This window comes from Rhinolophus sinicus, chromosome 8 (genome assembly GCF_057876585.1).
Source record: "Rhinolophus sinicus isolate RSI-liver-muscle chromosome 8, RSI-T2T, whole genome shotgun sequence".
In the NCBI taxonomy this organism is placed as follows: Eukaryota; Metazoa; Chordata; class Mammalia; order Chiroptera; family Rhinolophidae; genus Rhinolophus; species Rhinolophus sinicus.
Genome location: NC_142508.1, coordinates 30,075,938 through 30,148,026, shown reverse-complemented (window position 1 = coordinate 30,148,026; position 72,089 = coordinate 30,075,938). Strand labels below are relative to the sequence as shown.

General features: G+C 36.8%; 1 protein-coding gene across 2 annotated transcripts; it reads right to left on the bottom strand.

The window, feature by feature from the left end:
* Positions 1-21,169: 21,169 nt before the first annotated feature.
* TMEM168 (transmembrane protein 168) lies at positions 21,170-71,704 on the bottom strand. Of its 2 annotated transcripts, XM_019714239.3 has the most exons (5): positions 71,454-71,704; positions 62,827-64,087; positions 31,558-31,700; positions 29,264-29,538; positions 21,170-24,638 (listed from the first exon to the last, which is right to left on the bottom strand). In XM_019714239.3, exons 2-5 carry the CDS (start codon positions 63,952-63,954, stop codon positions 24,091-24,093), a joined length of 2,094 nt encoding a protein of 697 aa, XP_019569798.3. In that variant the 5' UTR covers positions 63,955-64,087; positions 71,454-71,704; the 3' UTR covers positions 21,170-24,090. The 2 variants fall into 2 exon arrangements, with proteins under 2 accessions (XP_019569798.3, XP_019569799.3); XM_019714240.3 differs by lacking the exon at positions 62,827-64,087 and having other exon boundaries at positions 71,454-71,683.
* Positions 71,705-72,089: the final 385 nt, after the last annotated feature.

Below are 72,089 nucleotides of genomic sequence, written 5' to 3'. Positions count from 1 at the left end.
GCTGTATCCTCAGTTGCAATAGTTTTTGAGTGAATTTTTAAAAATATGTATATTTTTTCTTTTTGCTGTTTTGATTGGGTGTTTTCTGCTACCTTGTCTTCCAAATTGCTTATTTGATCCTCTGCTTCATCCTATTAGCTTGTGATTCCTTCTAGTGCATTCTTCATTTCAGTTATTGTATTCTTTATTTTTGACTGGTTCTTTTTTATGGTTTCTTTGTCCTTTCATATGCTTACACTCTCTTTGCTGAAGTTCCCACTGAGTTCATCTATTTTTCTTCTAAGTTCATTGAGCATCCTTATAACCATTGCTTTGAACTCTCCATCTGGTAGGATGATTGCCTCCATTTTGTTTAGCTCTTTTTCTGGCATTTTCTCTTGTTCTTTCATTTGGTACGTATTTCTTTGTTTCCTCACTTGGGCTGCCTCTTTGTGTTTGTTTCTTTCTTTTAGGTAAATCTGCTACATCTCCCATTCTTGGCCAGGTGGTCTTGCATAGTAGGTGCCCTATTGGACACAGTGGCAGAATGTCCCTGGTTGCCTGCACTGGGTGCTCCAAATGTCACTTGCATGGGTTATGTGTGCTGTCCTATTATAGTTGAGCCTTGATTGATATTGGCATGTCAGGGGATGGGATTGGCTCTCAGGCTGACTGGCTGTAGGGTTTGGCCATGTCCACAGCTTACAGGCTTCTGTTGGGGGTGGGGACTTATCCCATGGAATGAAATTCACCCCAGTGGGCTCTGGTGCCTGTTCAGACAGCTCTTTGGGATACCAATTCTGGGGCTGTGCTGTGGTTTGAAGCTGACCTCCAGGTATGTTGTTTCTGGGGCCTTTGGGGATGAGCTCTGGTACAGGCCCAGGTCAGCCATTGCCTGTGATTTGCCAGGAACTACCTATAGGGGCTACAAAGCAATCCGCAGTTGATTGCTGCTAGTGTTAGACCAGGAGGTGCATGGGAGAGGCCATGCTCTGAATTGAGGATGGTTGCCACCCAGTACTGGGCCTGGGTTAGCTCCACAGAAAGCCCAGGATACCCCAAGGCCTGCTGCTGCCTGCCAGCCCACATAAATCTCAGCCACTGATAAAGCCTCATGGGGTATGCAGATTGGGTTAGGTGGGTCACAGGGAGTCACCAGGGTGGGACAAGTTGTGACAATAGGTTAGATTCTGGTTTGGTGCTAATACTAATCATGGAACTACTCAGCAAAAATCTCAGAGCACACTGAGGCCAGCCACTGCCCATCTGGGACCCACTGACAACTGAGAGTTGTCCAAGAAAGAGTGCAATGCAGGCAGGGCTGGCTGCTTGCTGAGAATTTGTCTCTGACATTACTGGAGTTGTGTGGGGCAGGGTCCTAGGGAGTCACCAGGGTGGAATGAGTAGAGCTCACCAGGCTAATTTAGATTCATATTTAGCCATGTGGGGGAGGGCTCAACACAGGAAAGGTGGCACCAGCCCTCTGGCTATACAGGAGGAGAAAGTCTACACAGGGAAAATGGGGACTATCCTTCCAGTCCTTGCCTTGAAGCCACACAACTCAGCCTCTCCCTGTATTTCTCTGATGCTCCCCAAGTCACTGTCCCTCTGCCAAAGCACAGGATGAATGCCTGTCAGCAAGTCTGTGCACGGGCCCTTTAAGACAACATGTGGTTTTCCCACAGCCTTCTATCTCACCAGTATGGTCAGAATCCCCAGACTTTTTTTTTCAGAGCCAGATGTTGTGGGAGCTCCTCTTCCCAGCACCAGTACTCCAGTGGGGATCCTGGTGTGAGGCTATGTTCCCTTACTCCAATGGGTGGAGTAAGAATCAGGATAGTCCTCTTGATTCTCAACTGCCACATGGATGGTTGGGGACAGCTCGTTCTGCATCTCTGCCCCTCCTACCAGTCTCAACATGGCTTCTTGTTTATATCCTTAGTTATAAAATTTCTGTCCTGCTAGACTTCAAATGGTTCTCCAGGTTGATTGTGTAACTATAATGTGGTCACTGGAGAAGGCAAGCACAGAGTTTATTTACTTCACCATCTTGGATCTTCCCCCCAGAACTACTTTTTAAAAGGTAATTTCCAGTTACTCTGGAAAACAGTTTGGCAATTTCTTTAAAAACTAAACATACAACTATTATATGGCCCAGCAATTGCACTCTTGGTCATTTATCCCTGAGAAATGAAAACTTATCCGCATATAAAAAGTTGTAAATGAATGTCTATAATAGCCCCAAACTGGAAAATACCCCAATGTTTTTCAATAGGTGAATGGTTAGACAAACTGTAGTACATCCATACCATGGAATACATAAAAAGAAATGGTTTATTAATACATGCAACAAGTTGGATGAATCTCTAGGGAATTTTGCTGAGTGAAAAAAGCCAGTCCCAAAGGATTACATACTATCTATATGATTCCATTGTATAACATTTCTGAAATCACAAAATTATGAAAATGGAGAATACTTTAGTGGTGATTCAGGGGCTGATGGGGGTGGGGCTGGGGTGGTAGGAACAATGGGAAAATAATTGAATGTAGTTATAATAGGGCAACACAGCGATCCTTGTCATGATGAAAATATTCCATATATTTTTTATCCATTCACTAGCAGATGAATATTTGGATTGTTTCCAGTCTTTGGCTACTGTGAATAATGCTGGACATATGTTTTCATTTTCTTAGGTAGATATTGGTAGATATCTAGGGGTAAAATTGCTAGATAATGGTAAATTTACTATGATATTGTGTTTAACTTTTGAAGTAATTGCCAAAATGTTTTCTAAAGTGGTTCTACTATTTTGCATTCCCACCAGCAATGTATGAGGAGTCCAGATTTTTCTCATACTTTCCACCACTTGTTCTTTTGCATTATAGCCATTCTGATGAGTGTGTAGTGGTATTTCACTGTGGTTTTAATTTGTATTTCTCTGGTGACTAATGATGTTGAGTATCATTTCATGAGCTTGTTAGCCATTCATATATTTTCTTAGATAAATAGACATTCAAACCTTTTGCCCATTTTTTAAATTGGGTTACTTGTATTATGATTGAATTTTAAGAGACCTTTATAAATTGGATATAAACACTTTACAGGTTTTGCACTTCAAATTCATCCTTTTGCAAATCAAAATCACCCTTTGCAATCAAATTCATTTTTTTGCAAGTCAAATTCATCCTTTTGCAGATCAATTTTTTCCCACAAAACTGTTTTCTTAATCTTTGTAATAAAAATAAATCCAATGTTGTTATTGTTAAAATTAAACATTTTATTGCATGTATTTAATAATAAACATAAAATACTTGTACTTAACATCAGAAATACTTATTTACTTATAGCTGCATTTATGTATGATTCTTCTGCTGCTGCTCGTGGTAATTTCATATACCGATACATTAAATAATTATGACAATCTGTAAGAGTAATAGTTGCAAGGGAATGATTAATATCATCTACTAAATGTTCATGGTTTAATGGATCAGTCAAAATATTTCTTGCACAGAACTTAATTTCTGAAAAACAAAGGCGTGATCAAAAGTTAATATACCAGCTCGTGTGACTGTGCCAACATTTAGATGAAATGTTTCTCTAATTGCAGCAATAAACATTCAGGGAATGGTGTGGCACGAATTGCACATTCTATGGTTACTTCAAATATTTTTTGCAAATTTCTTCAGAGATTATTGCAGAAATTGGATGAAGATAATCTGGAGGAAGTGTGGTTTGTTTTGGACATTGTAAGTCTCCACCAAACCCAGGAAGAATGTGATCTTGTTGGTCAGAAAAGACACACTTTATTATTTCTACCACCATACTCGCCAATGATGAACCCCACTGAAGAAGTTTTTTCAAAAATTAAGCACAAGAAATATTTTGGCTGATCTATCAAACCATGAACATTTAGTAGATGTCTCCTACAGATTGTCATAATTATTTTATAAATATGTATATGAAATTACCACAAGCAGCAGCCGGAGAACTATTATACATAAATGAAGCTATAAGTAAATAAATATTTCTGATGTTAGATAGGAGGATTTTATGTTTATTATTAAATACATGCAATAAAATGTTTAATTCTAACAATAACTTAACATTGGATTTATTTTTATTACAAACATTAAGAAAACATTTTTTTGTGGAAAAAATTGATCTGCAAAAGGATGAATTTGATTTGCAAAAATGTGAATTTGATTTGCAAAAGGGTGAATTTGATTTGCAAAAGGGTGAATTTGATTTGCAAAAGGGTGAATTTGGAGTTCAAAACCTGTATCAAATATGTGATTTGCAAATGTTTCCTACTTATCTGTGGCTTATCTCATTATCAATGATGTTTTGGAAGAGCAAATGTTTGCAATTTTACAAAGTACAATTTATCAACTTTTTCTTTCATGGATCATGCTTTTGGAGTTATGTCTAAGAAATCTTTTGAAATCAATGTCACAAAAATTTTCTCCTATGTTTTCCTCAAAAGTTTTATATTTTTAGTTCATATATTTAGGTCTATGATTCATTTTGAATTTATCTTTTTGCATGGTGTGAAGTAAAGGTCTAAGTTAATTTTTTTGCATATATATAGCCAATTGTTTTAGCACCATTTGCTGAAAAGACTTTCCTTTCTGTATTTAATTGACTTGGCACTTTGTCAAAAATTAGTTTGCTCATTAATGTAAATGTTTATTCCTAGACTTTCTTTTCTGTTACATTGATCTATATATCAATCCTCATGTCAATATTACACTATTTTGATTACCTTTATATTACGTTTTGAAATAAAGTGTAAGGCCTCTCCAACTTTTGTTTTTCAAAATTATTTTGGCTATTCTAGGTTCTTTGCATTTCCATATAAGTTTAGCACTGACACGTCCATTTCTAAAAAACAACAACAAAAAACTTGCTGAGGTTTTGATAAGGTTGGCATTGAATTTGGGGGAAATTGTTGTCTCAACAATATCCAATTTTTCAATCTATAAACATGTTATGTCTCTATTTATTTAGGTCTTCTTTCTTTTCTTTTAGCAAAGTTCATAGGTACAGGTATATGCTTCTGTTGCTAAATTTGTTCCTAAGTATATTATTATTTTTTCCCCCCTTCTTTTGCCTCCCCACCCCACTCCGGTTCAAGCCATTGTTTCTTAGTCTAGTTGTGTAGGACACAGCTCCCTGGCCCATGCTGGTATTATGAGCCTTGTGTTCCCCTCAGCTGAGGCAGTTGGTTGCCAGTCATCGGCCGGCTGCTCACAGCAGCTAAAGGCATCTCTCTGTGGCTGCCAGCCACACACAGTGACTGCTGGCCACTCACGCTGGCCACCGGCTGCTCATGGTGGCACACAGCAGCCCACAGCAGCACAGCAGCTCACGCTGGCTACAGGCCACTCACGTCAACTGCCGGCCACTCATGCCAACCTCCGGCTGCTCACTGCAGCCCAGCTCCAGGGAGAGCTGTTGTTCACAATGTTAGCGGTAGAGGGCACAGCTCACTGGCCCATGTGGGATTCAAAACGGTGACCTCAGCGTTAGGAGCACAGCGCTCCAACCACCTGAACCACCTGGCTGGACCTTCTTTTTTATTCTATTGTGAATAAAATTTGTTTTTAGATTGTTAACTGTTAGTATATGAAAAAGTAATTGATTTTGTGTATTACTTTTATATCCTGAAACTTTGCTAAACTGGTTTATTAGTTTTAGCTTTTTATAGATTTCTTAGGGTTTTCTACATATAACACCATGTCATCTGAAACTAAAAATAGTTTTATGTCTTCCTAATTTGTATGATTTTAATTTCTCTTTTTGCATTATAATGACTAAACCTCTGGTACAATGTTGAATAGAAGTGATGAGAGTGGATATCCTTTCCTTTTTTGTGATCTCAGGAAGAAAGCATTTATTCTTTCACCAGGAAGTATTATGTTAGTTGTTATGTTTTGTGTTTTTGTGTGTGTGATGTAAAGCCTAAAATTGGTCTCAGCATCATGTGCTGCCTGCTCATCTGGTAAAACTGAGGTCCAGATGGTCTAACCATGTTACCTTCCCCATTCTGTTCCCATGGACAAGGTCCCATAGCTTGACCATCAAACAGACCAGGTGCAGTTGCTGCTTCTCTCTCAACAGCAGGTTTCAGTTTCCTGCCAGCCCATGGAATTACTCAAACAAGCAAATCCCATCCTCTTGCATGAAGATGCACCTCACGCTCTTGATACTACAAAACCCCCACAGTCCCTGCTTGTTCACTCGGTTCTCCATTATAACCACTGTGTGGCCCTTCACGGCATGTAGTGTTCTCCTTCCTTGGGCAATGAGTATGTATATATGACTAATAATCTGCTGTTGATCTCATCTGTCAAGGATCAGGTGTTGTATGTTCATTCACCGCCAGAACCCTAGGGTAAGAATTCCTCCTTCACCAATGTGATGACTAGAAGACAATTAATACATTTTTGTAGACTCTGTTTATCAGGCTGAGGAAGAAATCCTCTATTCCTAGTTTAAGAATATGTTCATAAATTGGTATTGGATTTTGTTGAATGATTTTTCTGAGTCTGTTGAGACAATCATGTGTTTTTTGCATTTATTATATTAATATGCTGTATTACATTAGTTGATTTTCATTTGTTAACCAAGTTTGCATTGGTGGGATAAATACCACTTGACCATGGTATATAATCCTTTTTATATGTTACTGAATTCAATATTGAATATAGGAGTTTTGTTGTCTATGTTTATGCTGGTCTGTTTTTATCCTTTCTTATGAAATCTTTGGTTTTGGTCTCAAGGTACAACCAGCCTCTTCAAATGAGTTGGGAAAATTTCTTACTCATTATTTATTTTTCTTCTGTTTGTTTTGGATTTAATTTGCTCTTTGTCTAATATAATAATAATATAAACTTAAGTTAGAAGTTTAGATTATTGATTTGACACTTCCTTTTCAAATACTGGTATTCAGAGCTATACAAGGTCGGACCATTAAGTTCGTGAACTCACATTAGAAGAAGTGATGCATACCACATTGCTGAATATCACTATGGTCACCTTCAAAGTACTACCCTTGGGAAGCTATCCACCGATGTCAGCACCTAGTCCACCTTTTAAAGCAATTTTGGAACTCATTCTGGAATGGCCATCAGAGCTGTCGTCGTCGTATTACTCTTGATGTCCTGAATGTCATCAAAATGTCTTCCTTTCAACATTTCCTTTATCTTTGGGTAAAGAAAGAAGTCAATTGGGGTCAGATCAGGGGAGTAGGGAAGGTATTCCAATACAGTTATTTATTTACTGGCTAAAAACTCCCTCACAGGCAGTGCTCTGTGAGCTGGTTCATTGTCGTGATGCAAGAGCCATGAATTGTTGGCAAAAAGTTCAGGTTGTTTTCGTCTTTTTCACGCAAACTTCTCAGCACTTCCAAATAGTAAACTTGGTTATTTGTCCAGTTTGTACAAAGTCATAATGAGTAATCCCTTTAATATCAAAAAAAGGTTAGCAACATTGTTGCAACAAATTTGCAAACTTGTCAGACCTTCACATACATGTATTTTTGTTGTTATTAGTAGTGCTTTAGCTGCATCCTATACATTTTGAAATGTGCTTTTCTCACTTAGGTCTAAATGTTTTCTAATTTGTCTTGTGATTGCTTCTTAGTTTCATGGATTATTCATAAGCATGTTATTTAATTTCCAAATATTTGGGGATTTCTCAAATCACTTTTGCTATTGATTTGTAACTTAATTGTAGTTAGAGAACATACTGACTACGTAATTGAATGATTGCTTTATGGCTTACCACATAGTCTGTCCTGAAGAATGTTCCAATTGTACTTGAAATGACCATGTATTTCTTGATGGGTAGAATGTGGGTGGCTATATATATCTTAATTTACCACAGTCTACACCAGTTAGGTTAAATGGAGTAGTAGTGTTAATTCTTCTACATCCATTTTGATTTTGTCTATTTTTTCTATTCAATATTGAAAATGGGACATTGAAATCCCTAATTATAGTTATTTATTAATATCTACTTCACCTTTGAATTTTGTCAGTTTTTATTTCTTGTGATTTGAGGCTCTTTTTTATAATAGTGTAAATTAAAAACTGGTTTATTTTCATATGTTGACACTTGTCATTATGAAACACCCCTTTGTCTCTAGAAATATTTATCTTAAAGTCCATTTTGTCTTAATGTGGCCACTCCAACTATATTAATATCGCTTTATTTTCAACAGTTGTGTCTTGGAAACTATATTGTATCTCTTACATATGGCATATAGTTAGATATTGCTTTTTAAATCCAGTCTGACAATTTCTGCCTTTCATTTAGTGTATAATCACATTAATGTAATTATTGATTTCTTTGGAAAAATGTTTTCATTTTGCAGTCTTCAGAATGCTCATGCATTTCTTGTTTATCTGTACCTCCTCAACAGCTTTCTTGTGTGTCAGATATTTTTAGTGTATCATTTTAATTCCTCTGTCAAAATTTTAAGTATACTTTTTTGAGTTATTTTCTTAGTGGTTGTGTTAGAGATAACTGTATCATAATTTATCACAATGTAACATAATTTATCACAATGTACATCAGGTTAATGCAGACATAATTCTGGTAAAATCAGCATCTTTGCTTCTATATAGTTGATTTTCCTTCTTCTTTATGTTATTAGTGTCATATATACTACATCAATGTACATTATAAACTCAACAATACAGTGTTATAATTACAGCTTTATACGATCTAATGTCTCTTTAAGTAATGAAAATAAGACAAGAAAGAGAATTATACTTTTTACACACTTACATAATTACCATTTCTGGTGTTCTCTTCATTTCTTCCTGTGGATTCAAGTTACCAGCCCAAGTCATTTCTTATCAGTCTGAAGAACTTTCTTTAGCATTTCTTGTTAGGCATAGCTAAGTTCTCTCAAACTGTGCTGGGTATAGAATTCTTTGTTGGTAGTTTTTCCTTCCAGTACTTTGATTGTGTTATCCACGGTCTTCTGCCCTTCACTGTTAAGGTAATCCTAAGCAAATTTGGTTCGTATCTTCTTTTTGAACTCAAAATCCAGGTCCTTCCTGCCTCATAATCTTGGCCCTCATATTGTCCTATTTGGGGCTCTCTTGGCCCTATAATTCCTATAAGTTCTGAAAAACCCTCATGATTGTGCCTTCCCACTATTAATGGACTAATCTCTAGAAAAAAAGATGAACTTTATTTTACTTGGTCATAAAAGTAATAATATTACCTTGGCTTGCCAAAAATGCTGCAAGTTAAATTTCATGCAAAAATATAATCAATATAATCTCTTTCTCTAAAGAACTAGTAATTATTCTGTCATCTTTTAATTTTTTTTTGTTTGTTTTTAACTATTCTGATAGCAAGTAATAAAAAAATCCAGACTTCTGTTGGGTTTACTTTTTAAGTTTCTAAAATCACCATCTTCATTTTATTTACCAAGTTATCAAATAGAATAATTAGCCCTGGGATCTGGGATTTTTGTAACCCATATGTAATTCATGCAGGCATGATTCATTTACACATTCAAAGGAAGCAAATTACAATTTTACAATAAGCATTTTACAAAAAAGGGGGGGCATAAAACATAGTTTACATTACGTCCTTGTTAAATGAAGCATTGTATTTAACAAAGATTGACTATCATGGGAAGACCTTTGCATTAGTAGCTCAGGAAGAGTGTGTGCCGGGCTTAGGAAGCACACTGTTTCATGTAAGGAAACATATTAAGAGACATGGCCTGTAGCCATGGTAGTCATTAAGATCTAATAAGCAGACAGTAGTTATACTAGTTATTTAATAAAAAAAATATAAGGAATTTTTAAATTAGGTATAATGCTGTTCATTAGGTTATTGAAAAATCAAAAAAGGAACATGAGGAAACAACTATAGGAAGCAGCTCCCCATCCCTATGGCTGAAGAAACAAAGGGAAGAGGTTAGATGTAGTAAAATTTGGGAGCTTGGTGAATAAGCCCCCATGGAGCTGAAATTCAGATCTCTGATGAGAGGAACCTTCAGGTAGTTGGTTCTGTTTTCTCTGAAGAAGGGCAAAATGCAAGGTTTTGCAAATGTTTTTATGAGAAGGAATTGCTGTCTCCGGGAAGGAATTGGTGAAGAAGTGTTGCTTGCTTGACACAGGAAGCAAACAAGAAGGAACATATTTCCTTCCTCTTTCCATCTTACACTCTTCCTCTAACACCTCCCCCCGCACACACCACCACACATACACACACCACCACACATACACACACCACCACACATACACACACCACCACACATACACCACCACATATACACACACCTCCCCACACACACACACCACCACAATTGACAAAGATTAATAGGGACCAGCTGGTAAAGCAGAAATGTGGTTTGCAAAGTCCCAGCTCCAGTATCATGTTAACACAGTAGAAAGGGTAGGTTTGGTGCTGAGAGACAAAAACGTAGTAACTGGCACATTCATTTAGTTCTAAATAATAACTAACCCCCTAAAACAGTTTCTTTGTTTTCTATGTGCCTGGGAATGTCAGAATATTCTTATATGAAATAACCAAATATTATGGTGACTTATGGTTTCCTATAATTTTAACAAAGGCTGAATAAGTTTCAATTATTGGTGGGGAGTAATAGGAAAAAGGGAAAGGGTTACTTTCAACTTTCACAATGGACATAGTTTTATTGTTGACTACCTCAAATACGTTGGTGGTACGTGGAGTATAAATTGTAAATAAATAGAACTCAGCTGTGCCAACTGATAGAGATTTCCAACAATTTCCCAACTGTCTAACCTGGGTAAGGGGTGGTGCATTCTTAGTGGTGGATATTTTAAGCTAGATGTCCTGCAGGGAGGCCTGCGGGGTCTCTGCTCCCACTCCCCACATAAGAACGCAGGATATGGTGAGGCCAAAAAGGAACACCCACGGAGCCATAGATGGGGGAGTCATACCACTATATTCTTTCTGGCGGCACTCTACTCTCACTGGAGGCTGGATCCACACTGTCTGCAAACCGCCATCCACGCTTGCCAGCGCAGCCGCTATCTTCTTGCTAGCCCCCATTCTTCTCCTCTTTCTGCTAGCGTAGCCACAGCAGTTATACTAGTGGCCAATGGCTCACTGGTTACAGCTGACGGCCAACTAGCCACAGCTGATGGCCATCCCATCACAGTTGATGGCCATTTACTACCTGAGCCAGCACCTGTCTATGTGAGGCCGAGAGCCTGGGAACTTCTTTCTGGGGCTCTGTCAGGAGCTAATGGAAGAAAGAGGAGATATTTTGAGCAGACAGCATTTCTTCAGTCTCAACTGTATTTCTTGTCCACCTAAGGGCCACCAACCTGAAAGTAGTGCCTTCCAATTTCTGGTTGGAAAAGCCACTTGGGAGATGAATGATGAAGGACATACATATTTAAAGTAAAAGCACTAAGATTTCCTTAAATTGAAAGCAAGATGGAAATAATTCTACTCTGAAAAACCTTCAGGAAATATTGTTGAACAATCTATGGTGCATTAATGGGAGTCTTTAAAAATTTTAAAGACTAACGGCATCTTTTCAATTTAAGTATGAAAAAAACTTTAAAATTGCTACAAAAATACATACTGGTACATCGTCTTATTTGATGGTGCTTAAGATAAACAAGATGTTTTTACTTAAGCCAAGGAAATCTTGTTACGTAAATGCATTTAAACATAGAGTCCTCCTCCCTGCCATCAAAAAAAATCCAAAAACCAAAAAAACTTCTATAAATTCCTAAGGTTCTTGAGATTCTTGTTTCAGTTTAAGAATTTTGAGGAAGACGGGAAATGTAGGTTATACTCCTTCCCCCTGCTTCCGAACGGTGGTTTTCAACTAACAGTGATGCATAGGATAGAAGAGTATGAGTTAATTAAAATGTTTCCTATGTGACTTTGATATCCACCCCTGCTCACAAATCAGGTTTAGAATCAATGGAAAAAGGAAATATTGAGGCAAAGGACTGCAATATCAGAAAAGATGTTACCCTTTAAAAAAAGATTTTTATCTGATTATGTTTATGATTATTTTATTATTTTGCATTATAAGCTATCTTACATAAGGATAACCAGAGCACTTACAACCACCACCAAAAATAACAATCATTGATAACCAGGATTAAATGGCCCATCATGGCAGGCAGCTCTGTAGGTGGAATATGCCACAGAGAATATTAGACTGCACCAAACAGTAGAATAGTAATGCAGACAAAATGTAACTAGACAAGGGCTCGTCAAGCTGAGACAAGGCCAAGGAACTGGAGATCAGAGCTGGGGGGGCTCCTCTCACTGGGGGCAGGAGGCTGTGGGCCTGCCAGGAGCTGAAAGTGCCCCAGGCACAGGTGCTTTTTTTGGGACAGAGCCCTGGGTACAGGCTCTTATTTCTCATTTTTTTAAAAAAACAGCCAAAAAGGCTCAGGCTGCTAGGTCACCACGAAGTCACTTTTTCTTTTCTTTCTGAGGTTTGTAATACTACTTCCGCATTTTGGATCCCTTTAACTTATAAAAGTCTCTGAACCAATTAATTTCCACATTATCTGAATGTCATTACCCCATACATCACCTATATTAACTTACCTCTGTTAGAAAAACTAGAAAAACTTTGTTACAGAAAAGAGTGTCAAAATAACTTTACGATGATATCTGCAATCTCGAGTTTTTAACATAAAAATTTCCTGAGTAAATCTGTTAGAGATGTAGAAACATATTAAACTGTTGGCATTTTCAGAATACTTGTGTCCTCTGCCCTCATTTTCACAGAAGTCAGTCATGTGTTGATTTAAGAAAATCCTCTGTAACATATAGTGTTGTGAGGATTGAATGATATACAGTAGTACCTCTGTGTTGGAACATCTCTGTTGATTAACATTTCAGTTTACGAAGAACGCCATAAACCCGGAAGTAAATGCTTCAGTTTTTGAACACACCTTGGAAATCGAACATATCACAGGCTTCCGCTGATTGCAAGATCCTGAGGCCTAGCTGTCGGCTGTTTTTGAACATTTCAGAACTCGAATGGTCTTCCGGAATGGATTACGTTAAAAAACCGAGGTACCACTCTAATGGAAAGCACTAAGCAAAAATGTAAATGTCAGCGGCTGAAAGTCTGCAGGTGAAAGTCTGTAGGGTGAAACCCAATGAAAGTCAACTAATTCAATTGATCATTGGCTCCATTTTGAAGATTTGTCAGGGCTTCCCGCATATCCTAGAATTCCTCCAAATATTCTTCTATGCCTTTAATGAAAGAAAGCATTTTACACTCAATTTGAACACTTCAACTGAAGAAACAACTTAGCACAGTGGTTAGAATCAGGCTTCAGAGTCGAATCAGGCTTCAGTAAGGTTGGATCCCTTCCTTTCCTACTGAGTGATCTCAGGTAAGTAGTGTCACCTCTCTGCCTCATTTTCTCATCCCTAAAATAACGATAATAGTACCTCCTTCATAGGATTGTTAAAAGGATGAAATGAGTTAACATATGTAAATGCTTACAGCAGAGGTTAGCTATGTTGGCAAATGCAAGCTATCCTCCGGTGATAAATTCAAAACTATCTTGCAAGTAAACCCAGCTTCTAGAATTTTATTTTTAACTTAATTCCAGTAACAGCAGACCTAGACTTAACAGGTTTTTTTCGGCCATCACTAATTATAAGCACATTTATAAAACCTTGTAAAACCTTATTTTCTGCATACTTTTTAAAAAACAGACTTATTAAAAAAAATTATTCCAAGCAACTCTACAAAGCTCAGTGCAGTGTTTGCTGCATCTATGGAATTGGCACTTCTAGAATCCACTTTGAAAACTAGTGTATTTGGCTCATTTACATTTGCTTTGCTTCGATGTGCAACAATTTCCAAACTGCTATTTTTCTATCAATGACAAATACAGTGTGATACAGATGGCTTCCACTGCAGTATTGTCAGAAATCACAGTTGAAAGACGCCATGGAAATACAATAAAAGAAAGCAATGTTATCTTGATTTTCCAAAAGTATCTTCATATGTTGGCAGTTTTTAAGGTCATTTAAAATGAAGTGGCAATTATAGCTTCCACATTTGACATTAATAGTAATTTGCATCACAACAGTGGCTCATCAAAGTTTGTGTTTGTGAATTTTTCTTTATATAGGTGATGCAGTAAGCATCATGATTAACTAAGTCATCTTATAAAGCTTAATTTAAAATGTATGTAAAGAATAGTAGGAGCTCTTAAATGTTGAACATAGGCATTAAAAATCAGTCGCTGATAGAACTTGGGCATAAAGTTAATGAGGCAGTTTATGTTTTCTGGTCGTATTGCATGGGATTTTCCATTAGAAACAGACTTCAAGGGCTAGTATGTCATGCATTTATCTATTCTAGTAATGATTTTTCTTTCTCCAAATTGATCTCTTGTAATGTTCTTGGGACAAGCTATAGTCACTTCAGCATCATATTGTATATCAAAATAAGTTAACAGATCAGTGTAGAAGACAGTAAGAATCAAGCAGTAAAAAAAGTGAAGGAAACAATAGTGAATGTACCTGGAAATAAATGACCCAAAGGAAAACAATCCAAGTCTTCCTTTTTGTTTGGTCCACAGAGTTCTTCTTTTGTGGCAAACATATAATACAATCCCCATTCCTGAAAGAGCATAAAAAATAGATTGAATACTTTTTAAAAGCAATATGGTTGGAAGGTAACTGTGCTGTGTAAAGAATCATAGCTAACACCTCTTTCTTCCTGGAAGTCATTAAAAGAGAATTGATTAGCAGGTATTCTTTGGCATAAAGTAGATTTTGCACAAATCTTGACTGGAAATGAATTTGCAAATTAAAATGTCTTCTAATGTGATTACATTGTCTCATAGTATAAATCATTTCAGAAGTGAAAACTCTACTTTTAATAAGAAATGAATACATTTTCTTAGCAGAATTAAGTCGTGACCCAAGTAGAAACTGAAATTCATGTGCAGTACGGGCCACAAAATAGAAAAATATAGGATGCATAGCATCTGCTTAAATGTTTGCTTTATTATGAGTAGTTGTGCACAGGGCTGTAGGCTAAATTGGGTACATTTGTTTTAAAGATCTATTTATTTATAATTTGATAAATCTCATAAATTTTACATTTTTAAAGAACGGGTTTGTTGCAAAACGTTGGTACACCTTCTTCTTATCCTTAAGATCTCATAAACATGAATAAACTGTGTTTACTAAATGGTGGGAATTGTGTCATAGTGGGTTGTGTGCTCGGGTTGGGATAAGTTTGAGCGGGTTTGAATCCTGTTTTTGTCACTTACTCTCTGAGTAACTTTAGGCAAATCTCTAAACTGGGGACACAAAACCTACCTTGCAAGTTCATTGTGAGGATGAAAAGGCACAATGAATTCAGGGTGCCTTGCTGGTGGTGCTCTGGTATCTAAATTATCCAAGAAGTAGCAAATTTTAAACTTACATTTATGGGATCTTATTCAATAGGACAAGACAAACTGATGGACTAAATTAGATACTCTCTTTTCTGTCATACTCCCATGTACTATCCTCAAAAGTCTTAAAACACGGGTTTAAATGTACTGCGTTTCCCTGAAAATAAGACCTAGCCAGACAGTCAACTCTAACGCATCTTTCGGAGCAAAAATTAATATAAGACCCGGTATTTTATTAATTATATTATTATATTTATATTAAGACCGGGTCTTATAGTAAGATTAATATAAGACCCGGTATTATATTAATTATATTATTATATTTATATTAAGACCGGGTCTTATAGTAAGATAAGACCAGGTCTTATATTAACTTTTGCTCCAACAGACACATTAGAGCTGATTGTCTGGCTAGGTCTTATTGTCGGGGAAACACGGTACCTTCTTACTGTGCATTCTTTTTATCCTGCCTATTCTGTGTTCTGTTTTTTCACTTTCTTGTTTTCTTGTGATTTTTAATTTTTTTTTTACCTAAGTCTGAAAGTTATGCAATGTTTTACCTTAGAAATTACAAGTTAATTGGTACTTTAACCCTCCAACAGGAAAATATAACCGATATGCTCTTATTTACATGTTAATTATCTATATATTTTAAATCTCACAAGACTTTATTATTCTACTTACATAGTCAATTCTCATTTAGATTTACCCACTTAATTACGGCTTTTTTTTGGTATTCTTTCCTTTCTACAGTAGATAACCTTCTAATTGGTATCATTTTCCTTCTGCCAAACGAACAAAATTATTTTCTTCCTAAAAGTCTGCTGGTAGCAAATTCTGTTTTGTCTGACAATGTCTTTATTTCATCTTCATTCCTGAAGAGTATTTTTGCTGGATATAGAATTCTATGTTGGTCATTATTTTCTTTTAGCATATTGATTGTATACTTCTATTGTCTTTTGTTTTGTCTTGTTGCTAAGTCAGAGCTGCCAGTATATGTTCGCCTCTTTGGAGATATCCTGTCCTTTTTATTTAAATCTAGCTGCTTTGTATTTTTCTCTTTTCTTATTCTGCAATTTCAGTATATGTCTAGATGTAGATTTTTAAAATATTTATCTTGATCAGGACCCATCATTAAAATGATTCTTTCCACATCATAGCTAATGTTATAAGACATTTCTTGTTGGAAACACCTAATTTGAAAAAAGCTAGTTATAACCATAATTTTCTACAATCCTAACACCCTCTACACTCAAAGAAAAAAACTTTGGACTTATAAAATCAGGGAACATTGAAATCCTTTTTATTTTCCTCCTCTCTTCTGAATAACAAAATGTAAATATAACACTTACACTTATTACCTTCTTAAGCATTTCATTCCTAGCGGTGTGGTTAACAATGAAGGGTAGGAAAAATAAGGAGCATGGTGGTGTAAGAGGACCTCTAGTTCTCTCCCCTTGAAGTTACAAGTTGGCCAACTGTAAGTCAACAAAGGATTCCCTGCTCAACACATAAACATGTCTGAGAGATCTGGGCATTGAGACATCTGAAGATGAGATATGGAGGCGAACAGTGGAGACGGAATGAGGTGAAGGACAGACAGAGGCTACTCACAGCCGGTGCTTCATAGCCCCAGCAGTGGCCACAGCAGTGAAGGGTCGGGGTGCAAATCCACTGGGCAATCAGAGGGGCAGAGGGAACAATCCGCCTGAGTGGCCAGCACACATTGAGGCTGGGCCCAGGGTCAGGGTGAGAGACGCGTTGCAAAGAGTGACAGTGGTCCACAGCCCACCACCCTCTGGACAAAGTATTCTGCAGATGCGGGAACCCACCCACCACATCCCTCTGGGGCCAGCTAAGGCAGCAAAATTGTGAAAAGACTGGAAAAAAAACCTTCCCAGCCTAAGTGGTCTGTACTAATTGCAGCTGAACCCACTGGATAGAAGAACAGAGCCACAGATACACGAACCTGCTTCCCTTGGCCCAATCCTTCCCCACCCATCGCAGCCCAGCCTGTTAGATAGCCAGCTTGATTTAGAGCAGCTCCCCTACAGCTTCTGAGATTAGGAAGGCAGCATGGGGAACACACAGGCCAGAAGACCCATAGCCGGCCACTTCCAATCCATGGGGGTCGTCCCCTGAGACTGGGGTAACAGGGTCATAAAGGGGACACCCACCCCCTCGGGGAATATGTGATGCTTTCAATGGCCAAGGTGACACCAACCCCATAGAGATCCAGGAAGCCCCAGTAGAGCAGGTAAGAGAAAATAAGAACTTCTGCTTCAGCACCACCTACTTGAAAAAAAAGAAAGACCTCTTTACATCAACCTGCTAAACAGTGAGTTGTCAAATACTTAAAAAGAATTCTTCCCATAAATACCCAGGGAGAAAAATAATTCATCAAGTAAAATCAATAACCAAGGTAACTGGGAATTCAGAAACAAAATGAAAAACTCCAGAAAATAAACTTAGACATGGAAGACTGTGATTTAAATGACAGAGAATTCAAGATTGCAGTTCTGAAAACACTCAGTGAGATACAAGAAAACTTAGAAAAGAAATTCAACGAGCTCAGAAATAAAATTAGTGAACAAAAGGAGTACTTTACCAGAGATTTTTTTTTTTAATAGTTTCAAACAAATTCTGGAGCTTAAGAACTCAGTAAATGAGATGAAGACAGAACTAGTGAGCTCAGGAAATAGAGGAGACTAGATGAAGGAAGAATTGGTGATATTGAAGATAAGAATCTAGAAATGACTCAGGTGGAAGAAGAGAGACAATTGAGAGAAAAAAAAAAAAGAGAAAAAAGAAAGAACTCTCCATCAACTGACTTCATAAGAAAGAGCAATATAGGACTAATGGGTATGCCAGAAGAAGACAAGAAGGAACAGAGAGGTTATTCAAACAAATAATTGATGAGAAATTCCCAAACCTATGGAAAGATTATTGAATCCAAGAAACAAACGAAACACCAATCTAAAAAAAGCCCTTTCTATAAGGCACATTATATTAAAACTGTCAAAAATTAAAAACAAAGAAATCTCAAAACAGGCAGGGAAAAGAACATGGTTACCTATAAAGGAAACTCTAGTAGATTACCATCAGATTTTTCAGCAGAAACCCTACAAGCCAGGAGAGCAGAATCAAACGCTCAAATTATTGAGAGAGAAATCATCAGCCAAAAATAATATACCCAGCAGATATCCTTTAGATATAAAGAATAAATAAATGCTTTTCCAGACATATCCCAGTTGAGGGAATTTACCACAAGACCTGCATTACAGGAAATGCTTTAAGGTGCTCTTCCTCCTGAAACAAAGACAAAAGGATACAAAGCTGTAAGATGACTAACAGACAAAAGCAGGAAATTGAAACCCTTGTTCAGAATAGGGTATCGAACACATATATATAACATATAGGTTAAAGGTAAAAGCATTAAAAAAAAACAAAAACCTCTATAATTTGGAAATGAATGCACAGCACAAAAAGGGATAATTTTATGACAACAAAAAACATAAAAGGGGAGGGGAAAGGACTGAATTTGCACAGGTGAATGGAGATAAGATGCAACCAGAAGAAAAACAACTATTGTACATATGAAACTTTCTTTTGCAAAATCTAATGGTAAGGGCCGGCCCGGTGGCTCAGGTGGTTAGAGCTCCATGCTCCTAACTCTGAAGGCTGCAGTTCGATTACCACATGGGCCAGTGGGCTCTCAACCACAAGGTTGCTGGTTCAACTCCTCGAGTCCCGCAAGGGATGGTGGGCTCCACACCCTGCAACTAAGATTGAACAGGGCACCTTGAGCCGAGCTGCTGCTGAACTCCCAGATGGCTCAGTTGGTTGGAGCGCATCCTCTCAACCACAAGGTTGCCGGTTCGACTCCCGCAAAGGATGGTGGGCTGTGCCCCCTGCAACCAGAAAACGGCAACTGGACCTGGAGCTGAGCTGTGCCCTCCACAACTAAGACTGAAAGGACAACAACTTGACTTGGAAAAACGGCCTGGAAGTACACACTGTTCCCCAATAAAGTCCTGTTCCCCTTCCCCAATAAAATCTTTAAAAAAAAAAAAAAAAGCCAACCTAATGGTAACTACACAAAAAGATCTAAAACATAGCAAATATTCAATAGATGATAGCCACTGTCATTTTTATTGTTATTGATGAAATAGTGGTTTTATATGGAAAGGAAGAAAGGAATTGAAAGTTAGGTGGTGGAGAAAGAGAAACATCTCTTCTAATTCAGTAGCAATTAGGTGAGTGGGTATCAGTGCACATGTGTGCATTACAAATTAAAATCCCCCTCCCATTTTCCTTACTATCCACCTAGTTGTGTAGAACAAGAAATCAACATGTATAAGGACTCCAAAGAACCCAGAAATATCTATCATCAAGTCGCATTAAATGGCATCCATATGAAATTCCATACATATACAAACTAAATTATTTGGAGAAAATTCATTGTGCTATTTGCATCTCCAAGCCATAAAAGCGGGCTTTTTTTTCTTTATTAAAAAATATTCTGTGCATTGTATCATTAACATCTAATACTGTGTCCAAAAAAATCTTTGGTGTACTGGGGTGAGGAGGATAGAACAAATGATTCAATGCAAGATTAAAACTGCTTTAAAGTCTTGTGATTTATACTAAAAATTTATGAAAATATTGCTCAAAATACTGGTATATTTTAATATAAAACATTTTTACTTCATATGGAATAAATATTGCTGGTCTAAGAAGATATGTCACGTTCCTCACTTATCCCTGGCACCCTGCTAAATATCTTTGATTTCGGACAGATCAGTATTTTTAGGTCTAGACCAAATAGCAACAACAAAAGTTTACAAAAATTGTCACTGATCCTAATTAAGTTCATACTTATAAAATATTATGAAGTCATCACACAAGATGACTGGTCAAGTCGACTTTTTTAATTAAAATGGTCTTTATCATACCATTAAAAAAACCTAGTGCTTACACTAGTTTTCAATTTCAAATCCGTTTTAATCTAATAACAATATTTCCTAATAACATAAATGTGAGTTACTTTATCAACAAAGCAGCTGCTCCAAAACAATTACTACTTAAATTTAATTGTTTCATACTTTATGTATTGCAACTAGTGAATAGAGAAGATACTAAAAAGAATGAGGTATTTGTACTTTCCCTTGCTTGTCCTGAACCTGCTTGTTTATAGGCCAATTTTTCTGACTTTACACTTTAGTTGTCACTGACATGCATAGCCAAATTCCTTCTTTGTTCATCAATTTTCTTATCATTTCAATTTGCGATAAATGTTCAATCTGTCTATATATTGCTAATGAAAAAAATCAATGAAAGATTCAATATATCAGTCATTATGAAAATGACTCAATCCACAAAAAGCCGTTATTTTGTGATACCAGCTGTTTTCCTTCAAACCTGACTGAGTTTTTTTCTCCTTCATCTTGACATTACTCTTTAACTACAAATGTGAGACTTTTTTACTTTTACTGACTCCGTAAGTCTTTAGTAATTATTAACTTAATGTGGATCTTAAAATTGTAAAAAAAACATGTAGTAATTTACAATCAAGTTACTCCAATTTTTCCATAGGATTCTAAATTCATTCACTCAATCAAAAATATTTTAAAAATACCTAATATGGGCAAGGTCCTCTTGTGGGTAACTGTGTACCAGAAATACCAAGATGTCTATAAGCCTCTACCTGAAAAAGAGATGCCAGTCTAGTAGTCTCCAATAGAAAAGATGTTCACAGACGTAACTCCTTTGAACATTTACTCTCAAATACACCTCATCATATTATTCCTAAAATTAAGCCATTTTCTTCTGACATAAATAATATTCACTATCACATCACCTGTGGAAAGGTAATGTAGAACATTACTTTGAAAGAGACTAAGCTCAAATGTGAAAGAATACATATAAAAAGGCAATACCCAGAACAGCAAATGTATTTAAGCCAAAATTTACAAAATTTACAAACAAAATACAGTCACAAATAGATGCCAATGAAAATTTTACTTAAAAAAAAAAAAAAAATTCTACCCATGAATGCACTAAATATAAATTCATTTTAATTAACAATGTAATTTTTTTAAAGCATAGAACTTACGAAAACAGTGGTCATAAAAATGGTCTTCTGAAAAGTCTTTTCTGTAGACTTCTGTATTTATTAAGAGCAAGACAAACTATGCAGAGACCAAGAATTCCAGGGAAAAAGAGTTGAGCCAGAGCAAACAAAACCAAAATTTTGAATAAAAGAATAGTGTAACTGAAAAGTTATGGGAAGAGAAAGAACTTGGCTCCTTAATTTATCACGTAACAGTGTACATTTTTAAAAAAGATGTTTTTAAGGAGTAGTGCTTTTATGGCTTTAGCAAGGTATCACATAAGGAAACAAGTCAACAGTATGTTGAAAAATATCTCCATGTTATCTATTTCATTTTAGTGGAATGGTAGGGTTTTGCCCTAAAATAACTGCTATCACTCCAAGTAACTCCTTCCTAAACATATACATACTCATATATAAATTGAAAGCCATGATAAATTTAGCCTCATTAACTGTCAGATCTATTTTTTAATCTTTAGGTAAAAGTAACCAATTTATCCTTCCCATAATATTCCCTTTCTACACTATCAGTGACGTTACTGTTTTAAAATTGGCAGTTTTAACTTAGGATGCCATCTCCTATGAGTCATTTACCGTTTTTTATTTGTTTGGGTAGGAGAATTCATCAAAGTGGACATTCTGTAACTCTTTGGTTAATAAATTGGCTCAAGTCACATTTTTAGCCCAGACAGTTTTTGGTTGTACTTTCATATAAAATATGTGTCGAAATATTATCTTTGTGGCTGCAAAATTGTCTGCTACTTTGCTACTTTTTGAATATGATTTTTATCACCATCTTAATACTTTATAAAGAATGCAGAATGTTTGGCTTCCTCAGAGTACAGAGATATGCTTTAGTTAAAGCTAATTGGCTCAGAAATTTAAAAGATTTTATTTAATATAACTGTGTTTTGTAGCTATAAGCTCATAATTTTAACATTTAGTTTTTCTGTTATACTATTTCTGAATAGTAATGAAACATTATATTCCATTTGGATGATGTTGATATTCAACATGTAACCAAATACTGGAACTTTTCAAATCAACCTGCTACCAACATGAACTCGAATGCATGGGCATTTTTTATGACTATTTTTAATGTACTAAAATATTCAATAACTGTTACTTGCACATTACATGAAAAATTAATTCTTAACAAACTTTTATTCAAAGCATTAGGAAAATCATATTCAAAACACAGAAATAATCAGACTATAACAATGCTGCATAGATAGTGGTATACAAGTTCCCTGACGCTTAGTGATTTCCTCCTATCTAAAACTTTAATTTTCAAGTCATCAGTAGAAAATGGTAGAGACAGTATTTTGTCTCTTTGAGGCTGAAACAATGGCTTTGATGGTGAGAAGTGACACCATTTTAACAACAAAGACTAGATTATCCCCAATTCAATTATATTCCTTTTTTGTTATTTCCCAGAGATGAAAATTTAGAATGTAAGGATTACTAGATGGAAATAGGAGGTAAATTACCTATTAGGAGATATCCTGGTCAGTGCCTGCTTTAATCAGACAAAACACTCAATTAAGTTTTAAAAATTACAGCCATACCATTATGCTTAACTAAAATTGTCAACATGAATACTGTTTTACATAATACATTACATGTATACAAGAAAAAAATGACCTGTTTCCAATCCTTTGTCTTTCAGTTTAAAAAAATGTTATCACTAACGGGGATTTGAAAAATAATTTTCATGTTAGAACATTAACTTTATAGAGATCAAAATCATTTTGGACAAAATAGCCTAAATCAACGAGAAATTACTAACTTTCAAGGTTACTTTTCAAAAGGGAAGACAATTTATTTGGAAGGAATGTGTAGCTGAAAACACTATTCATTAAGAAAGTATGGTTATCCTGAGAAAGAATTAAAATTGCCAGAACTTTCAGAAGGCTTTAACAATGCATGAAGGAGCAACTTGTAAGCTCTAGCTTCTTAAGTTACTACCTACATAAAAAATGTTTTGATCTAAAGAATGCTTTGGGCTTCTCTACTATACTGGTATGTAACAGGTCACAACCAAGACATCTGAAAGTGATGGACTATGAGCAAATTTTGTATTCATTTCAGGCAGACTTCTTCCTTTTTCCGTTCCTAAGAAAGAGTTTTCCAATGGTCTTGGACTCAAACTTACTGTTCACAAAAATATTCTTCTGTAAGCAAATTCATAGTTTTCTTATAACAGTAAACAAATTGTCTGGTCTACATCCTTTAATCTATGCCTAGAAAATAAGGCATTGGTAATGTTTCATTGGCCACTGCAGAGCAGACAAGTGTTTCCTTTCTGATCAGAGATATATGCAAACATTCCTCAAAGTGCATTGTTCTTTTTACAGTCTGCTATGCATTTACAGAGTCAGAATTTATAACTATCTTCATTCTTTTAGTATAAAATAATACTTATTCCCAACACCTTACATATACCATAACACTTGAGAAAAGACAAAGTGAGAGCAGCTACAGAAGTAGCAAGATATTTTTCACAACTAAAAAAATACAAAAAAGGGCAAGTTAGTATGAACTCTCAATAATATTCCACTTTGGGTTCCAAATTAAGATTTGACAAGTTTGAAGCCTTGTCCTGTGTCCAGCACAGTTGGTAGAAACCAACTCATTTTTAACCTTTTCAAGCACCTAAAACAACTTTTGCAGATCCAAAAAAGGTTCAGACCACACAACCAATTTGCCAAATGCACTAGTGGGCATGTAATACGAGGAAAGTGCAACATCCAGTGCTTGGCCACGTCACTTCCCGTGGGCAAGTGCAGCGTGTAGTCGCTCCACTGCTTTGACACACCATACACTGCTTTCACCGTGCGTCCCTTCTCAGTCCAGCAGACGTTACTACTGGAGTTGCAGTTATACTCTACCCAGTCTTTTGTAAAGTCACCCAGCTGTGGGGGGTCAGCTTCTTCGATATCTGTTGACTTTGTCATCTCTGCTCCTTGCACTGCAATGTACTGGTCATTGATTTTTCTAACTTCTTTCACCCAAGGGGTTGAATTCTCACTATCTAATACAATAATAAGTCGGGAACAGAAGGACCCATTTTTTTCTCTCCACCATTCCAAAAGTGTGTCAAAGCGTAGTATGTCTCCACCTGTGAACAAAAGAAAAGTGAATAGAGTAATAATTTCTGAAGCCTCTCATTAAGAATACTCTTTTGTTGTAAGTGTATTTTCTTTAAATTCTTGGAATTAAGTATGTGACCAAAAACAAAACTATCTATTCAGAAAAATTTTTAAAAACAAACTTCAACTTCAGATAAAAAAACCCACAAAACCAATCATCGTTGTTTCTCACATAAAAAACAAGATATGCTAAAATAAATCAAGAAAATTGTTTCATAAAGTTAAACTTGGTGAAAAAATAAAATTATAAAGAAAAGTTAACATTCTACATCAAAAGCAGCAAATAGGGCTTGTGGGCCAAATCTAGCCTGCTACCTATTTTGGTACAGACTGAGAGCTAAGAATTGACTTTCCATTTTTACATGGTTGAAAAAAAAAATCAAAAGAGCAATATTTTGTGACATGGGAAATTACTGGAAATTTAAATTTCATAATTGTTTCCACAAATAACATTAATTTATGTTCTGTCTGTGGTTGCTTTTCAACTACAGCAGCAAAGCTGAGTAGTTGCAACAGGGATCTTATGACATTCAAAAGCCAAAAATAGCTGGGTCTTTACAGAAAAAGTTTGCCAACCCTATTCTACACCACTGATAAAATAATGTTACCTTGTTCTCATATGTAGGTAGCTACTAAATGACAAAGAAACTTCCACCCTGTACCAAGAATGAGTTTAGAATGAGTTTAACTTATTTTTAAATCAGTTTTATAACTGAACAACAACAAAGGATTAAAAATAGTTTACACAGAAAGGTCTAAAGTAAATAAATTTGACCTAGAAACCTGTCTTGTAGCTAATAGGCTAGTTTTGCATTAAGTTTGAGTTTGAAATATGTTACATTAAAATAGCTTGACTATTTAATTTTTGGTACCCTCTTAAATTTCGTGCCTGAGGCAATTGCCATCCTCACCTCACCCTAGTCCTGGCTGTCTCAATGGTACACTGATACTGTCATTCCAATTCTAGATATTTGTCCTAAGGAAAGAGCAGAAATGAGGGCAAAAAATTACATATAAAGACCTTCTTCCCTCTGTTATCTAAGCCAGTATAAATCTGAAACAACTAGGGGCAGTGGAGATAAGTTATGGTAAAAATCTTAGGAGAGAACTTTATAATAAAATGATATTTATGTTTTCCAAAATTTTTACATTGAGCATATGTTACTCTTATAATTACAAAAAATTTTTAACATGCTACAATTTACTGGCGCAGTATCTAAAACCTAACTTCAGAATATACATTTCTACCAAGAGCATCAACTATCCTCTTTGCTAAACTATCAAAATGACCATACCAGAGTCAGAAAGAATCCTTTAGAATCTGGACTCTTAGTCGTATGACATCTGAAGTCAGGGTGTATCACATTCTTTATAATTTTCTTTTATTCATCAGCCTGCTACATTTTAGATGCTGACAATAAAAAACTTGTTTCATGAATTGGTCTTATACAGGCATATCATCTCAAAGGCACTATTTTAATACATGGTCTCCATATATAATACTACTAATGTGTTCCTTCAAATATACTTCCTGAAGATGCCTTTTCAAAAACGGTCAAATGTTAACTTTTTTATTATTGCCAGTTCTATTATATTTCTCTAAAGATCAGAGGATGACATAAATTACAAGAGCTATTTTACAAATTCCATCTACCAGAAAACATCACTATCTGACTTACTTTATATAACTATTTCAGGAAATATTCTTCAGCATGTTCTATACTAATTCTCTTATACATATGCTCTTTAGATATCAACAAGAGACTTAAACCCTTTTAAACCGACTATGTCTTTCCTCTTGTTTTGTTTTGCATTGTTCTATGAATTGGTTCTTGGCTTTTGGCCCAGATACAAAGTACTTACATTTATCTCAAATAACAGTCACCTGATGCAGTCCAAGTACTTGAGATTGCTTTTGAAAGACTTGGTATGTGATAAAGGGCTTTATAGATTATCTACATTTTTTTAATTTGTTCTCTCTTGTCATTACCATCATTTTCACCCTCAAGAAAAAGGCATAAATATCAGGTTCCGTATTATGGGATAAAGGGCAAATATAGATTCTCTTTTTCACAGTGATATTTAGTTCTGAACCTACTCTTAACTTGCTAATTCAAGTAAAAACCAACTCAAGTCATGATGTTTCCTGTTTTAGAGGTTTTTGGAAAGATAACTATTAAAAAATTCTCAAAGCTTAGAGTTCTTTGAGACTTGCTTTGGAATGAATTAAAGCATTTTCTTCAGAGCAAGGGTGTTCAATACTATTTCTGAGGTAGAATTAGCCTTTAAGGTCGGTATCTGGGTCAGGCTAGGGCAGAAACGGACTGAAAAGAAGCTCAGCCTCTGGGTCTGGTTCAACCTGATTACCAACAAGTGTTACAGGCTGTGAGAGTATGAATATAACTGCTGAATTATGGGAGAGCTGTGTCAAGCTATGCTCTCTTCATTGTTTTTTTCTAATTTTAACAATAAAGTCTCTGACAAAAAGAGTTACACATACAGGAACAAATCTTGTTGGCTGATAGAGAATTCCATAATGGTCGATTTACTGGTGACATGAAAAAAAACGTAAAGATACCGTTCTAGAATGTAACTGCTAAACATTTACCTAAAATATAACCCTATTTTAAAGTTTTTAAGTCTTCACAAATTATGCATTTATCATGGTGACTACTTTTCCTAGGACAAGACAACGCTAATATAAATATTAGTAAACAGAACATCTAGAATTTATTTCCAAAGCCATATTTTAAAAAATACTTGAAATAAATTTTAAGATTTAAGATAAATGCAAACTTTTTCAAAAATGTGTATATTAATAAATCCCTCATGTAAACAACACAACAAGCTTACTTTTAAAATTACTTTCCTGTAATACCTAAAAATAACTAAAGATTTATGCATGACAACGAAAATTATGCCTTCCCCCCATTTCATCTGGGGAGAGTTTATTATTATAAGCATTTCAGTAAATTTTCAATAATGAATCTCTGCTTTTAGGTATGAAAGTCTATGTCTGTAAAGATTTTTTGACTAAAAGTTTTTCTCTTTTTGTGGTCTGAAGTACACAAAATGCTACATTTACCTGGAATTGAAGTAGCCATAAAAGTTAAAAAGTTGTTTTCTATATTGAGTTATTAAAAAGTTAGGTCAAGTAATTTTATAAATTATATTCAAGTAGTTTAATATTGACAAGTTTCTTCTATATTCTAGTATTTTGAAAATGGGTGCACCATGCTAACAAAAATATGTACTTCACCAGAATATGCCATTTCTCCACCTTCATGTTTTTTGCCTTTGGTGGCAACATGGTACATAAAGAAAAACACACTTTAGCAGTCAGGCAGATCTGAGCTTCCATCATGGCTTCCTTACTTCTTGGTAGTATGACCAATAGATAAGTTACGTAACCACTTTCAGCTTTCATTTCATCCTTTGAAAAATGCAGACGATAGAGGTGATAGTATTTACCTCAAAGGATTTCAAGTGAATATTGAATTTAGTGTGTAGAAAGTACCAAGCACAGTAGCTGTGCTTCAAATGTGCCCAATGTTAGTTTGCCATTACTACCAGATAGCCGCTGATTATTCAGTATTTATTTCCAAAAGCAAAAAATAACAAGAACATTTTTCTTTCTGATAAAACCTGGTTATAAATTTGGCATGAAATTACTGAGACCATGGTGGTTTAAAATAATTTCTACTTTAACTTCGTGTTTGTTGTCTTCCTTCTGGAGTTCTGTATTGGCAGTTCCGCCTCTGTCCTTCTGTAATCCTTTTATTTATAACCTAAATGAATTATTTCTAATCTAAAACAAGAAAATTATCTTTTGAATCATGATTCATTCAATGATTTCATCCATCTATCAGTTATTTAAGGATCCCCTACGAAGTGCCAGGCTGTGTTTTAGATGATAAGCAAATAAATCATAAAACAAAGCCCTTGACTTTACAGGGTGCCTATTGTAGTTGGCAAGACCAACAAACAAATTTACATATACAGTACTATAGAGATCTCATTTCTCTCTGGGCAGGAAGATTTAATGCAACCCCCTCACTTTATAGATGAGAGAACCAAAGCCAGAGGTTAAATAACTTGCCTAAAATAACACTATTGGGGCAAATGAGGCCCAAAGCCAAAGTCTCCTGACCCCGGTGCTTCTCCCATCATATCACACTGCCTGCTGTTTAAAATTTTGGTGAGCTTTCTAACATAAATAAAACTGTACATGTGAAGGACTACTAAAGTTAGCATCCATAATATTTAAAGACTTAAAAGTACTAGTCAAGTAAGTTCATTAGCTTTTGAAAAATGTTACTATATTTAATAATTCTGAAAATACTTTAAAGGAAACTGATTATAAGTCTCAGATCAAATAGATTTTTTCCTTCCAATAAATATATGACATAATTCTCAAAACCTTTGGAGATTACTAAACAGGTATGCTAGAGAAAATAAAAAGAGTCATACATATACTTGGTAAACTGTATAGTGCAAAATTGAGAATTCTGGAAATTTAACATTTCGGTGTGAAGGACAGATTGCCATACTAGGTGTATTTTCACCATTGTGAAATTGCCAGAGGTGACTTTACCTGCAAGAGCCCACTCTCCTGTACCATGGGTGTGCCCACTGTAATATAAAACATATGTATCGTGTCTGGGTCCATCCATAGTCCGAAGTTCAAGGAAAGCTTTCAGTTTGGAATGGAGAGTATCAAAAGATAGTCCACTTGTGGAGTAGTCACAGCCATAGGGCTCAATCATATGATACGCAAAAAATCTTTGAATAGCATTGAGCATGCCAGTAGACCTCAAATTTAACTCCTGTACATGTTCTGGTGGAAGAAGTGTTGGCTGACCATCAGGACTGAAGGAGAAAAAAAGATGATTTTGGTTTTCAAGACGTATTCATGCTATGTCACATTTTAATCCTTTATTTATAATTAATTATCTAAGAATCATAATAGTTGCTAAATGGCAGGATTTTAAAAAAATAATCTTTTCTAAAATTCCTTTAGTGCTAAGAACTAAACTTTCAAAACTCAAAGCCTAGTTTCTAGAAATTATATTTCTTGTAAATAAATCAATCACCAAACTGAGAGCTGGGAGAATAGTACCTCCAAATGTACACTACACTCTTCATTCTTTATTCATCTTTTCACCAAATAATATGTACTGACCAAGACATTTTAAAAGCAAAATTATACTAACTTTACCCCAAAAGTGTATTATAAAAAATTTAGTAAAATATGGAAGCAATATTTTAAATTATACACTTAATTTTATATTGGAAGAACTACCTTTATAAAGTTATGTTCCAGTTTTACTAAGCTAAAGTACATAAATTATAAAAGAAATTACCTGAGTAAATGGCACTTAAAAACAATTATTAAAATCTAGATCCATTCCATATACTACTGAATACTAATTGAAGACTTAGATCTGATCCTGGAAGAAATGTAAAATGGTACTCTAGTAAAGATGACAAATCACGTCCTACAACTAGCAGAATCAAAATACTATCGATATTGAAAGGGGAAAAAAAAATCATCACTCCTATCCAGGAAAGGAATTTTGAAAACTTTACATTTTGCTTCATGTGTTATCTATCAATAGTATTCCAATAACACTTTGTTTTCATTAAAAGAATAAAAATTTTGTTCCATATTTGTAACATTTAATAATCACAAAAAAGTAAAATAAGAAATGTATAAATAAAAATCATAATGGAATAACAATCTAACTGCAGATTACTTTTTCCACATATCTTTCTGTAGAGTTGTCACATCTTACTTTATGGGACCCTTCTAAATCTATTTATCTTACTTCTAATGAGAATCTTCAGCTTTTTATTAAGACTTTAACATGGAGGAAAATATTTAATACAAATAGTCTATTTGGGGGTTTTATGTCAAATATTTGAAATCAGATAAAAACTTTTTCATTTCAAGTCCCCCCCACCCGAAGGAAAGTATGCTGAATACTTGGTCATCAGAATTCATTAACGGCAAATAACTCATTTTTTTCTATTTCAAAGGTACTTAACTATATAAAAGAAAAATTTAAATGTGGCAATATTTACAGATTGAGACAGATCTGCCACATACTGGGAGTCAAGAATTATCTTGGAATAAAACTGCAATCAAATATATATTTGCATTGCCAATCTTCTGAATTCCTGATATTTGTATAACATTTTCCAGTGGGTAGTATTTTTATATTCATATTCTCATTAGCTCTTTCTAACACTTCTCTGAGATGGCAGACTAGGTATTGTCATTTGCATTTTATTTTACTTATTTCTATTTTTCTTAAGGAGGGCGCAGCTCACAGTGGCGCATGCAGGGATCGAACCGGCAACCTTAGTGTTATTAGCACCATGCCCTAACCAACTGAGCTAACTGGCCATGCATGTCATTTGCATTTTAGATAAAGATACTGAGGTTCAGAGAGGCTATGAGTTGCCTAAGGTAACACAGAAGTAGAATGTAGGACTCTCAGGTCCAGTGTACATTCTATTATATACGCGTATCACCACAGTATTTCATGGGATGTTTTCTTAAATAAGATACCCCTTTCTAAAGAAAGGGTAGGCTGTTTCCTTAGAAAATTCATTATTTCCTGATTTCTAGCTAAAATACAAACTAATCACATTTATCAAAAAAATATATATATATATATATTTAAATTGAACCCTGAAGATTATATTATTATTCAGAGTGAAGGGCTTTTAAACATTTGGATTAATAATAAAAAAAAAGCAACAGTATTATTTCAAAAATATAGTTTTGAAAAACTGAGCTATCACATTTTATAATCATACAAATATTAAGAAAATGTTGAATCAAGAAGATATTACTAATTACTATATACTAGATTACTGTACCTGCAGAAGTTGGTGGGAATCACAATAGCATATCCAACAGATGTTCCTCCTAAACAGTTACCCAATTCATGGAAGAGCCCATGAGCCATGGATTCCAATGGCAAAACAATCAGAAACATGCTCAAGAAGATTCCATTTGTTGGCTGAAAGAAATTTAAAGCATCCTGTTTACACAGTGTGTGTCACTGCATTTAAGTGTGTACATCAGTGTATATATTTACATACATGCATATTTACTTACATTTTTGGCCCTAATTCCAAAAACAATAAAAACGACAATTAATGACCTAAAAGCAATTATAAGTTGAAGCAAACAAGAATATATGGATGAACAATGATCTCTAAGTTTCTTGGAAGTTGTCGTAAAACAAATACAGTGCATATTTTTAAAATTTTTCAGATAACACCCCACTCAAACTAAAAAACAAAACAAAAACATAACCACTCTTGATATGGCTGAGAAAAAGCCAGAAAAGAAATCCTTTCCTGTTAAAACTCATTCCCTAAATCATTTTTCAAATAACACACTCATTTACTTTATCAGAAAAGATATTTTAAAAAGCGTTTTCCCTTTGAAAAGTCCAGAAATAAAGAGAATAAAATCTTAGAGAAAATTTAAGATTCTAAAGCGATCAAAATGAATTCCATCAAAATGAATTCTATTTATTTAAAGCTTAGAATACAGTTTTCCTTTGACAAGGTTTAGACTCTCCACAGACAAAATTAAAAAAAAAAAGTAAAAGGCATTTAAGTATCATAAAAGCAGAATGGAAAATGGGAGGCATAGGAAATATTAAAAGGAGACAAGATTAGGTAGTAATTGCAATAAAGGAACAGAAAAAATTAAAGGACCCTTGGGGGCTGGCCTGGTGGCTCAGGCAATTGGAGCTCCGTGCTCCTAACTACGAAGGCTGCCGGTTCGAATTCCACATGGGCCAGTGGGCTCTCAACCACAAGGTTGCCAGTTCAATTCCTCGAGTCCCACAAGGGATTGTGGGCTGCGCCCCCTGCAACTAACAAAGGCAACTGGACCTGGAGCTGAGCTGCGCCCTCCACAACTAAGATTGAAAGGACAACAATTTGACTTGGAAAAAAGGCCTGGAAGTACACACTGTTCCCCAATAAAGTCCTGTTCCCCTTCCCCAATTAAAAAAAAAAAATCTTAAAAAAAATATTAAAGGATCCATTTAAATGAAAAGAAAATGGAAGGATGATAGTTACTCAGTCCTGATCTATGTCTTTACCACACTGATACTATTGTACATTCAGTGTTGCTGCTGCACAATCTGCACAGTCATGGGCCTAAGTGCATGAATACACATTTTTCTAATACTACAAAGTAGTTAATTTGATCAGGTTTTAATAAAAAACAGAAAGTTGACCCCATAACAGAAAAATGGATATAATGCCCTATTTTTGATACATTCTATTATCAATTACATAAATAATACAATACATACCCAATTTAGAAACATCAGAAAATACAAATAAGTGAAAAAGATATGTGAATAAAATCATTCCAAGTACCATCATCCATGCACAGGTATTAACTTTGTAAAATGTTTCCAGAGTTCATGCACTATATGTTCACAAATATATATTTATATATTTTTTACCAAAGTGGGATGATATATATGTTCTGTAAACTTTTTAATATATTGTAAACCTATCAACATAGCTCTAAAAATCATTTGTGAACACCAAATAGCGTTCCTATCCTGCATATAAAATCTTAATTAGCTGATTACCTATTATTGCTCTTTAGAGTCCTCTTAATTTTCCATTATGATAAAACCAGAACAAGTATTTAATTTTTTGATTAATTAGGTTACATACCCTTGATCATTTGGGTTTAATCTTTGGTGGTGTTAAATATTTTGCCCAATTTTCCATGGGCTACCTTTTTATTATTGATTTACAGCTCTGTTTGCTCTCAACATATTTTAGATAGAATCTTTTGTTGGTTACAGATTGAAGGTTTGTTACAACTTCCGTTTCAGCTAGTCTGTTGGCACCATTTTTCTAACAGCATCTGCTCACTTCATATGTCTGTGTCACAATTAGGTAATTCTCGCAATATTTCAAGCTGTTTCATTATTATTATGTTTGTTATGGTGATCTGTGATCAGTTGTCTTTGAGGTTACTATTGTAATTGTTTTGGGGTACCACCAAACCATGCCCATATAAGTCGGTGAACCTAATCGATATGTTTTGTGTGTTCTGACTTGCCCTCTCTTCCTCTTCTAGGGCCTCCTATTCTCTGAGACACAATACTGAAATTAGGCCAGTTAATAACTCTACAATGGCCTCCAGGTATTCAAGTAAAAGGAAGAGTTGTATGTCTGTCTCATTTTAAATCAAAAGCTAGAAATCACTAAGCTTAGTGAGGAAGGTTATGTTGAAAGCTGAGAGAGGCCAAAGCTGGACCTCTTGTTCCAAACAGCCAAGATGTGGATGCAAAAAAGTTCTTAAAAGAAAAAAAAATTTTTTTTAAATTAAAGTTTATTGGCATGGCAATTGTAAGTAAAGTTATGTAGATTTCAGGTGTACAATTCTGTAATCCATCATCTATATCACATTGTGTGTTCACCACCCAGAGTCAGTTCTCTTTCCATCACCATATATTTAATCCCCTTTAACCTCATCTACCAACCCCCTCCTCCCTTACCCTCTGGTAACCCCTAAACTACTATCTATGTCTATGAGTTTTTGTTTCTTCATTTGTTTGTCTTGTTCTTTTGTTGTTTTCTGTTTTAGATACCACATCAGAGAAATCATATGGTTCTTGACTTTTTCTGTCTGACTTATTTCGCTAAGCATTATAATCTCAAGATCCATCCATGTTGTTGCAAATGATACTATTTCATCTTTTCTTATGGCAGAATAGTATTCCATTGCGTATATATACCACATCTTCTTTATCTATTCATCTATTGAAGGACACTGGTTGTTTCCATGTCTTGGCCACCATAAATAAAGCTGCAATGAACACTGAACCACATATGCCTTTATGGATGTTTTCCGATTTTTTGGGTAGATACCCAGGAGAGGGATTGCTGGGTCACATGGTTATTCTTAATTTTTTTGAGGAACCTCCACACTGCCTTCCATAGCGGCTGTGCCAATCTGCATTCCCACCAACATTGTATGAGGATTTCTTTTTCTCCACAGACTCTTCCAACACTTGTTACTATTTGTCTTGTTGACAATAGCCATTCTGACTGGGGTGAGGTGGTATCTCATTATGGTTTTTGTTTGCATTTCACTGATGATTAGTGATGTTGAGCATTTTTTCATATGTCTATTGGCCATTTGTATGTCCTCTGGAGAAATGTCTCTGCAGGTCCTCTGCCCATTTTTCAATTGGGTTGTTTTTTTGTTGTTGAGTTGCATGAGTTCCTTATATATTTCGGATATTAGCCTTTTATCGGAGGCACTGTTTGCAAAAATCTTTTCCCATTCAGTTGGTTGCCTCTTTATTTTGTTGATGGTTTCTTTTGCTGTGCAGAAGCTTTTAAGTTTGATATAACCCCATTCATTTATTTTAGCTTTTACTTACCTTGGAGTCAAATTCATGAAATGCTCTTTGAACCCAAGGTCCATAAGTTTAGGACCTATGTTTTCTTCTATGCAATTTATTGTTTCAGGTCTTATGCTTCAGTCTTTGATCCATTTTGAATTAATTTTTGTACATGGTGACAGATAGCAGTCCAATTTCATTCTTTTGCACGTGGCTTTCCAATTCTACCAGCACAGAAATACCTTTTCTAAGGCTGTAACTGCTATAGACAGTGATTCCCCTGAAGGATCTGGGCAAAGTCAATTGAAAACCTTCTGGAAAGGATTCACCATTCTAGATGCCACCATGAACAATTGTGATTCACGGGAAGAGGTGAAAATAGCAACATTAACAGGAGTTTAGAAGAAGCTGATTCCAACCCTCCTAGGGCAAGTTGAAGGGTTCATGACTTCAGTAGAGGAAGTCACTGAAGTTGTGGAGATAGAGAGCTAGAATAAAAGTGGAGCCTGTAGATGTGACTCAAATTGCTGCAATCTCATGACAAAACTTGAATGAATGAGAAACTGCTTCTTACAGATGAGCAAAGAAAGTGGTTTTTGAGATGGAATCTACTCCTGGTGAAGATGCCGTGAAGATTGTTGAGACGACAACAGAGTTTAGAATATTATACAAACTTAGATGGGTTTGAGAGGATTGACTCCGATTTTGACAGGAGTTGTACTGGGGCAGGCCCGGTGGCTCAGGTGGTTGGAGCACCGTGCTCCTAATGCCGAGGTCGCTGGTTCGATTCCCACATGGGCCAGTGAGCTCCACCCTTTACAGCTAAGATTGTGAACAACAGCTCTCCCTGGAGCTGGGCTGCCGTGATAAGCCAGAGGTCAGCGTGGGCTGCTGTATGCTGCCACAGGCTACCGTGGGCTGCCATGAGTGGCTGGCAGCCGGTCGTGAGCGACCTCAGCTAGGGGGAGCGCAAGGTTCATAATACCACCAGCATAGGCCAGGGAGCTGTGTCCTACACAACTAGACTGAGAAACAACAGCTTGAACTGGAGTGGAGGGGGGGAGGTGGAAGAAGAGGGAAAAAAAAAAAGAAAGAAGTACTATGAGTAAAATGCTTTCAAACAGCATCGCATGCTACAGAGAAATCATTTGTGAAAGGAAGTCAATCAGTGCGGCAAACTTCAGTGTCTTATTTTAAGAAATTGCCACAGCCACCCAACCTTCAGCAACTACCACCCTGATCAGTCAGCAGCCATCAATGTTGAGGCCTACCCTCCACCAGCAAGATATGAAGGCTCAGAGGATGGTTAGCCTTTTTTTTTTTTTTTTTTAAGCAATAAATTACTTTTAAATTAAGGTACATACATTACTTTATGAGACATAATGCTATCATATACTCAATAGACTACACTATAGTATAAACATAACTTTCATATGCACTAGGAAAACAAAAATTCATGTGACCCACTTTATTGTGGTATTCACTTTATCGCAATCGTCTGGAACCAAACCCGCAATTACCTCTGAGGTATGCATGTACCTTTCCCCCCTGTGACTCCATTAATGCTGTTTTTTGCTTAATGTACGTTCTTAAATGTAATGTAGTCATTTATGTCTTATTAAATAAATCTTCCTCCACCCAAAGGTTAATAAGATGTTTAACATTATCCTCTAAAGGACTTATTGTTTTTGCCCTTCACATTTAGGTAAAAAATGTCATTGGCCTTTATGATAATGGTCCAATTTCATTTTTTCTATATGAACACCCAATTTTCCGTTATTAAAAATATCAACCATTCCACATTACTTTGTCGTGAATCAATTATTCAGGGATCTCTTTTGTACTCTCTTCTGTTCCACTGGTCTATTGGTGTATCCTTTCAAATATTTCCTTTGGCCTGTATTTCCTTCTTTCTGGGACTCCAATAAAACACAGATGAAATCTTTTTAGTGTATCCTCTGAGTTTTACCCTTTTCTTCTGTATAGTATTTTCCCTATTTCTTTCCTCTTTTGTGCTTCTTCTTGTGAACTATACCTTCCAGTACACTAATGCTCACTTCAGCTTTACCTAATCTGTTAAGACTATACACTGAATTTATTTCAGACACTTTATTTTCTGATTCTAAAACTTGTTTAGTTCTTTCTCAAGTCTGCCTTGTCACTTTTGTATAGTTTCTAACTTCCTACCATCATGTAATATTTTGCTTTTATTATCAACTTAGTAAGTATGATAGTATTCTCTGTTTGATAATTACAGTATCTCAACACATTTTGGTTCCTCTCTTTTCTGTTGATTCTGATTCTCTTGAGGCCATGTGTGTATATACCTGATTATATTTATGAACTGATCACTGTATGTTAAAAAAAATTATCATATAGATAATTTCAGGCCTAGGATAATAATACCTTCTCCAAGAGAACTTTTGTTTGTTCCAGGGAACTAGTGGCATTATCACTCTATATATCTTAATCGAGGTTTGACCAGTTAATCCAGGTTGGAGCATAACAGGACACAAGATCAGGATGCAAGTTTTCTCCTTCAGTGTGTCATCTTAAAATGAGAGGCAATTTACCAGCGATCCCACCTCTGAAGGTTCTGAGCTTTCATTTTGGCTGCTCTTGACAGCACCAGAAGTGCAGCTCAGCTCTGAAAACTGTCTCCTCTATACTAACAAATGTCTGCGAGGCACAGTCTTAACTCTTTTTCTCCCAGAAAGTATGGTATATTTTTCCATTACTTCGGGTCTTCTTTTATCACCATCAGTGGAGTTTTATAGTATTTCTTGACAAAAATTTCATAAGTTTCTTTAAACCTCATTTCTAAGCATTTCATGTTTCTTCTATGAATGGAATCATTTCTATAAATGAAATCATTTCCATTATTTTTTATTATTATTGATTTCCATAATGTTGATTTTTGTATATTTACATATCATTTTCCACCAAAATGGTATTAAAAATACATTTTCAGAATGATGTCAGCAACATGTCTTAAATTTACAAGTCAGAGGTCTATAATACAACAAAGGTTCCCCTGTCCAACATACAAACATGCCTAAGTGATCCATAAATTGGCACATCTAAAGGTGCATACTGTAACACATCAGGGAGGCAGGACAAGGGAAGGATAGGGAGAGAGCACACAGACACAGTTCAGTGCCCGCCAAGCCCTAGCTCAGGTGGGAGTGATGGAGGAGGTGTGGTGTGGCCCTGCACTGTGCCCAGTGGAGGGGAGGGGAGCCTGAAGCAGCATCGCTGCTATAGAATCTGGCGTCCTCCTCCATCACTGCCGTGAAGACTGACAGGAGCAGCAGAGAAGTGTCTATGTTCCCCAGGCTACAGCAGCCATAAGGAACAAAGGAGCCATGCTGAGGGCTCATGAACCCAGTTCCCCACTACCTGCTTCATCCCTCTATAGTGGTGGTAGTGCCATGAGACCTAGGGGATCATGACACAGCAGCAACACCCACAAACCTGGTCACCCAGGTGTCAATTTCCATAACCACAGCTACCCCCACTATCACAACACCAGAGGCACAATTAGTGCAGATAAAATACAAACTTGCACTATAGCACCATATTCTGGGAGACAAAAGAAAGACCTCCAATAATAAACCTGTTGATTTGTTAATATCAAAATGGTACCTATATATATGATGTCAGAGAAGTAGTAGATTGAGGGAGGGGGGTTATTATTACTTTGTGAGAGGTGTAAATGTCTATTACATTGTTTTGTACACCTGAAACTCATAAAAAAATAATAATAAAGTTATCACAGTATTAAGAAAACAAGGTAAAAAAGAGGTATCTATGCAAGAAAAAAGTTCACTACCTGAAATACACAGTCAGAGGAATAATCCATCAAGTCCCATGAACAAACCAAGGTAACATGGTAACGCAAGGAAAAAAAATGACAAGTTTCCAGAAATCAAACTCAACATCTTGGATGACTGATTTAAATGACAGAGAATTCAAGGCTGCAGTTATGAAGAAACTCAATGAGATACAAGAAAACTTAGAAAGCCAGTCCAATGGGCTCAGGAATAAAATAAATGAACAAAAGGAGTACTTTACCAAAGCCACTGAAACTATAAAAAAGATTCAAACAAACCTGGATTGAAGAACTCAATAATTGAGATGAACAATGTATTAGGAAGCACTGGAAATAGAGCAGACCAGATGGGACGGAATTAGCAAGCTGGAAGATAGAAATCCACAAATGATTCAGGTGAAAGAAGAGAGAAGAGTTAAAAAAATACAACTAAAAGAACGCTATGAAAATTTTGTGACTCCATTAGAAAGAGCAACATTAAGAATAATGGGATAAGGGTATCCCAGAAGGAGAAGAGAGAGAGAGAAGGGAATGGAGAGCCTATTCAAAGCAATAATTGATGAGAACTTCCCAATATTAGGGAAAGAGCTGGATATTTGAATACAAGAAGCTAACAGAACACCGAATTATCTCAACGCAAAAAGACCTTCTCTAAGACACCTTATATTAAAGCTTTCAAAAGTTAATGATAAAGAAAGAGTCTCAAGGCAGCCAGGGAAAAGAAGACTGTAATCTACAAAGGAAACCCAGTTAAATTTATCATTAAATTTTTCTATTTCTCAGTAGAAACCATACAGGCCAGGAGAGAGTGGAATGATATATTCAAAGAGCAAAAGCAGCAGCCAAGAATAACATATCCAGCAAAGTTATCCTTTAGAAATGAAAGAGAAATAAAAGCTTTCTAAGACAAATAAAAGCTGAGAGAATTTACCAACATAAGACCTGCATTACAAGAGATGTTTAAATTAGTTCTTCTACCTGAAACAAAAAGATAAAAGTATACAACTTTGAGTAAAGTGACAGACAGAAGCAGGAAATTGCAACTCTATTTCAGAATAGGGTAATAAACTATTATAATGCAAAGGTTACAAGGAAAAAAGCATTAAAAATAGCTATAACTATTGCAATCTGGTAACAAACACCCAACATAAAAAGGGACAATTTGTGACAACAAAAAAAAAAAGAGGAAAAGGAAAAAAACTGAACTTATATAGCCAAATGAAGATAAGATGCTATCACAAGAAAAAGGACTTTTATCTGAGACATTTTATATAAACCTCAAGATAAACACAAAACAAAAATCTAGAGCTGAGACACGAAACATAAAAAAAGAGGAAACAGAAAAACAACATAGAAAACCATCAATCTAAAATAGCAGACAAAAACACAAGGGAAAAGAAACAATGGAGATATACACAGCAACCAGAAAACAAAAGATAAAATTGCTGTAATAAATTCTCATATTTCAAAGTCACTCTAAAGGTAAATGGACTAAACTCACCAATCAAAAGGCACAGGATAACTGGATGGATTAAAAAACAAGACCTACATATACTATGCCTTCAGGAGACCCATCTCAGCTCCAAAGACAAACACTGCATCAAAGTGAAGGGATGGAAGATGATACCACAAGCAAATGGTATCCACAGAAAAGCAGCTATAGCCATACTTATGAAAAACATATTTCAAGACAAAAAAGGTAAGCGACAAAGATGGACATTTTATAATGATAAAGGGTACAATCCATCAAGAAGATATAACATTTATTAATATATATGCACTTAGCCTAGAAGCACTAAAACACACAAAGAAATTATTAACATATCTAAAGGGAGAAACACTTTTACAATAGTAGGGGACTTTAATAGCCCACTTACATCAATGGAAAGATCATCCTGACACAAAGTCAACTAGGAAACATTGGCCTTCAATGACACATTAGACCAGATAACCTTAATATTTATAGAACTTTCCGTCCCTAAAGACAGAATACACACTCTTCTCAAGTGCACATGGAACACTGTCAAGGGCTGACCATATGTTGGGATACAAAACAAGTCTCAATACATTTAAGAAGAATAAAGTCTATCAAACATCTATTCAAAACACAACAGTATGAAACTAGAAATCAACTACAAGAGAGCTGGAAAAATCACAAATATGTGGAGATTAAACAAGCTACTGAACAACTACTGGGTCAAAGAAGAAGTAAAAAAAGAAGTCAAAAGATGCATAAAGACAAATGAAAATACAATCCATCAAAATTTGGGGGATGCAGCAAAAGCAGTACTAAGAGAGACATTTATAGAAATACAAGCCTATTTTGCATAAATGATCTAACATTACACTTTAAAGAACTAGAAAAACAAATGAGACCAAAGTCAGTAAAAAGAAGGAAATTATAATAATCAGAGAGAAAATAAATAGAAAATAAAAAGAAAATAGAAAAAAATGACTGAAGGGATTGTTCTTTGAAAAGATAAAAAAAAAAATTGACATACCTCCAGCTAGACTCACTAAGGCTAGCAGAGAGAAGACTCAAATAAATAAAATCAGTAATGAAAGAGAAGTTACAAGGGATACCACAGAATACAAAGAAGTATTTGAGAATATTATGAAATGCCACCAAATTGGACAACCTCAAAGAAATAGACAAATTCTCAGAACCTTTCTAAATTTGAATCATGGAGAACTGGAGAACCTAAATAGACAGATTACTATTAGTATGGCTATTGAAACAGTAACCAAAAACCTCCCAAAAAACAAAAGTCCAGGACCAGATGGCTTCACTGGTGAATGCTACCAAACATTCAAAGAAGATTTAACAACTATCCTTCTCAAATTATTTCAAAAAATTGAAAAGGAATGAATACTTCCTAATTCATTTTACTAGGCCAACATTATCTTGATACCAAAACCAGTCAAGGACATCACAACAAAATTACAGGCCAATAACTATGAGGAAAATAGATGCAAAAATCTTAAACAAAATATTAACAAATTGAACACAACACTACATTAAAAGAATCATACACCAAATCAAGTGGAATTCATTCCAGGGATGCAAGTATGGTTCAATCAATGTGACATACCGCGTTAACAAAACAAAAGATAAAAAAATCATACAGTCATCTCAAAAGATGCAGAAAAAGCACTTGACAAGACACATCATCCATTTATAATTACTCTAAATAAAATGGGTATAGGAGGAAAGTACCTTAAAATAATAAAGGCCATATACGACAAACCCTTAGCTAACATCATACTCAATGGTGAAAAACTGAAAGCTTTTCTTCTAAGATCAGAAACAAGAGGAAGACATGACACCCACTGTTGGCACTGTTATTCAACATAGTACTGGAAATCGTAGCCAGAGCAATTAGGCAAGAAAAAGAAATAAAAATATCCAAATTGGAAAGGGAGAAATAAATTTGTCACTATTTGCAAATTACATGACTTTATATGAGAAAACACTAAAGACTCCACCAAAAATCTGTTACAAATAATAAATACAGTAATGTTGCAGGATACAAAATCAATATAAAAAAAATCTGTTATGTTTCTATATATGAATACCAAAATATCAGAAAAAGAAATTAAGAAAATAACTCCATTTACAATTGCAACAAAATGAACACCTAGGAATAAACTTAACAAAGGAAGTAAAGGATCTGTACACTGAAAACTACCAGACACTAATGAAAAAAACTGAAGACACAAAGACACGGAAAAATAGTCTATGATCCTCAATTGGAAGAATTAACTTTGTTAAAATGTCCATATTACCTAAAGCAATCTAGATTCAGTGGAATCCATATCAAAATCCCAATGACATTTTTCACACAAATAGAAGAAGAAAAATCCTCAAATTTGTATGGAAACACAAAATGTCCTGAAATGCCAAAGTATTACAGAAACAAAAGAAGAAAGCCAGTGATATCACATTCCTTGATTTCAAACTATACTACAAAGCTACAGTAATCAAAACAGAAAAAGATACATTGGCAGAAAAAGAGACATGTAGATCAATGGAACAGAATTGGGGGCGCCACAAACACCCCACACATATACAGACAACTAATTTACAACAATGGGTCCAAGAATATTCAACGGAGAAAGGGAAGTCCCTACACTAAATGGTGTTGAAAAAACTGGACAGCCATACGCAAAAGAATGAAACTAGACTGCTATCTTACACCATATACAAATATTAATGAAAGATGGATTAAAGACTTGAATGTAAGGCCTGAAACAATAAAATACATAAAAGAAAATGTAGGGACTAAGCTTTTGGACATTGGTCTCAGAGGTGTTTTTGTTAATTTGACTCCAAAGGCAAGAGAAACAAAAGCAAAAATAAACAGATGGGACTACAAAATAAAAAGCTTCTATACAGCAAAAACCACCACCAACAAAACAAAAAGGAAACTAACCAAATAGGAGAAGATATTTGTAAACAACACCTCCAATAAGGGGTTAATATCCAAAATATATAAAGAATTCATACAACTCAATAGCAGCAACAACAATAAAATAATCTGATTAAAAAGTGGGCAGAGTATCTAACAGTTTTCCAAGGAAGACATACAGATGGCCAAGAGGCATATGAAAAGATGTTCAACTTCACTAGCTACTAGCGAAATGCAAATCGAAAGCACAATGAGATATCACCTCACACCTGTCAGAATGGCTATTATCAAAATGACAAGACATAAGTGTTGGCAAAGATGTGGAGAAAAGGAAACCCCCTACATTGCTGGTGGGATTGTAAATTGGTACAGCAACTATGGAAAACAGTGTAAAGGTTCCTTACGAATAGAGCTACCATATAATTCAGGAATTCCTTTTCTGGGTATTTATCCAAATATGAAAACACTAATTCAAAAAGACATATGCACCACTATGTTCACTGCAGCATTATTTATAATAGCCAACATATGGAAGGAAACTTCCTAAGTGTCCACTGATGGATGGATGGATGGATAAAGAAGATGAGGTGTACATATAATGGAATATTACCCAGCCATAAAAAAGGATGAAATATTGCCATTTGGGACACATGGATGGATCTTGAGGGTATCACAGTAAGTGAAATAAGTCAGCTGCGAAAGGACAAAAACCGTATGATTTCATTTATGTGAAATAAAACAAAAAAGAAACAAACTAGCAAAACAAACAAAATCAAACTCATAGAGACAAGAGAATGGTGGTTACCAGAGGGCAAGGGGGTAGAGAGAGGGCGAATTTGGTAAATAAAAATATAAAAATATGAAACAAAAAATAAATATATGCATTTTTACTACAATCACCTTTTATACCTTCTTATTACAAATTATGTAAGTCCATACAAATTTACACAGTTTTCAATTTGGTGGGTTAATAACTGTTATCAGTAAACAAAAACAATCTTTTACAACTTCAAAAAAGCAAAGTAATTTTCACAACAGCATTTTGAATTGGTTTTTCACTTAACTATTAGGTTTTCCAGGTACAGTGGTACCTCGGTTTTCGAATGTCTCCACTGACGAACATTTCGGTTTACGAACGCCGTAAATTTTATGGATCTATGGTATTATTAGATAGAAAAATTCATGCTAAATTTGCAATTTTAGGGGTTGATTTTAAAGGTCTGGAACGGATTAATCCATTTTGCATTACTTTCTGTGGGAAACCGTGCCTCGGTTTTCAAACGTTTCAGAACTAGGTCTTCCGGAACAGATTATGTTCGAAAACCAAGGTACCACTGTAATCATTTTATCTACAAGTATTGATATTTCATTACTTTCTTTTCAATTTCTATACCTTCTATTTCAGATGTTGCTCTATCATAATAAAAACACTTCGATCATCCTATTCACATAAAAGGATTATTTTCAAATTATGTCAGCCATTCATACAACAAAATTACTAAAAAAAAAAAAAAATTACTAAATAGCATGACCAATACATGACTTTATTATTTCTACCTTTAACTGTATAAAACTAAGGACATTTCTGATCAACACAGCATATAAGAAACTAAATAATTCACCATGTTGTAATTTAAAGTGAGGATCACAAATTCAAATGCCTTTGGAGGCCAGAAAAGCAGATACATGAAGCAGCTGTGGAAGTAAAAATAGTGATGAGGATTCTAAAGGAAGGTGCATTGCTACCTAAAAGCATATATTTAAAAAAATGTCTGGCCAAATAGAATTGGTCTGCTCAATAATGTTATAAGCATGTCTATTTATTTTGCTACACAGAGATAATTATAGGATTTTTTAAAAATAAAATTACAAGGAGCCACTATCCTCTTTAAAAAAAAACAACCCACACATTAATCCTAAAATCAGGATAATTTTTAGAAGCAAGGATGAGAAGTTCAGGTACATAAATAGCCTTTCTACATCAAGAGGTACTAGAAAACTTCACGACATAGAGAAAAAAATATACACATTGAAGAAAAAGCATATGTAAAGATTATGGAATCTGACATTCTACTTTGAATGGGTAAATAATTTTGACATGTAAATGGCAAAAGATTAGAATGTTGTACCATCAAAAAACATTTACTTTCATTTTGTTTAGTCAAACCATTTTTCTTTAGTTAAGACAATAATTTTCTATCATTTTTTTGTATTTCCTACAGGAAAAAGAACGAAAATTGCCGTTCCTGAAAGTAGGACTAGAAATATTTATTTTAAGCTTGGCCCTATTTATTTAAATATGTCAAGTTTAGAGACTGGCCTTTCTTTAAATATTCATGTGTATAGAATACCAATGGTTGTAACTGACTTTTTCTGCATTACCTTAAAGAATTCTATAAAGCTACTAGTAATAAGATTTTTAGTGTGAAATTCAAATATAGTTTCTACCATTAGAAAAATTATTAAACAGTTCATAATTTAGCAGTGAACTCCATAAATGATAAAGTTCAACTGCCAATCAATTTGCAGATGACTCAAGCAGGAAGCGTCATAGTTTAAAGTTCCAATTAAAATGTTCATTAATAATATTACTCAATATGTTTATGTCCATTATATAACACTGACAATATAGAACACAACAGGACTAAATAAACAGATATTCAGATGTTTAATGATCATAATTCATAGACAACAGACGATCTGTTATTACTTGCTCTTTATAATCTTAGCAGAAAATTAATTGAAATTGTTATGTTTTCATTAATTTTAAAAAGCAAATTTATCAGAAAAAATCATTAAATATTTCTACTAGTTTATTTTGAAGAACAACATTATATTATCAAAATAAAACAAACAGAAGTAAACAGTAGAAAAAAATTACAGTCTTAACTGAACAGATAGCAAATATGTGCAGGAGCGCCAGAATAAATTTGGGGCATCTCACCTACTCACCACTTTCAGAAAGCTTCAGTGTTACAGGATTGCAAACCTTTATACTATAGCTTCAACATAAAAGTGATTTTGTGACTTGGGAGACTCCTTAGTTTTTAAACAACCCTCTATAACAAATATGATCAATTTATTTGATAAAAACAAGTAAGTGTAGGTATTTTTCTTTCTTTGCTTCTTCAAATCATACCACGCTCATTACCAAACTTTAACAGTTGGTTCAAATTTCAAAGCAGATATAAACTGAACACAATAGCAGACTAGTAAACAACTGTAAGTAATATTCTTTGCATAAAAGTAGTTACTGGCAATTTGTTCTCTATTCAGCTGGGCTTTCAAACTCATGGTCAAAATAGTCAATGCTTTCATATATTAAAAATTCTCAGGAAATAGGAAGAAAACCAATGCAACATACAGATACTAATGTCAGAATTTCATTTTTAAAAATCTGGCATTTACATGAGAGATATAATAATTGCTTACAAGTTTTTTGTCTGAGTCACCTCAAGTAAATGAGATGTGGAAAATATACATAGAAGTCTAAAGAAAATGAAGCCCAACTAAGACACAGAACATACAAATTTTTTTATAAAGCAAAATACAAATGGAGGTTTTATGCTTTTTAATGTGAGATACCCATACTTAAGAAACAATGGGCAACTTTCAAAATTTTGCTTAGTTAGGATATTTAAGAACATCAAGAAAGCTAACAGTTTTAAAGTGAAGTAATTTTTTTGTAGAGCCAACATGGTGTAGTAGTGTAAAGGACTCAAGCTTTGGAATTAGACTCGCTGGTTCAATCCTAGCTCAGCCACTTATCATCTGTGTTTACATGAACAAATTAATTGACCTTTTGAGTCTGAATCTATAAAATCAGGATACTTATTTGTATTAGCTTATTCTATAGATTAGAAATATGTCTAGCACAAAAAAATGGTAGTTGTATTTTGCAATAAAGCATTTTTAAATCGAAATAGGTCATTATGAGCAAAATAACACAACTCTAAATGACTATTACTTTTTCATCTAAATGACTACCATTACATATGAAATTTTGGTGTAGAGTTAAGGCCTTAGTAAATGCATTAAAAAAATTTTTTTTCTTAGTAGCCTCAAGAGGTAGCAAAAATAGAAACTTTGGGGGACTGCAATCTTAATAAAGGTGAAACAACACTGATAAGGAAATCAAACTCGATTCATCAACTGAATCTTAACTTTCACCATGGGCAAAATAAACAGGTTACACTAAATAATCTCTATGCTCATTTTCAACTCTAAAAATACATGGAACTAAGTAAAGTAGTTAAGAGTGAAGGCTGTAAAGCACATTGCCTGGATTCATACCAGCTAGGTCGTCTTGAACAAATTTCCGAATCTTACAAGCAAGTCCCTTATCTATAAAATGGGATAATGGTACCAATCTCAGTGTCATGATGATTAAATTAATAAACACAAAGTTTATTACAAAATTGTGGATAACACATAGAAAACAATTAATAAACGGTAAGTGTTGTTAAAATGGTAAAATTATCTCGTCATTAAAATTTAGGGGAAAAAAAAAGTTTAAAAGCTGTTGTGGCTCATGCCAGGTGGCCCCAGCTAGGGCACAGGCTGCAGCTAAACTTGGCCTGTGGCAGGGACACTGCCAGGAGGCTCTGTAGCCAGCACACCCAGTGGCCAGCTTTGGGCCAAGCCAGAGTACCACTCAGCTGACTCCACAGGTGACACACCCAAAGGGCAGTCTGGGCAGGCATCAGAGCCCTGCTAAAGCGAAACATGCTCTGTAGGATCAGCCCCTGCATAGCAGCTCCTCCACTGTAGTCCTGGCCAGTCCTCACAACCAATGAACCTGAGGGTCAATCACTCCACCTGATGTCCAAACAACAACCAAGGCTCAACTACAATAGGAGGGCACACACAACCCACACAAGGGACACACCTGGAGTGCAAGGCTTAGGTGACCAGAAAGACTGCACCACTGGGCTCCAGAGGACATCTACTGCACCACCTACGCCACAGGCCAGTCTACTAAGACTGGAAGACATAGCAGCCCTACCTAGTACATACAAACAAACACAGGGAGGCAGCTAAAATGGGGAGACAAAGAAACATGTCCCAAATAACAGAACAGAACAAAGCTCTACAAAAAGAACTAACCAAAATGGAGACAAGCAATCTATCAGATGGAGAGTTCAAAACACCGGGTTATAACAATGCTCAATGAACTCAGTGAGAAGTTTAACAAAGTAAAACATAAAAATGGACATAGAAAACAAAAATAGAGCCAGTCAAAAACGAAGACTACAATAACTGAAATGAATACATTACGGGGATCAACAATTAGATGAAGCAGAGGATTGAATCAGCAATTTAGAAGTTAAGGTAGCAGAAAACACCCAGTCAAAACAGCAAAAAGAAAAAAGAATAAAAGAAAAAATCAGGAAAGTTTTAAGGGACCTCTGGGAAATCATCAAGTGTAGCAACATTTGCATCACAGGGGTACCAGAGGAGAAGAGAGCAAGGAATTGAAAACCTACTTAATGGAAAAATGACAGAAAACTTCCCTAACCTGGTGAAGGAAATACTGTTTCTCTGAAAATAAGATCTAGCGGGACAATCAGCTCTAATACATCTTTTGGAGCAAAAATTAATATAAGACCCAGTATTATGTATTACCATATTTATTTATGTTTTATATTATATTAATTATATTTTATGCATTATATTATATTAACTATATTACATTAATTATATTACATTAGTTATATTTATACATTACACTATGTTATATTATATTATACTGATTATATTATAATTTGCTTCCCCTATAGAAGAATCAATTGTGACTTTGGTCTTTCTGGTTTGGGTCAAAGGGCTTCTACAAAAAGTTTGCATCAAACCTCCAAATCTGCAAATGACAGTGGTTGGCAAGGAAAAGCATATGAAATCTCAAAGGAAAATTTCAAAGAGAATCTCTAAATACAAGAGCAAGATGGGATATGCTTCCTTGGGTATCTAGACACTTTCCTTCTTTTTCATCCTTATGAAAATTGTAAGTTATTCAAATTTCAGAAAAGCCGACAGCTGAGTAATAAAACCAAGACCAGACTGACTGCCAGTCAAGATGGCTGAGTAGGTAGATCTGAAGCTCACCTTCTCACATAAATATCCCAAAATTACAACTAAATATAATTGCACCTTCTCTGCAACTATTGCTGAGAACCTGAAGACTAGCAGAACAGAATACCTATAACTAAGGACGGAAAGAAGTCACAATGAAATGGGTAAGAGGGACAGAGACACAGTTTGCTCAGGTGCCACACCCATTGTGCGGTGACTCAGAAACAGGAGGGAAATCATTGGCGTGGTCCCCCAAGGAGTTTGGTATCTGAGCCCTACACGGGCCTCTCTGGAGGACCTGTGCTGGGAAAAGGAGTAGCGACAGTATCTGGTTTTGAAAACCAGCAGGGATTACTTCCAAGAAGACAAAGAGCTATGGGAGACTGAGATGCTGCTCTTCAGGTGGGCTGCACAAACCCACCTGACTCCAAGATCTATCATGGAGGCAGCAGTTTGAGAAGGGCCTGGGTCACACATGGAGAAATTAAATTGAATAACTTTAGGGCCGGTGCCACAGGAGCAGGAATCAGTCGGAACTTTATCCCGGCAAAGAACTGCTGGAAGGTGTCACAGATTCTTTTTGCTACACTTTCCTTCATCAGTGTGTTGGAAAATCTGTCACTCTGCATTAACCAAACACCATTCTCCTCTCCTTGGAATTCCACTCAGATCCTACCCTGGTCCATCCAACACACATTCCAAGGCTAGAGCCCCTCCCAAGCAGCTCCAGACCAGCCATATCCAGTGGCTGGCCTTGGCTCACACTGCAGCCTTTCCTAAGCCAAAATGAAGAAACAAAGGAATATGTTCCAAAGGAAATAGGACAAAATCCCAGAAAAAAGAACGAATCAAAATGGAGACTAGCAATCTAACAGACAAAAGAGTTCAACACAAAGGTTACAAGGCTGCTTAATGAACTTGGGAGAAGAATGGATGAAACCAATGAGAATTTCAACTAAGACAGAAAACATTGAAAAAAACATCAAAAATGAAGAATGCAATAAATGAAATGAAAAATACCCTAGAAGAAATCAAAAGCAAGTTAAATGATGCAAAAGATCAAATCAGAGATCTGGAAGACAAGGTAGTGAAAATCACCTCATTGGAACAGAAAAAAAATTTTAAATGAGAATAATTTAAGGGACATCACCAAGCATAACAATATTTGTATCATGGGAGTCCCAAAGGAGAAGAGAAAGAGACAGAAGACCTATTTGAAGAAATAATGGCCAAAAACTTGCATAACCTGGTGAAGGAAAAAAGACAACCAAGTCAAGGAAGTTCAGAGAATTCAAAAAGAAGATAAACCCAAAGAGGCCCACACTAAGACATATCATAATTAAAATGCCAAATGTTAAATATAAAGCTTGAATCTTAAGAGCAGCAAGAGAAAAGCAGCTGGTTACATATAAGGGAACTCCCATAAGACTATCAACTGATTTTTAAGCAGAAACTTTGGAGGCAAGAGAATGGCACAATATATTCAAAATGATGAAAAGAAAAAACCTACAATTAGGAATACTCTACCCAAAATAGTTACCATTCAGAATTGAAAAGATAAAGAGTTTCCCAGATAAGAAAAAGCTAAAGGAATTAGTCACCACTAAACCAACAAGAAAAGAAATGCTAAAGGGACTTCTTTAAGTGGGGAAAAAAACATTCAAAACTAAGAAAATACAGGGGAAAAAAATCTCACAAAGGCAAACATTTAATAAAAGCAGTAGATCAACCAATTATAAAGCTAGTATGAAGATTAAAAGAAAAAACTACTATAAGATCAAGGGTATCAACAATAGCAAATTTTGGATACACACATACACACAGAAGATGGAAAACATGATTCAAAAACAAACATTGAGGGTGAATAAAAATGCAGGGCTTTTAGAATTTGAATGCATTCGAACTTAAGTAATCATCAATGTAAAATAGACTAATACAAGAACAGATTTGTATATATATGAATCTCAAGGTAATTGCAAAACAAAAATGTATAATAGGTACACAAAAAATAGTGATTAAAACATCACTAAAGAAAGTCATCAATGCACAAGAGAATAGATCAAGAAAAAAAGGAACAGAGAACTACAAAAACCACCAGATAATAAAATGGCAAAAGTACATATCTATTGAAAATTATTTTAAATGAAAATGGACTAAATGCTCTAATCAAAAGACCTAGGGCGGCTCAATTAAGAAAAAAAAAGACCCATGTATGTGTTACCTATAAGAGACTTCACTCAAAAGACCCACACAGACTGACAGTGACGGGATGGAAAAGATAATACATGCAAATGGAAACAAACAAAAAAGCTGGGATAACAATACTCTTGTTCAACAAAATAAACATTAAAGTAGACCGCAACAAAGGACAAAGAAAGACACTACATAATGATAAATGGCTCAATCCACAAGAGGATGTAACACTTGTAAGCATCAATGCACCCAACACAGAAACACCTAAGTACATAAAGAAAATATTAGTGGGCATAAACAAAAAGACTGACAGTATAACAATAACAGCAGGGGACTTTAACACCCCACTCACACAAATGAACAGATCACTGAGACAAAAAATCAACAAAGACACAGTCGCCTTAAATGACACATTAGACCAGGTGACCGTAAGAGATACTTACGGAATTTTTCAGCCAAAACAGCACACTAGATTCTTTTCAAATGCACATGGATTACGTCATAGAATTCGGGGAGTGAGGAGAGCATCTTGAAATCTCCCCTGGAATTAGCAATAAATAGAACAGCTACAATTCCACAAAGGATTCCCTGAGTAGCAGACAGGTAAGACTAAGAGACACACAACTAAAATCATCTAAAGATGGGGAAACTGGACGAGCAGGGAAGGAAGTGGGAAGTGCGGAGATGTGGGCCACGCGGACGCAGGAGCAGACTGGAGCTCGAAGCTCTGAGCTCCCTGCATTCCGGAGGTACCACAGATTCAGGAGAGGGAAGAATTTGACCGCTAGCACTCCCCTTATGGCCCACAGTCCCGCCTGAGGGATCAGCATATAACACGCTGGATCCAATGCTCACAGCAGAGACCTCTGAGCAAAGACTGAGGAAAGAAGGGTGAAAACAGTGGTTTCAGTCCTCAATGCCAAGCAGAAAATGGAAGGCATAGGCATGGAGCCTAGCAGCCCCCTCCCTACCCTCCCAGAGCTCGCCCACCCCCACCTGTCCAGTGCTAGAAGCAGAACAGTAGCAGTGTCAGATCAAAAGAAAAGACTATTTGCAGTCCTGAGAACTACAGCCAAACTAGTTCTGGCTAAAGGGAGGGAGCCCTGGGTGCAGGACTGGCTGTGCTGGTGGTTGCCGCCATCGTTCACAGCCACCTCTCACAACCCACCCCGTCCCTGTCCCCACCTATCTGGGCAGATCCCTGCAGGAGCAAACAAGAGCCGCTGAAACACAGGCTCAGAAACTGGTGCAAGAAGAACTCTGGAACTTCAGAAGCTCTCCACATCCCCTCATGGAGGCGGTGCCCTGTGATCCAGGTGACCTGCTCACAGAGAAGCCCAACTTACAGGGAACCACCGCCATTCTGTGACAAGCCAGACAGTGCAGAGAAAATATAACACTACAGTGTGAGAGAGAATAAAAGGCTGTAGTCAGAGTGATAATAAAATACTGTACCGACACCTGCTGGAAAGGAAAAGAAAGACCTCTTCCTATTAACCTGCTGCAGAACCCACTCCACTGGATGCCTAAGAAGAGAAATAATAATTCACTGATTGCCATGAATAACCAAGGTAACAAGGCAGCTCAGAAAGAAAATGAAAAGTCTCCAGAAAAGGAACTTAAAGACATGGAAATATGTGACTTAAATGACAGGGAATTCAAGATTGTTGTTCTTAACAAACTAAATGAGATGCAAAAAAACACAGACAGGCAGTTCCATGCCTCACAAACACAATCAAAGAACAAAATGAATATTTTACCAAAGAGATTGAAATTTTAAAAAAGAACCAAATAGAATTTCTGGAGAGTAAGAACTCAATAAAAGAAATGAAGAATGAAATAGGAAGCTTAGGTAGTAGAGTTGACCAGATGGAGGAAAGAATTAGTGACATCGAAGACAGAAATCTGGAAATGACACAGATGGAAGAAGAGAGAGACTTGAGAGTTAAAAGAAATGAAAGAACTCTACAAGAATTTTCTGACTCCATCAGAAAGAGCAACATAAGAATGGGTGTACCAGAAAGAGAAGAAAGGGAGAAGGGAACAGAGAGTATATTCAAAGAAATACTCGATGAGAACTTCCCAAACTTGTGGAAAGAACTGGATCCTCAAATCCAAAAAGCAAATAGAACACATAATTACCTCAATTCCAACAGGCCTTCTCCAAGGCACATTGTATAGAAGCCATCAAAAATTAATGACAAAGAAAGAATTCTCAAAGCATCCAGGGAAAAGAAGATGGTAACTTACAAAGGAAAATCAGATTTTTCAGCAGAAACTCTACAAACAGGAGAGAATGAAATCAAATATTTAAACTATTGAAAGACAGAAATTATGAGCCGAGAATAATATATCCATCAAAGACACCCTTTAGATATGAAGGACGAATAATGACTTTTCCAGACATACAGAAGTTGAGGAAATTTTTTAACATGACCTGTATTACATGAAATACTGAAGGAGGCTATTCAACCTGAAACAAAGAAATCAAAAGAATACAAAACCATGAGCAGTACTACAGACAGACAGAAGCAGGAAATGGCAACCCCTACACAAAACAGGGCACTACGCACTTAAACATAACATAAAGGGTAAAGAAGAAGAAAAAAAAACACTAAAAAAAGAAAAAAGAAAAAGACAACTTGCTACTGCAACTCAGAAGTTAACTCTCAGCATAAATAGGATAACTCGTAACAACAAAAACAAAAGAGGAGAGAGTAAAGGTCTGAATCTGCAAGAGGGAATGGAGATAAGAAGCATACTGAAGAAAAGGTACTACTGTACATATGAAACTTTCTTTTACATAAACTTAATGGAAACCAGTCAAAAAAAAAGAAAAAAGAAAGAAAAAACAAAAACCCAGAACCGAGACATGTAACATAAAAAGAGGAAACAGAGGAAAAGAAATTCATAGAATACCACCACATTAAAATAGCAGGCAGAAACAGAAAGACGAAAAAACAATGGAGACATCAAACTACCAGAAAACAAAGATAAAATGGCCACAGGACATCCTCACATATCAATAATCACCCTAAATGTAAATGGACTGAACTCACCAATAAAAAGGCACAGAGTACCACACGGGATCAAAAAAAGAAAAAAACCCAACCATATGCTGCCTCCAAGAGATGCATCTCAGTTACAAGGACAAAACTTGTAAGGGTGGAAAATAATACCCCTAGCAAATGGCATCCAGAGAAAAACTGGTGTATTCATACTTATATCAGATGAAACAGATTTCAGATTTCAGAATAAAAAAGGAAACAAGAGACAAAGATGGACATTTCATAATGATAAAGAAGACAATACAACAAGAAAACATAATACTTATCAATATATATGTTCCCAATCAGGGAGCACCAAAATATACAAAGCAACTACTAACAGAACTAAAAGGAGAAATTGACCACAACACAATTATAGTGGGGGACCTAAATACTCCATTGACAGCTATAGATAGGTCATCCAAACAGAAAATCAATAAGGAAATATCAGCCTTAAATGACACATTACCAAATGTACATAATTGACATTTATAGAGCTCTTCATCCAAGAACACCACACCATACGTTCTTCTCTAATGAACACTGAACATTCTCAAGGATAGTCCATGTGTTAAGACATAAAACTAGCTTCAGCAAATTTAGAAAGACTGAAATCATACTGAGCATATTCTCTGTCCACAATGCTTTGAAATTAGAGATCAATTGCAAAAAGAAAGCAGGAAAAACTGCAAATACATGGAGATTAAATGACGTACTACTCAAGACTGTATTAAAAAGAAAATAAGGGTGGGAGATGAGGGTAAGGGGGATCAAATATATGGTGATGGAAGGAGAACTGACTCTAGGTGGTGAACACACAATGGGATTTATAGATGATGTAATACAGAATTGTACACCTGAAACCTATGTAATTTTACTAACAATTGTCACCCCAATAAATTTAAAAAATAAATTAAAAAAAAGAAAATAAAAGGAGATATCAAAAGATACATAGACTCAAATAAGAATGAAACTACATTGTATCAAAATTATTGCTATACTATGAAAGCAGGATTAAGAGGAAAATTTATATTATTACAGGCCTATCTCAAGAAATAAGAACAAGCCCAAGCAAATAACCTAGCATTACATCTTAAAGAATTAAAAAAAGAGGAACAGATAAAACCCAAAGTCAGCAGAAGGAAAGAAATATCAGAGCAGAACTAAATGAAATAGATAACAAAAAGACAGTAGAAAAACTTAATGTAACAAAGAGCTGGTTCTTTGAAAATATTAATAAAATTCACAAACTCTTGGACAGATTCACTAAGGAAAAAAGATACAAATAAACAAAATCGGAAATGAAAAAGAAGACGGATACCACAGAAATACAAATGATCATACAAGAATACTATGAATAACTATAGACCACCAAATTCAATGACCTAGAAGAAATGGACAAGTTCTTAGAAAAATATAACCTTTCTAGACTGAATCACAAAGAACTGAAAAATCTACATAGACTGATGAACAGTAAGGAAATAGAAATAGTCATCCAAAATCTCCATAAAAGCAAAAGTCCAGAACCAAATGGCTTCACAAATGAATTCTACCAAACATTCAAACAGGATCTAATACCTGTCCTCCTCACACTTTTCCAAAAAATTGGAGAAGAGGCAATGCTTCCTAATCCATTTTATGAGGCCAACATTACTCTGAAATCAAAATTGGTAAAAATAACCAAAGAAAAGAAAACTACAGAGCTATATCTATGATTAATACAGATGCAAAAATACTAAACAAAATACTAGCAAATTGAATACAATAATACATTAAAAAGATTATACATCACAATGAAGTGGGGCTCATTCCAGGGGCACAAAGACAGTTCAACAAATGCAAACCGATCAATATGATAAATCACATAAACAAAATAAAGGATAAAATCATGATTCTATCAGTAGATGCAGAAAAATCATTTGACAAGTTACAACATCCATTTATGATTAAAACAGTCAATAAAATAGAAAGAAAGTTCCTCAATAAAGCCATAGATGGCAATCCCTCAGCTGACATAATACTTAATGGTAAAAAAATGAAAGCTTTCCCCCTAAAATAAGGAGTAAGACAGGGATTCCCCCTCTCACCAGTGTTATTCAAAATAGTATTGGAAGTCCTAGCCAGAGCAATCAGGCAAGAGAAACAACTATAAGGCATCCAAATTGGGAATGAAGAAGTTAAATTGTCACTTTTTAAAGATGACACAATTCTTTATATAGAAAGCCCAAAGACTGAACCAAAAAACTGTTGGAAACAATAAGCAAACAAAAAACTGAACCAAAAAACTGTTGGAAACAATAAGAGCCCAAGTAAAAAGTTGCAGTATATAAAATCAATGTACAACAATCCATTGTTTTATGTACTAACAATTAAATTTCATTGAAAGAAATAAAATACATGTTTCTTTTGCAAAGGCAACAAAAAGAATACCTAAGGAATAAACTTAACAAAGGATAGGAAGGACCTATAGAGTGAAAACTATAACACATTATTAAAAGAAATTGAAGGAGACACAAAGAAATGGAAAGCCATTCTGTGTTCATGGATTGAAAGAATCAACATAAGTTAAAATGGCCACATTAGCCAAAGCAATATATATAGATTTAATGCAATATCCATCAAAATCCTAATAGCATTTTTTGAAGAAATAGAACAAAAAAATCATCAGATTTGTATGGAGTAACAAAAGACCCCGAAGAACCCAAGTAATCCTAAGAAAAAAGAACAAGGCTACAGGTATCACACTTTCTGATTTCAATTTGTAATACAAAACGACAGTAATCCAAACAGCATGGTATGGGTTGTAAAATAGACACACCAACCAATGGAACAGAACTGAGAATCCAGAAATAAACCCACATATACAAGGTATGACAATTAAGTTCGTGAACTCATCCTAGAAAAACTGCTACATACCTCATTGCTGAATATCATTATGGTCACCTTTGCAGTAACTCCCCTTGGGAAGCTATGCACTGACGCCAGCACCTAGTCCACCCTTTAAAGCTATTTTGGAACTCTTTTTTTCTGGAATGGTCATAAGAGCTGTCATCGGATTATTTTCATGTCCTGAATGTCATCAAAATGTCTTCCTTTCAATATTTTCTTTATCTTTGGGTAAAGAAAGAAGTCATTGGGGGCCAGATCAGGTGAGTAGGGAGGGTGTTCCAATACAGTTATTTGTTTACTGGTTAAAAACTCCCTCACAGACAGTGCCGTGTGAACTGGTGCATTGTCGTGATGCAAGAGCCATGAATTTTTGGCAAAAAGTTGAGGTCATTTTCGTGTAACTTTTCCACACAGCCTTTTCTGTACTTCCAAAGAGTAAACTTGGTTAACTGTTTCTCCAGTTGATACAAATTCATAATGAGTAATCCTCCGGATATCAAAAACGGTTAGCAACATTGTTGTAACAAGTTGGAGAACTTAATTGTCCGATCTCATATATTGGCAGATTATTTTCAACAAAAGGCCCCAAAAAAGCACAATGGAGAAAAGAAAGCCTCTTTCATAAATGATCTGGGAAAATTAAATCCAGTGCAACAGATTGAAATTAGACTCCTATCTGTCACCATACACAAAAATTAACTCAAAATGAATCAAAGAGCTAAACATAAGACCTGAAAATATAATAAACTGCATAGAAGAAAGCATAGGTACTACGCTTATGGACCTTGGATTCAGAGAAGATTTTATGAATTTGACATGAAAGGCAAGGGAAGTAAAAGCGAAAATAAATGAATGGAACTAGATCAAACTAAAAAGATTCTGCACAGCAAAAGAAACCACCAACAAAACAAAGAGGTAACCAACTGAATGGAAGAAGATATTTGCAAACAACACCTCTGATAAGGGGCATCTAAAATATACAAAGAACTCATACAACTCAACAATAAAAAACAAACAATCCAGTTAAAAAATGGGCCAAGGACCTGAACAGACACTTCTCCCAAGAAGACATACAAATGGCCAACAGATATATGCAAATCAAAACCACAGTGAGATAGCACCTCACACCTATTAGAATGACTATTATCAATAAGACAAAAAAATAACAAGTGTTGCAGAGCCTGTGGAGAAAAAGGAACCCTCATACGTACACTGCTGGCAGGAATGTAAATTGGTGCAGGCACTATGGAAAATAGTACCGAAGATCTTCAAAAAATTAAGACTACAATTACCATACGACTCAGCAATCCCTCTTCTGTGTATATAACCAAAAAGGCTGAAAACATTCATACATAAAGATATATGTACCCCTACATTCACTGCAGCATTATTCATGGTGGTGAAGACCTAAAAACAACCAGTGTCCTTCAATAGATGATTGGATAAAGATTTGGTACATTATACACAATGGAATATTACTCAGCCATAAGATGAAACATTGCCATTTGCAACAACATGGATGGATCTTGAGATTACTATGTTAAGTGTAATGTCAGAAAAAGTCAAGAACCATATGACTTCACTCATATGTGGTATATAAATCTGAAACCAAAAAACAAACAAGACAAAGAAACAAAAACAGAGATAACAGTTCAGTGGTTGCTTACCAGAGAGTAAAGGGGGGGTTAGAGGATGGTAGAAGAGGGTAAAGGGGGTCAAAAATATGGCAATGGAAGGAGAACTGACTCTGGGTGGTGAACACATGATACAATATATAGATGATATATTATAGAAAAGTACACTTGAAACCTATAAAATTTTACTAACCATTTTAACCCCAATAAAGTTAATCGAGAAAAAAAGACAGGGAACAAAAAAGAAGTTACTTGAATTAAAATATTATTATGCTAAAACTAGTCCTGGCCTAACAAAAGTCTTAAGTTTTTGCATTTCACTATATTATTTTCTCACGTTTCCATCAATCAAAAGGGTTGGAACTTGTATAAATCCAGTAGAGTGTTTTCCAAACTCACATAGAGGTTAATAGGTGTGTATTGGGGGCAATGGGTATATAGTCAATGGACATAATGAGGGATAGAGGCAAGAATTTCATAGTCAAGTTTCAACATTTTTTCTCTGAGTATACACATTAATATTCTCACAGAACACTGGGCAAAGCACTGTTTGGGAACTCTCTAAGATTAGTTGAACAAAACTTAAGTTAAAAAATTTTAATTGCGTCAAAGACACAACGCCTACACTGCAGGCAGCAGTTACCAAATTGCAACTAATTGGGGAATGTGGACAAAACTCAAGTAGATTCCTGTTAGTCTTGAACAGTTAAATACTTTGCCACTCAAATGGTGTACTTGTATCAGGAGTTTCTGCATCATCTTTAAGATTTTTAGAAATGCAGAGTTTTAGGCTGTCTCCCTAAAATAATTTAATTCCAATCTCCAGAATTTTAACAAGATGCCGACATGATTCCTATGTATAATAAGGTTTGAAAAGCACTGGCCTAGAACAGGACTTGGCAAACTCTTTCTGTAAAGAGTCAGATAGTATTTAAGTCTTTGCAGGCCATTATGTCTCTGTTTTAAATACTCAATTATGCTGTTTTTCAGAATGATAAAAAAAGATAAATATATTAGGAAGATATAATAATTAAAGATGTATATACACCTAGAAACAGAAACCTAAAATAAAATATGAGGCAAGAAAATAACACAATTGAAAGGAGAAATAGACAATTTAGCAATTATAATGATTTTTTAATATCCGTCTCTCAGTATTGATAGAAATAGACAGAAAGTCAGCAAAGATATAGATAAATGAACACCACCACCTTGATCTAGCTGATATTTACAGAACACTTTACCCAACAACAGCAGAACACTCATATTTTTAAATGAACATGGTGTATTCTCCAGAATAAAACACATGCCAGGCCGTAAAACAAGTCTGAATAAAAGACCAAAATCATTTAAACTATGTTTTCTAATCACATGGAATTAAATTAGAAATCAGTAACAGAAAGAAATGTGGGAAATCCCCCAAATATTATGATAGCATACAACAAACTTTTAAACAACCCATAGGTCAAAGAAGAAATTTCAAGGGAAATTAGAAAATATCTAGTACTAGACAGCATATTACTAGTATAAGGATAGACAGACAGATGTCTATAGATCAATGGAACAAAAAAGAAAGCTCAGAAGTAAAGCCTTACATTTATATTTAATTGATTTTAGACAAAGGTGCCAAGGCAATTCAGCAGCGGAAAGGATAACCTTTCCAACAAATGGTGCTGGAACAATTAGAAAGCCATATTTTAAAAAAATAAATAAATAAACTTTTACCTCATTTCATAAACAAAAACCAACTCAAAATAGATCAAACATCTAAATGTAAAAGCTAAAACAATAAAACTACTAAAAGAAAACTACTATGGGAGGAAAAATCTTTGTGATCTAGAGTTGAGCAAAGATTTTTTAGATATGATACTAAAAGCACAGTCCATAAAAGAAAACAATAAACTGGACTTCACGAAATTGAAAAACTTGTACTCTTCAAAAGGTATCATTAAGAAAAAACGACATGCCACAGACTGGGAGAACATTTCCAAATCATGTATCTCACAAAAGACTTTTGTACCTAGAATATAAAAAGAACTCTTAAAATTCAATCATAAGAAGACAAATAACCCAATTTAATAATGAGCAAAAGCTGTCAATAGATAGCTCAATAACAAAGATAAGTGGATGACCAACACACACATTAAAAGATGCTCAACATCATTAATCATTAGAGACATGCAAATGAAAATCACAATGAGATACCACTCCACAGGTAGACTGAAAGGCATTCTCAAGCAGATTAGCTTTAAGAAAGAGTAGAAAGGAAGGTGAGAATCTGAAAATTGATTTTCTTAAAATTATCTTTGCTGACATACTCTCTGGAAACCTTCTGTGGACCTCCAGTGATACACATACCATATTTGAAGACCACCAATATTAAGAAAACAAGAAGAATTTGGTGACTCAGAAGATATTTGGTTAACAGGAATTAATGATCTGGAAAGGTGTCAAGCATGAATGAGGCTAATTTGGAAAAGAGAAAGTAGGGCTGGGAAAAAGGGAGGAAGAGGAAGGAGAACTCTTGTTAGAGTTTCCTATATTATCTATCTATCATCATCATTTTAAGAGTCCCTAGCACTGCTAAGAAAAGTGAGGACGATATCCTCAGGCAATAGCCACATGTTTTCATCATTTGGAGACTCCCACACAGGCTCCCTGCTGTACCTCACATTCACTAAAAAGAACCACAGACAAGCAGTCCCCAGGTCTCCCTCCCAATACTCACATCTGGAAATCACTCTGCAGCACCTGACTGGTGCAAAGCAGAGTTGCACTGAGCTGGGGCGACCTCCCTTTACCCAACCTGATATAGGCAAATTATAGCATTTGTCACATAGTAGCAATCATTTGTTCACATGCCTACCTATTCCCCCTCCCATGAGATGTGCCTTCTTTAAGAACAGAGACATTTCTTATTCATCTTAAACTCATCAGCACCCAGTACAGTACCTGACATATAGTGCAGCCAATAAATGTTCCAAGAATGGAAGACTCGGTTTATTAGTACTGTACATATAAACTCCGACCATACAGTTTGAATGGTTAAAAAAACACACCTTTTCTTAACATGCTGTGGGCAGCTAATGTATTGTAAAACCCATTTTTTCTTTCTTAGGAGAGCCTCTAATTGTAATTAAGTACCGGCCATGTTATTACATATCTAATCCCCTTTTAATGTCTATGTTATTATATATCTAATCTCCTTTAGGGAAACGGCTATAGAAATGTGCTATAGTGAGAACAGTGGAACAGATACTCATAGAAACTAGACAATCTGTTCTGGCTATTACAGTGACTCTGGATACGTCTTCTTTGGCTTTCAGTTTCCTCATGTGTAAAACAAAAGGAATAAAGTACAATCTCTAAGCACTCTTGAAATGTTAATATTCCAAGAATGTTTAATCTACAAGTGCTTCATTAATAAACAATCAGAAGAGGCAAAATGTCACATGCTGAGTATTGCTACCATTTTGGTACCTCTTTGCTAGAAATCAAACTAAAATATCCTATCAATATTCATTGAGTACTTCAGTTCCATGAACAAAATTAAGTGCCAAAAAAGAATCTCCTCCTGAAATCAGGAACTTCATCTTTCAATTCTAATAATTCAACACTTGAAGCAAGCATTTCATCACACATCACAGGCACTGAAATAATAAATTGTAAGCTTACCTGCCAGGAAACTGCTCCCAAAATCACTGTTGCAAGAAGACTAAAAAAAACTAACTGCTCTGAAATTAGGCAAAAATGGCGCATCCCTTTGGATGCCATGATTCTATCAAGGCTATTGTTATCTACCCTGTGGGTAAAATATACTTTATGGCAGTCATTTAATTTGGTATGGAATCCCCAAAGAGTTAAAAGAAAAATAATATGGCAAATCAACCAGAAAATCCCAAAAATGGAAAAGCATGGTATTACAAAATACCAGAGATGAGTGTCTCTAAGTTTAAATGCTGAAAGAATAAAAAATGTAAGTTCAATCATTCCACTGAAAACGACAGAAAGTCTTCTGCAAATTCTTCCACGGTACAAAAAGGGTTTCCACCTCTCAGTCACTGAAAGTCCACTAAAATAAATGTCAAGGAAAGGATCGGTTATTAGGCAAATAAAAAAACATGCAAATGCAACTGGATTTTTAGGAGTTTCCAATGAGGAGAAAAAGAGTAAGACCACAAAAATAGCTAAGTTTGGAATAGCGAGGAAAGACTTCATTCTCAGGTCAACAATCAGCATGGCCAAAGCTACAACAAGGAAAATGACGCTCAGAGACTTCTCCACTAGCATGGTTGTGCTAGCAATGGCGAATCCAACAAGTTCCAGAAATTCAACTGTGGTGAGTAAGGTGGGGCGATGACGGACATAACCAGAAATTCTCTCCACCAAAGTGCACAATATCCTTAACACTATGGAAGTCAGAAGCAAATATTTGGTTGATTCTTCTTTCACATCACTTTTAAAGGATGAATTATCAAGAAAGCATAGGAGGCCAAGCAAGAATCCAAACCAGAGATTGGAGAGACTTAAACTTGCTGCTTCCATTGAAAAATAATAATACAGTATGCTGGCAATTCCAAGAACAAAAAGGCCAAGAATAAAAATTACCAAAATTAAGGAATTTGCTGTTTTTTCCCATCTTACATAAAGACCTAAACATACAGCTACAAGTAAATTGATTCTGGCTAAATAGCCAAGATAGCGCACTGAAGAATGCATGTTCACTTCTCTGTTCGCTTCTTCCAGCCTTGTCATTGCTAAATAGAGACAATGACTAAAGCAATAACGCAGTGATTTACACATGTAATCTGGCAATCTGGGCTCTCTCCCCACGTTACAATTATTAACAGCTGTATTTCATCCAGCAAATAAAATCTCATGTATCCGTAACTCTTATTTCAGCATTTTCTCTGGTGGAAGTTTTGTTTATAGTAACCTAAAAAGGAGAAAAAATATTTCAACATTAATTTTACATAATTTACCTTTCACATGTAACTTCTTCATACAAAATAATCAGTAAGTGAGAAATAAAGTTTCTTCTGAAACCCCGTGTCTTAATGGTATTGTCTTTGGCTTAAAACCCTAGCAGTTTATCCAAACCAAAAAGGTTATGCTTTCTATTCATCATATGCTAAGACTGTATGACTAAATTACCATCAATGAATGTGTTTTTCCAGAGGTGGTAAGGAATTCACCTAATTCATTGTTACTCCAATATCTGCTTTTTCAACAACATGCAAATGTGAGATATTTAACTTAGCTTAGATTGTAGCAAATGGGTTTGGCATAATTTAAAGCTAATCAGATCTTAAACAGAATTAAACACTTTAACATTATGTCTAACTTGAAAAGCACCAGCATCCAATAATAGCGATCGTTACTACTTGCCTAAAATCCTCTACATCTTTTGACAAGGCAGCTTTAAAATGCTGTAAAACCTTAGTCTTTATGTGGTTTAACTAATAAACTTACTAGAAGCAAACTTTAACTGTATTAAAGTTATTCAAGTCCCTACAATTGATCCATAATTCTCCCTTTATTTTTATTTCTACTAAATTACTTTGATGATCAAACCTACTTTCCAAATCTAAATAGAGTAGCAAACCTGGCCTTTCTAATCAAAATTGAAAAGTTGTAATGTTGACCAATAGTTATTGTAAAATAAATTTAAAACTTAACAATTTTACTTTTAAAAAGTTACAACGATGATTTGTTAAAGAACCCAGATAATTATTTCAATTTTAAGTGCTCCCACAAGTTGCACTTAAAACATGACAATAGTCTAAAAATGATTTAACTGTCTACGAGATAATTCTTCAACTTTTCTAGTATGCTGTTTCCAAAGGACAGAGCCATAATATCCATGGAAAACTGAACCATATATATATTCAAAAAGGAACTAGTTTGTGATCAGCTCATTTATACTTTCTTAATAGCAAGACACTAACAGAAAGACCCAACAGAAAAATGAGATAACCTGTAATTAAGCCGTAACTACCCATTTGGCTGGAGAAGAATGTCACTGGGTGACAACCTTAGGGTGTCTGGGAGTTTTCAAATATTATTAGTAATTCTTACTAATTCTACTTCTATATGTTCAACAAGTACTGTCATGCGGGGTGTCATGCGGGGTCCCTGGTCCCGCTCCCCACATAGGAATGCAGGATATGGTGAGGCCAAAAAGGAACACCCACAGAGCCATAGATAGGGGAATCATACCACTATACTCTCACTGGCGGCTGGGTTGGAGACACAGGAAGCAGGAGCCACACGATCTGCAACCCACCGTCCACTTGTCTCTGGCAACCAACCTCACTTGCTAGTTGCAATCTGCCTCTCTGCAATCCGCAGTCCACACTCCACCATGCCACACCAACCATGCCACTCCACTACACCACCACTTTGCTAGCTTAGCCACGGCAGTTATATCAGTGGCTAATGGCTAACTGGTAACAGCCAATGGCCAACTAGTCACAGCTGATGACCATCTACCACCTGAGCCAGCAGCTTTCTATGTGAGGCCGATAGCCTGGAAACTGCACTCCTGGCTCTGTCCCTACAAGTACCTTTTTTTTTTTTTTAAACAGCTAAATCTATTTATTAACTAAGTATTGTAACTGATTGTCATGCGGGAGACCCTGCTCGCTGCACCATTTGTCGTGCCGGGCGTCAGGCGGAGTCTCTGCTCCCACTCCCCACACAAGAACGCAGGACATGGTGAGGCCAAAAAGGAACACCCACGGAGCCATAGATAGGGGAGTCATACCACTATATTCTCTCTGGCGGCACTATACTCTCACTGGAGGCTTGTGGGGGCAGAGCCCCAGAAAGTAGTTTCCAGGCTCTCGGCCTCACGTGGAGGAGTGCTGGCTCGGGTAGTAGATGGCCGTCAGCTGTGGCTAGTTGGCCGTCAGCTGTAGCCAGTTAGCCAATTAGCCGCTAATATAACTGCTGCGGCTACGGAGAGAGAAGAGAGGAGAATGGGGGCTAGCAAGAAGATGGCGGCTGGGCTGGCAAGCGTGGATGGCGGTTTGCGGACAGTGTGGATCCAGCCTCCAGTGAGAGTATAGTGCCGCCAGAGAGTATATAGCGGTATGATTCCCCTACTTATGGCTCCTTGTGTGTTCCTTTTTGGCCTCACCATATCCTGCGTTCTTGTGTGGGGAGCGGGACCAGAGACCCCGCAGGTCTCCTGGCACGACAAATGGCGCAGCGAGCAGGGTCTCCCGCACGACAAATGGCGCAGTGAGCAGGGTCCCCCGCACGACAAATGGCGCAGCGAGCAGGGTATGGTGCCAGCCAAAGCTCCCCGAAGGACGGTGGAGCAGTTTGTGTGTATGAACACTCAGTCTGAGGAAGACCAGGAGGAGCAGCTGCCGGAGAGCTGGACCCCCGTGGAGGGGTGGGAGGACATGGATGGTTCTCCCACCAGCACAGGAAAAGCCATGCAGCTGTTGGAGAGATGGAGCCCCGTGGAGAGGTGGAAAGATGTGGACGGTTCCCCAACCAGCACAGGCCGGAGAAAGCGAAGGTCGTTGCGGCCCTGTGGGCCGGGGAAGTTCCTGCTCAGGCAGCCCGGATGCAGGACTTATAGTCCCAGGAGGTAACGCTTGCTGAGTCCTCCGTGGGAGATGAGGATGAGGTCAAGGTCGTCCCTCACCCCCAGGACAGCCCTGGTGAATGACTATGGACTATGGGGAATTGCTTTCCATCCCTAATTTAATGGACCGCTTGACTGTTTGTTTGGGAACTGTTGTTAGTGGAACTGGGGGATATTTGCTTTTGTCTCTTGACTGGCCGCCATTGAGAATATGTAAGCACCTTGATTGTGAGTCGCTGTTGTTCCAGCAGGGTACCCTGAGAGGCACAGAGAGAGTGGCAGTGCCCTGAGAGCCCTGGCTGAGTCCAGGAAGTTTGGCTGAGCCCTGAAGATACCCTGGCTGTGCCCAGGAAGTCGGGCTATTCCCAGAGAGAGTGGCAGTGCCCTGAGAGCCCTGGCTGAGTCCAGGAAGGGTGGCTGTGCCCACAGAGAGTGGCAGTGCCCTGAAAGCCCTGGCTGAGTCCAGGAAGTGTGGCTGTGCCCACAGAGAGTGGCAGTGCCCTGAGAGCCCTGGCTGAGTCCAGGAAGTGTGGCTGTGCCCACAGAGAGTGGCAGTGCCCTGAGAGCCCTGGCTGTGCCCGGGGAAACTAGTGGTACCCTAAGAAGCCCAGGAAGTCTGGCCGTGCCCAGAAGTACTGGTGGTGCCCTGAGAAACCCTGGCTGTGTCCGGGAAGACAGGTGGTACCCTAAGAAGTCCAGGAAGTCTGGCTGTGCCCAGAAGCACTGGTGGTGCCCTGAGAAACCCTGGCTGTGTCCGGGAAGACAGGTGGTACCCTAAGAAGTCCAGGAAGTCTGGCCGTGCCCAGAAGCACTGGTGGTGCCCTGAGAAACCCTGGCTGTGCCCAGAAAGCCTGGCTATGTCCAGGATATTGCATTCACCCCCAGGCTCCTCGCACAGGTCCCCTCGCGGAAGACGCTTGTCGCGTAGATTGTGAGGCGAGAGCCTGTAGGGGTGGAGTGTGGGGGCAGAGCCCCAGAAAGTAGTTTCCAGGCTCTCGGCCTCACGTGGAGGAGTGCTGGCTCGGGTAGTAGATGGCCGTCAGCTGTGGCTGATTGGCCGTCAGCTGTAGCCAGTTAGCCAATTAGCCGCCAATATAACTGCTGCGGCTACGGAGAGAGAAAAGAGGAGAATGGGGCTAGCAAGAAGATGGCGGCTGGGCTGGCAAGCGTGGATGGCTGGTTGCGGACAGTGTGGATCCAGCCTCCAGTGAGAGTATAGTGCCGCCAGAGAGAATATAGTGGTATGACTCCCCTATCTATGGCTCCGTGGGTGTTCCTTTTTGGCCTCACCATATCCTGCGTTCTTATATGGGGAGCGGGACCAGAGACCCCGCAGGTCTCCCGGCACGACAAATGGCGCAGCGAGCAGGGTCTCCCGCACGACAAATGGCGCAGCGAGCAGCGTCCCCCGCACGACAAGGCTGGATCCACACTGTCCGCAAACCGCCATCCACGCTTGCCAGCCCAGACACCACCTTCTTGCTAGCCCCCATTCTTCTCTTTTTGCTAGCATAGCCACAGCAGTTATATTAATGGCCAATGGCTCACTGGTTACAGCTGACGGCCAACTAGCCACAGCTGATGGCCATGCAATCACATTGATGGCCATTTACTACCTGAGCCAGCACCTGTCTATGTGAGGCCGAGAGCCTGGAAACTACTTTCTGGGGCTGTCCCCACACTGATTTTCCTCAATTATATTTCCATTCAATTATTTCTTACTTAAGGTACCACACACCTCTACAGAAAATATCTTCCATTGGTATGTTTTGGTTTTATCGTTTTATTAAACTATGAGAAACTGATAAAATATGAAGGGCATTGCATTTTTTTTAAACATCACTCCTGTGTGTTACATAATCATTTAACAAATATGCTGGAATATATATCCTCAAAGGGTTGATGGAACAGTCTGCTCAGACAACTGAACAAAACTGGAGAGAAAAAAAATCACATAATACGTTAAATGGCTGCCACTCAACCACAGACATCCTGCGTTTCTCTGGTCAATACTCATTCCCATTTTGGGAGTACCCAAACCTCTCTTCCTTATCCTCAAATCTCTGACATCCACTTCCTAATGCATTTTCACCATACGTCTTTGTCACCAACAGAATCATCATAAGGGAGTTTACTTGAGTTTCCAACACCACAAACCCATCTCTACTTACATTTCCTGATACAGGGAAAGAAGGGTGTCCCTTTCCCTAGCTGAGGCTAAATCTTTCAGTTATACTATGTATCCCTTCCCCTCTGCCTCTTCCAGAACTTCACATTCTCTCTGCTCTCTTGAAACTTGCACTCTTTTCTTACCCATTAGAACTTAAAACATTTGCAAAGCTCGTTTCAAAAATAATACCAAAATACAAAACAAAAAAACGCCACAGAAAACAAAAAATCCAGAAACAGAAACAACAAACAAAACAAAATAATCCTCACTCATCCTCCATGTCCTCTTCCAAGTTCAATCTTCCATACCTTTGACAGCTAGTATTTGATTGCTTCACTTTTCATACCACTAAAACTGTGGTTCCCACTATAGGACAATAAACTGCTCTCCAAGTTCTGAAATGATTTGTAAGTTCCTAAATCCAATGGGTACTTTTCACTCATTATGCTGCACATTCTTCGAACAAACTTTGACATTGTGGACTCCTCCCACCTTCTGAAACCTGCCCTTCCTTTAGCAACCAAAGACAAGTCTTCAGATTTTATTTCTAACTCACTGGCCTTGTCTCCTTCGTCTCCTTGCATGCTATTCCTTCTCAATCCTACCTTTGAATGTGCACTTCCAAGCCTAGGCATACCTCTTACTACATACTTTTGATGAGCAATCTCATCTATTTCCATGTCTTCAATTATTTCTCCCTAAGTGTGTGTGTGTATACACATTAATCAACTTCATAGAAATAAAAGCACTAACTCAGTTCTGCACTGTTAACAGAGCTAAAAACCTAGGAAAAAGTAAATGTAAACATATAAATGATAAAGTACAACACATCCATATCATGGAACATATGTAGCCACTCTTATCGGCCAAAACCAAGGAGGCAGAATATTATTTTTAAATGGTTAATTTACAAAAGTCTTTCCCCATATTGGCATTCTTCAAAAGACTAATAGCCTGAATGAAAGAGTAAAACAACAAAGCATTAGTCATTTTCAATTGGTCTGCCATCATTGGGGAGTTACTTGAGAGGTAGATACAAATGGATCACAGAGAAGTCAATCTGCACATGAGAAAACTTAACGTACCAACTGCCAGAGTCTGTTTTATAAAACTCACACACCACTCTAAGCCGCTCCTCCTTCACCACTTATATTTAATCCTCACCAAGTACCGTCCACTCTTCTTCCTATATACCTCTTAAATGTTTATACTTCTTTCCGTCCCCAAGGTCACAATCCCAATTTTGGCCACCGTTGTTTCATGCTTGACCTTCTTCAAGAAATGTCCTTTTTAGAACCAAAATTTGTCAACTCAATCTGCTATGTAAAACCGTCCAATGGTTTCCCATTACCCTTAGCAATAAAGCTCCTTAAAATGCCTTATGAAGCTCTCTGCATTGGACGTGAATAACTTCTGCCTTACCAACCCCCTCTTGAACTTTGTATTCCAGCCACACTGACTTTTCAATTCTGAACTGCACCAATGCTATTCCCTCTCCAGGTGCACTCCCTCCCCTCCCCTGGCCTCACCTCAGTCCCCACACATGGCTCACTCCTACTCTTCAGGTTTCAGCTTAAACCGTTTTCTTAGGGAGATCACCCGACCCATGGATATGATCCCTGTACTTCCTCTACCACTTGTCTGCATACCCTACTAGATGACAAGGTCTCGGAAAGTTTGTCTTCAATACTATATGCCCAGTGTCTAGCACAAAGTCTGGCACCAAGTAGGTGTTTAACAAACACTTGTTGAAGAAATAAAGACTAATCCAGAACTAATTATATTTAATTATATCTAGAAATAATTACATTTAATTCTATTTAATAATACCAATCAGTTGTTGGATACTTATTAATACAAAGAGAATAAACAAATTTCCTAATATCCCACAGCTAACAAGTAGTAGAGCTAAGGGAGATTCCATTAAGTTCTGGATTGTTTCTCCGCCTTATTCCGGCCTTCACTTAATTCACCCAAATTCCTCTAAATCAGTAAGTTCTTTTTCATGTCCTACTTCTAGAGAATGGCTCACTGTATCACTTGCATTATCTTTCAACTCAAACTACTTCCGTCCCATCCAGGGATCCAGGGGAAGTGTCAAAAGCTGAAAGGATCATACTGAGCTGCCAGGGTCAGGGAATTCCAGTCCTCTGGTTATGTGAATTCACGGTTACCCTCTGAGTCCATCTCATAAAAGATGAATGATGCCTCGAATATTAATCCCCTCAGCAACAGGACAGCAACAGCAAAATTCTTGCATCCCGCCTCCTTCTAACAACATGTGGCAGACCCGAGGAGCCTAGCAGTCTCTACCAGCCCTCTGCTTTGGGAGGAGGCGACCGTCACCGGGCGCCCAGCTGCATGGAGACACGCTGGGGGTACGGAAAGTACCCCACCGTCAACTTCTCCCGCAGGGGTCCCTACCTAAGGCCCGGGAAGCCGATGGGCGGAGCTCGGCGCCCAGACCACGCGGAGCCCTGGGCGGCGTCGGTGCCCAGGTCTCAACGCCCAGCGGTTCACCCCGACCCCTACCTGACTCGGCCGCCGCCACCAGCGCTCCGTCGACTCTGGGGACAACACAGTAAAAGGGAGGCCTACGGGCTGGGCCTACGACCCAGAACGGGGAACTCGAGGGCTTGAAGCCGCACGCCCTAGCACAGGCCGGTCTCTCCGGGAACTTTCTCCGTTACGGGCCCGGCAGCAGCCGCCATATTTCCGACGCCGAACGCACGACCGTACGGAGCGCCGCCTGGACCACACCGCGCGCGCCTCCGCCCGGCCCGGCCCCTCCCGCCAGGCTCGCGGCGCCGCCGGCAGCCAGGGGCGCGTGCGCGAGCGCGGGCTCACCTACCAGGGCGCAGCCTGGGCGCCGCTGCCCACGCCCGGAGCTTTGGACACCCGCGGAGGAGAACTGGAGGCGTGAGGTCCACGAAGGACCAGACTGATCTTTTCCTTGAAGCATCTAGGCCGCCGCCTCGCGTTGGACCGAAGCTGGGGCACGACGGGCCACACGTGGAGTGTAAATACTGCAGAAGACATTGCTGCTCTTTAATAATATATGGCTTTGTGTCCACTGACCAGCTGCAGCCCAAGCTCTTTCGGCTCGCCTCCTTTTCTAATTCAGATTCTCTTTAATATACCGCCAGTTTCTTTGCTCCACCGACAACC

Bases quoted from the DNA above. Each gene is read 5' to 3' on its own strand.
- TMEM168 (XM_019714239.3), bottom strand. From the start codon at position 63,954: ATGTGTAAATCACTGCGTTATTGCTTTAGTCATTGTCTCTATTTAGCA. The intron at 29,539-31,557 runs GTACAGTAATCT...TTTCTCCTTCAG, and splicing joins ATTCCCACCAACTTCTGCAG to TCCTGATGGTCAGCCAACAC. The intron at 24,639-29,263 runs GTAAAGTCACCT...TTTTGTTCACAG, and splicing joins AGGAGAGTGGGCTCTTGCAG to GTGGAGACATACTACGCTTT.